The sequence below is a fragment of the Vitis vinifera genome, chromosome 17 (genome assembly GCF_030704535.1).
Source record: "Vitis vinifera cultivar Pinot Noir 40024 chromosome 17, ASM3070453v1".
NCBI classification, from domain to species: domain Eukaryota; kingdom Viridiplantae; phylum Streptophyta; class Magnoliopsida; order Vitales; family Vitaceae; genus Vitis; species Vitis vinifera.
The window spans coordinates 14,152,394-14,224,482 of record NC_081821.1 but is presented as its reverse complement, the minus strand read 5'-3'; the positions used below and the strand labels follow the sequence as shown (position 1 = coordinate 14,224,482).

Sequence of the window (72,089 nt, the reverse complement as noted above, 5' to 3'; positions counted from 1 at the left end):
TTGGCCCTTAAGAGGACTTTGACACATATTTCTGGAAGATATCCACACATTAGCTCTTCATAGACCCAATGGGTGAAAAATAATAATAGACCAAATTAGAGCCAAGAATTGAAAAGGGTTTTGGCATGGTCAAGTTCTCATTATTCAAATTACCCTTGGTCATTGTTTGTCTTCATGGGAAATCTTGTAGCTCATGATGTTTTGGCAAGTTTAATTTATTTCTATTTTATTTATACATTATTTTTCTTTTATAAGTCTAAAAGATATATGTGTTTATGTAATGTAAGGAAATGCTCAAGCTTTAGATGAAAAGTTAAACCTTCTTTTGCCTGGTCTTCTTAGGATGGTATTCCATATGCTACTACCATTTCACATAAATTTGATTAATAGTAAGTGTTGCATACAACATACCAACTCTAACAAGCGAAAATCACAAGATCATGTGATGACAATATGGGACTAGATCTTCAGTTTATCCAAAATAGTATTGTACATGTGTTACACGACATTTTGAACAACTGCTACGGACTCAAAATGAATCAAACTAATGATTTCAGATTGCTTATTGATGTTTTAAGGGATCCACGAGCATTTCATGAGTAAGATTATTCATATATTAATTTTTATTTAATGTTTTAATTTATATTAATTATTAATTGTTGGTTTTATTATTTGTACAGTGATGCTTTCACGACAATATATAAACATCTGTTATTTATGTCCCCTTCTTTCCATACTACTTTTCGTTTGCTCGCCCACGGATGTACTACTTTTTTTGGGACAGTATTCCATATGCTACTACAAATTTGATTAATAGTAAGTGTTGCATACAACATACTTACTATAGCAGGCGAAAATCACAAGATCATGTGATGACAATATGGGACTAGATCTTCAATTTATCTAAAATAATATTGCATGTGTGTTACACGACATTTTGAACAACTGCTATGGGCTCAAAATGAATCAAACTAACTATTTTAGATTGGTTATTGATGTTTTAAGGAATCCACTAGCATTTCATGTGTAAGATTATTCATACATTAATTTTAATTTAATGTTTTTATTTATATTAATTATTAATTGTTGGTTTTATTTGTTGTAAAGTGATGTTTTCACGACCATACATAAGCATTCTTTATTGATGATCCCTTCTTTCCGTACTGCTTTTTGTTTGATCGCCCACGTATCTCTGCTTAAATATAGCAAATCATTAAATTTTTCGCCTTGAGGAGGACTTTGGCACATATTTCTGCAAGATATCCACATATTAGCTCTTCATTGACCCAATGGGTGAAAAATAATAATATACCAAATTATAGTCAAGAATTTAAAAGGGTTTTAGCATGGCCAAGTTCACATTATTCAAATTACCATTGGTCATTTTTTTTCTTCATGAGGAATCTTGTAGCTCATGATGTCATGGCAAGTTTAATTTATTTATTTTTTATTTATACATTTTTTTTATAAATCTAAAAGATATATGTGTTTATGTATTATAAGGAAATGCTCAAGTTTAAGACGAAGAGTTAAACCTTCTTTAGCCTGTTTTTTTTGGGATGGTATTCCATATGCTACTACAAATTTTATTAATAGTAAGTGTTGCATAAAATATACTTACTATTGCTGGCGAAAATCGCAAGATCATGTGATGATAATATGGGACTAGATCTTCAATTTATCCAAAATAATATTGCATGTGTGTTACACAAAATTTAGAACAACTGCTATGGGCTTGAAATGAATCAAACTAATAATTTCAAATTGCCTACTGATGTTTTAAGGGATCCACGAACATTTGATGAGTAAGATTATTCATATATTAATTTTTATTTAATGTTTTAATTTATATTAATTATTAATTATTGGTTTCATTTGTTGTACATGGATGTTTTCACAATCATACATAAGCATTCCTTATTTATGACCCCTTCTTGCCATACTGCTTTTCGTTTGCTCACCCACGTATCTCTGCTTCAATATAGGAGATCTTTAAATGTGTTGGCCTTTAAGACAACTTTGGCACATATTTCTGGAAGATATCCATGTACTTCATGGACCCAATGGGTAAAAAATAATAATATACCAAATTATAGCCAAGAATTGAAAAGGGTTTTGGCATGGCCAAGTTCTCATTGTTCAAATCACCCTTGGTCATTTTTTGTCTTCATGGTAAATCATGTAGCTCATGATGTCTTGGCAAGTTTAATTTATTTCTATTTTATTCGTATTTTTTTTTTTTATAAATCTATAAGATATATGTTTTTATGTAATGTAAGAAATATTGATGTTTTAGACGAGGAGTTAAACCTTCTTTGGCCGGGTTTTCTTGGGATGGTATTCCATATGCTACTAGCATTTCACATAAATTTCATTAATAGTAAGTGTTGCATACAACATACTTACTATAGCAGCCGAAAATCACAAGATCATGTTATGCCAATATGGGACTAGATCTTCAGTTTATCCAAAATAATATTGCACGTGTGTCACATGACAATTAGGACAACTCTATGGGCTCGAAATGAATCAAGCTAATGATTGGAGATTGATTATTGATGTTTTAAGGGATCCACAAGCATTTGATGAGTAAGATTATTCATATATTAATTGTTGGTTTCATTTGTTGTATAGTAATGTTTTCACGACCATACATAAACATTCCTTATTTATGATCCCTTCTTGTCGTACTGCTTTTCGTTTGCTCACCCATGTATCTCTGCTTCAATATAGAAGATCATTAAATGTGTTGGACTTTGGGAGAACTTTGGCACATATTTCTGCAAGATATGCATGTATTAGTTATGCGTGGACCCAATGAGAGAAAAATAATAATAGACCAAACTATAGCGAAGAATTGAAAAGGGTTTTTGCATGACCAAGTTCTCATTATTCAAATCACCCTTGGTCATTTTTGGTATTCATGGGAAATCCTGTAGCTCATGATATCTTGGCAAATTTAATTTATTTCTATTATATATATATATATATATATTTATAAATCTAAAAGAAATATGTGTTTATGTTGGAAGGAAATGCTCAAGTTTAAGAGGAAGAGTTAAACCTTCTTTAGCCTGGTTTTCTTGGGATGGTATTCCATATACTACTAGTTTTTTAGATAAATTTGATAAATACTAAGTATTGCATACAACATACGGACTATAGTAGGTGAAAATCACAACATCATGTGATGACAATATGAGACTCGATCTTCAGTTTATCCAAAATAATATTGCACATGTGTTACACAACATGTAAGACAACTAATATGCCTTAAAAATGAATCAAACTAATGATATCAGATTGCTTATTGATGTTTTAAGGGATCCACGAGCCTTTCATGAGTAAGATTATTCATAAATTAATTTTTATTTAATGTTTTAATTTATATTAATTATTAATTATAGGTTTCATTTGTTGTACAATGATGTTTTCACAACCATAAATAAGCATTCCTTATTTATGACCCTTTTTTGTCGTACTGCTTTTCTTTTGCTCGCCCACGTATCTCTACTTTAATAGAGCGGATTATTAAATGTGTTGGCCTTTAGGAGGATTTTGGTTCATCTTTCTACAAGATACCATGTATTAGCTCTTCATGGACCCAATGGTTGAAAAATAATAATAAACCAAATTGTAGCCAAAAATTGAAAAGGGTTTTCGTACGGCCAAGTTATCATTATTTAATTTACACTTGGTCATTTTTTGTCTTCATGGGAAATCTTGTTGCTCATGATGTTTTGGCAAGTTTAATTTATTTCTATTTTATTTATACATTATTTTTCTTTTATAAATCTCAAAGATATATGTATTTTTGTAATGTAAGGAAATGCTCAAGCATTAGACAAAGAGTTAAACCTTCTTTGTCCTGGTTTTCTTGGGATGGTATTCCATATTCTACTAGCATTTTACATAAATTTCATTAATAGTAAGTGTTGCATACAAAATACTTACTATAGCAGGCAAAAATCACAAGAGCATGTGACGATAATATGGGACTGGATCTTTCGTTTATCAAAAATAATATTGCACGTGTGTTACACGACATTCTAAACAACTACTACATGCTCGAAATGAATGAAACTAATGATTTCAGATTGCTTATTGATGTTTTAAGGGATCCACAAGCATTTTATGAGTAAGATTATTCATGTATTTATTTTTATTTAATGTTTTAATTTATATTAATTATTAATTGTTGGTTTAATTATTTGTACAATGATGTTTTCCCGACAATACTTAAACATCTGTTATTTATGACCCCTTCTTGTCGTACTGCTTTTCGTTTGCTCACCCATGTATGTCTACTTCAATATAGTAGATCATCAAACGTGTTGGCCTTTAGGAGGACTTTGTCACATATTTCTACAAGATATCCACGTATTATCTTTTTATGGACCCAGTGGGTGAAAAATAATAATAGACCAAATTATAGCCAAGAATTGAAAAGGGTTTTGGCAAGGCCAAGTTCTCATTTTTCAAATTACCCTTGGTCATTTTTTTTCTTCATGTGGAATCTTGTAGCTTAAGATGTCGTGGCAAGTTTAATTTATTTCTTTTTTATTTATACATTTTTTAATATTTATTTAAAAGTTTTATGTGTTAATGTAATGGAGGGAAATGCTCAAGTTTTAGACGAAGAGTTAAACATTCTTTGGCTGGATTTTCTTGGGATGGTATTGCATATGCTACTAGCATTTTGAAATAAATTTTATTAATAGTAAGTGTTACATACAACATACTAACTACAACAGGCGAAAATCACAAGATCATGTGATGACAATATGGTACTAGATCTTCAATTTATCCAAAATAATATTGCACGTGTGTTACACAACATTTATGACAACTAATATGGCTTCGAAATGAATCAAACTAATGATTTCAGATTGCTTATTGATGTTTTAAGGGATCCACGAGCCTTTCATGAGTAAGATTATTCATAAATTAATTTTTATTTAATGTTTTAATTTATATTAATTATTAATTGTAGGTTTCATTTGTTGTAGAATGATGTTTTCACGACCATACATAAGCATTCCTTATTTATGACCCCTTCTTGTCATACTGCTTTTCGTTTGCTCGCCCACGTATCTAAACTTCAATAGAGCAGATCATTAAATGTGTTGGCCTTTAGGAGGATTTTGGCACATATTTTTACAAGATATCCATGTATTAGATCTTCATGGACCCAATGGGTGAAAAATAATAATAAATCAAATTATAGCCAAGAATTGAAAAACGTTTTGGCATGGCCAAGTTCTCATTATTTAAATTACCCTTGGTCATTTTTTGTCTTCATGGGAAATCTTGTTGTTGATGATGTGTTGGCATGTTTAATTTATTTCTATTTTATTTATACGTTACTTTTCTTTTATAAATCTCAAAGATATATGTATTTTTGTAATGATAGGAAATGCTCAAGCTTTAGACGAAGAGTTAAACCTTCTTTGGCCTGGTTTTCTTGGGATGGTATCCCATATTCTACTAACATTTCACATAAATTTGATAAATAGTAAGTGTTGCATACAAAATAATTAATATAGCAATGAAAATTACAAGATCATGTGACGACAATATGGGAGTAGATCTTCATTTTAACTAAAATAATATTGCACGTGTGTTAAACGACATTTCGAATAACAACTATGGGCTCGAAATGAATCAAACTAATGATTTCAGATTGCTTATTGATGTTTTAAGGGATCCACGAGCATTTCATGAGTAAGATTATTCATATATTTCTTTTTATTTAATGTTTTAATTTATATTAATAATTAATTGTTGGTTTAATTATTTGTACAGTGATGCTTTCACGACAATACTTAAACATCTTTTATTTATGACCCCTTTTTGTCGTACTGCTTTTCGTTCGCTTGCCCACATATGTCTGCTTCAATATAGCATATCATCAAACGTGTTGGCCTTTAGGAGGGCTTTGTCACATATTTCTACAAACTATCCACGTATTAGCTTTTCATGGACCCAATGGGTGAAAAATAATAATAGACCAAATTATAGCAAAGAATTGAAAAGGGTTTTGGCATGACCAAGTTCTCATTATTCAAATTACCCTTGATTATTTTTTTTCTACATGGGGAATCTTGTAGCTAATGATGTCGTGGCAAGTTCAATTTTTTCTTTTTTATTTGTACATTATTTTTCTTTTATAAATCTCAAAGATATATGTGTTTATGTAATGTAAGGAAATGCTCAAGCTTTAGACTAAGAGTTAAACCTTCTTTGGCCTGGTTTTCTTGGGATGATATTCCATATTCTACTAGCATTCTATATAAATTTCATTAATAGTAAGTGTTGCATACAAAATACTTACTATGGCAGGTGAAAATCACAAGATCATGTGACAACAATATGGGACTGGATCTTTCATTTATCAACAATAATATTGCACGTGTGTTACACAACATTTTGAACAACTACTACAGGCTCGAAATGAATCAAACTAATGATTTCAGATTGTTTATTGATGTTTTAAGGGATCCACGAGCATTTCATGAGTAAGATTATTCATATATTAATTTTTTTATTTCATGTTTTAATTTATATTAATTATTAATTGTTGGTTTAATTATTTGTACAGTGATGCTTTCATGACAATACTTAAACATCTTTTATTTATGACCCCTTATTGATGTACTGCTTTTCGTTTGTTCGCCCATGTATCTCTCTTTCAATATAGCAGATCATTAAATGTGTTGGTCTTTAGGAGGACCTTGGCATATATTTCTATAAGATATCCATGTATTAGCTCTTCATGGACCAAATGGGTGAAAAATAATAATAAAATAAATTATAGCAAGAAATTGAGAAGAGTTTTGGCATGACCAAGTTCTCATTATTCAAATTACCCTTGGTCATTTTTTGTCTTCATTGGAAATCTTGTAGCTCATGATGTTTTGGCAAGTTTAATTTATTTCTATTTTATTTATACATTATTTTCCTTTTATAAGGCTAAAAGATATATGTGTTTATGTAATGTAAGGAAATGCTCAAGCTTTAGACGAAAAGTTAAACGTTCTTTTGCCAGGTTTTCTTAGGGTAGTATTCCATATGCTACTAGCATTTCACATAAATTTGATTAATAGTAAGTGTTGCATATAACATACTTACTATAACAGGTGAAAATCATAAGATCATGTGATGACAATATGGGACTACATCTTCTGTTTATCCAAAATAATATTGCAAGTGTTTTACGTGACATTTAGGACAACTGTTATGGGCTCGAAATGAATCAAACTAATGATTTCAGATTGCTTATTGATGTTTTAAGAAATCCACCAGTATTTCATGAGTAAGATTATTCATACATTAATTTTTATTTAATGTTTTAATTGCTATTAATTATTGGTTTCATTTGTTGTACAATGATGCTTTCATGAGAATACATAAATATCCATTATTTATGTCCCCTTCTTGTCGTACTGCTTTTCGTTTGCTCGCCCACGTATGTCTGCTTCAATATAGCATATCATCAAACGTGTTGGCCTTTAGGAGGACTTTGTCTCATATTTCTGCAAGATATCCACGTATTAGCTCTCCATGGACCCAATTGGTGAAAAATAATAATATACCAAATTATAGCCCAAAATTGAAAAGGGTTTTGGCATTGCCATGTTTTCATTATTCAAATTACCCTTGGTCATTTTTTGTCTTCATGTGAATCTTGTAGCTCATGATGATTTGGCAAGTTTAATTTCTTTCTTTTTTATTATACATTTTTTATATATATAAATCTAAAAGTTTTATGTGTTAATGTAATGGAGGGAAATACTAAAGTTTTAGACGAAAAGTTAAACCTTCTTTGGTTGGGTTTTCTTAGGATGATATTCCATATGCCACTAGCATTTCACATAAATTTGATTAATAGTAAGTGTTGCATACAACATACTATAGCAGGCGAAAAACATAAGATCATGTGATGACAATATGAGACTAGATCTTCAGTTTATCCAAAATAATATTGCACGTGTGTTACACGACATTTAAGACAACTAATATGGTTCGAAATGAATCAAACTAATGATTTCGGATTGCCTATTGACGTTTTAAGGGATCCACGAGCTTTTCATGAGTAATATTATTCATATATTACTTTTTATTTAATGTTTTAATTTATTTTAATTATTAATTGTTGGTTTCATTTGTTGTACAATGATGCTTTCACGACAATACATAAACATCTGTTATTAATGTCCCCTTCTTCCCGTATTGCATTTCGTTTGCTCGCCCACGTATGTCTGCTTCAATATAGCAAATCATCAAACATGTTGGCCTTTTGAAGGACTTTGGCACATATTTCTGCAAGATATCCACGTATTAGCTCTTCATAGACCTAATGGGTGAAAAATAATAATAGACCAAATTATAGCCGAGAATTGAAAAGGGTTTCGGCATGGCCAAGTTCTCATTATTTAATTTACACTTGGTCATTTTTTGTCTTCATAGGAAATCTTGTTGCTCATGATATTTTGGCAAGTTTAATTTATTTCTATTTTATTTATACATTATTTTTCTTTTATAAATTTCGAAGATATATGTATTTTTGTAATCTAAGGGAATGCTCAAGCTTTAGATGAAGAGTAAAACCTTCTTTCACCTGGTTTTCTTCGGATGGTATCCCATATTCTACTACCATTTCACATAAATTTGATTAATAGTAAGTGTTGCATACAAAATACTTAATATAGCAGACGAAAATCATAAGATCATGTGACGACAATATGGGACTAGATCTTCGTTTTATCTAAAATAATATTGCACGTGTGTTACACGACATTTTGAATAACAACTATGGGCTCGAAATGAATCAAACTAATGATTTCAAATTGCTTATTGATGTTTTAAGGGATCCACGAGCATTTCATGAGTAAGATTATTCATATATTATTTTTTTTATTTAATGTTTTAATTATTTGTACAGTGATGCTTTCACGACAATACTTAAACATTTTTTATTTATAACCCTTTTTTGCCGTCCTGCTTTTCGTTCGCTCGCCCATGTATGTCTGCTTCAATATGGCATATCATCAAACTTGTTGGCCTTTAGGAGGGCTTTGTCACATATTTCTGCAAGATATCCACGTATTAGCTTTTCATGGACCCAATGGGTGAAAAATAATAATAGACCAAGTTATAGCAAAGAATTGAAAAGGGTTTTGGCATGACCAAGTTCTCATTATTCAAATTACTCTTGGTTATTTTTTTTTTCTACATGGGAATCTTGTAGCTAATGATGTCATGGCAAGTTCAATTTTTTCTTTTTTATTTGTACATTATTTTATTTTTATAAATCTCAAAGATATATGTGTTTATGTAATGTAAGGAAATGCTTAAGCTTTAGACGAAGAGTTAAACCTTCTTTGGCCTGGTTTTCTTAGGATGGTATTCCATATTCTACTAGCATTTTACATAATTTCATTAATAGTAAGTGTTGCATACAAAATACTTACTATGGCAGGCGAAAATCACAAGATCATGTGACGATAATATGAGATTGGATCTTTCATTTTGATTACTACTCAAAAAGTGTTATTTGATAGCTTGTAATTAACTCTTCTAAACACTTTTGAGTAGTAGTTATCACCTTTTAACCCAATTAACATATTAAGGACCCTTGCAATCAATTCTAATCAAATTGTGTTAAGTTTTGGTGTTTTGATAGCTTTTTGATCACCAAAGCAATCCGAGATTGAGGAGAGTTCTTTGGAATCCATGGCAAAAGATGTCCGGACACACCATCGGAGAGCGGCTGAACGTGGGTTGTGGCAGGTTGTCGGAATGACATAGCAAGGCTTGCTCACTTTAGTCAATGATCCGAACAACATATCCGGATAGGATATGCTATCGTCCAAGGTGTGATGCTCACGAGTGTCGTGTGCTTCTCCCTGAGGGAGTCCGGATAGGGGAGCGCGCCACGTGTTCCCTGAGGGAATCCGGATGGAGTTGCTCCGGATACTCTCCGTGTCATCAGGGGGAGGGGTCCCTACACCTTGCACACGCAAACCATCCCCCTAGCATCAGGCGCGACATAGCTCATTCCACCCGGAGAAGATTTTTGTCCGACCGACGTTCCACCTTCTCTGGATATTTCACATTCGGCACATGACGCCGGATGGGAGAGGAGGGCGTTTCAACTTCCCCAGTCAGACATGTCCGGATCCTTTGATAGCGCTTACCTGGAGAGTTTCACAGCCATTTTGCACAGTGTCGCGGTGTTCTCCTGAAGCTTCCCGATATGTGCGACCGACATTTTGAGATATTTTTCTTTAGATATTTGTTGTCTAAATCCCCAAACTCTCCTTGTAATCCACCTATCATAGGATTCCTTAGTCTTTAAGTAAGAACAAAGGGTGAATAACCTCTTATATATAGTTTTGTAATTTTCTTTAAAAGATATCATGTAAGGAATGAAAGACAAGGCTTGTACACAGACGCGTTGTACAGTTTTGCAAGAAATATATTTTACAGAGCACTTGCCCTGTTTTTCATATATATTTTTGTTTTCTCATTCTTTTTCTTACTAGCCAAACAAGCTTTGAGGAAGTTTCCTCAGAGAATGAGTGGCTAGACTTTTAGTTCCTTGGAGCTAAGGTTGCCGGGAAAGGTTCCAAGTGCAAGAATTTATAGCTTTGTGGTTTCAGCCATTAATGAAGAGAAAGTGTGATCCTTTAATGATTTCTATGTTTTTAGTTAACTTAAAACACCTTCAATTCACTTGAGCCAACACTTGGTAAGGCAAGTGATCTCCGTCCATGGAGATTCACTAGTTTACCTTTTACGAGCTTTTGGGAAGTGACTTGAAGGTAGGATTTTCTAGAATTGCCAACACTTGGTAAGCTTTTGGACTCCAAGGAGACATCCATTAGTTATCTCTTACGAGCTTGAGAAGGGAAGTCCAAAGTTAAAGATCACCTTGAATAGCAAATGTTAGGTGAAAGGCACGAGCCATTACAAGTTGCATCAGTGAGAGGGAAATAGAGCTGAAATCTATTTAAAGGATGCATCTGTACATCACCGGTTAGAGAATTGACTATATGTTAATTCTCTAATGCGAGGAAATGAACCAAATGACCGGAGCTCTGTTTTTGCTTAAGGAACCTCCCCTGTGAACCCAAACCAACAAGTAATGTTTTTCTTCATAAGTAATTTTCATTACTTTCTTTTTAGTTAGCTTGAAACAAAACCTCGTTTAACCAAAGTTTGTGTTTTATTTCTTAAGCTAACCTTGAAATGAAAAAGCACCAATTTAACTTTGAATTGGTATCAGTTGTGAGTTGAAAACCCTTCCCAGTGAACGATCCTAGAGCCACTATGCTATATTAGCTAAAGCTATCCTAATGCATGGTGATATAGGTTATAAATTTTGTTGATTACTCTCTCAATCAAAGAGCACCAGTTGGACATGAATCAGCTGAGACACCAATTGGGAACGACTCACGTTTATCAAAAATAATATTGCACGTGTGTTACACGACATTTTGAACAACTACTACCAGCTCGAAATGAATCAAACTAATGATTTCAGATTTTTTATTGATGTTTTAAGGGATCCTTGAGCATTTCATGAGTAAGATTATTCATAAATTATTTTTATTTAATGTTTTAATTTATATTAATTATTAATTGTTGGTTTCATTTATTGTACATTGATGTTTTCACGACCATACATAAGCATTCCTTATTTATGACCTCTTCTTGCCATACTGCTTTTCGTTTGCTCACCCACGTATCTCTGCTTCAATATAGCAAATCATTAAATGTTTTGGCCTTTAGGAGGACTTTGGCTCATATTTCTGCAAGGTATCCATGTATTAGCTCTTCATGGACCCAATGGGTGAAAAATAATAATAGACCAAATTATAGCCAAGAATTGAAAAGGGTTTTGGCATGGCCAAGCTCTCATTATTCAAATCACCCTTGATCATTTTTTGTCTTCATGGGAAATTAAGTAGCTCATGATGTGTTGGCAAGTTTAATTTATTTCTATTTTATTTATACATTATTTTTTTTTATAAATCTAAAAAATATATGTGTTTATGTAATGTAAGAAAATGCTCAAGTTTTAGAAGGAGAGTTAAACCTTCTTTGGTCGGGTTTTCTTGGGATGATATTCCATATGCTAATAGCATTTCACATAAATTTGATTAATAAAAAGTGTTGCATACAACTTACAATAGCAGACGAAAATCACAAGATCATGTGATGACAATATGGGACTAGATCTTCAGTTACATGACATTTAGAACAACTGCTATGGGCTCGAAATGAATCAAACTAATGATTTCAGATTGCTTATTGATGTTTTAAGAGATCCACGAGCATTTCATGAGTAAGATTATTCATATACTAATTTTTATTTAATGTTTTAATTTATATTAATTATTAATTGTTGTTTTCTTTTGTTGTACAGTGATGTTTTCAAGACCATACATAAGCATTTCTTATTTATGACCTCTTCTTATCGTACTGCTTTTCGTTTGCTCGCATATGTATCTCTTCTACAATATAGCAGATCATTAAGAGTGTTGACTTTTAGAAGGACTTTGGCTCATATTTCTGAGAGATATCCATGTATTAGCTCTACATGGACCCAATGGGTGAAAAATAATAATAGACCAAATTATAAACAATAATTTAAAAGGGTTTTGACATGGCCAAGTTCTAATTATACAAAGTACCCTTGGTCATTTTTTGTCTTCATGGGAAATCTTGTAGCTCATGATATCTTGGCCAGTTTAATTCATTTCTATTGTATTTATACATTATTTTCTTTTCTTTTTTATAATCTAAAAGTTACATGTGTTTATGTAATGTAAAGAAATGTTCAAGTTTTAGACAAAGAGTTAAACCCTCTTTGGCCTGGTTTTCTTAAGATGGTATTCCATATGCTACTAGCATTTCACATATATTTGATTAATAGTAAGTATTGCATAAAACATACTAACTCTAGTAGGCGAAAATCACAAGATCATGTGATGACAATATGGGACGAGATCTTCAGTTTATCCAAAATAATATTGCACGTGTGTTACACGACATTTTAAACAACTGCTATGGGCTCAAAATGAATCAAAGTAATGATTTCAGATTTCTTATTGATGTTTTAAGGGATGCATGAGAATTTCAAGAGTAATATTATTCATATATTATTTTTTATTTAATCTTTTAATTCGTATTAATTATTAATTGTTGATTTTATTATTTGTACAATGATGCTTTCACGACAATACATAAACATCCGTTATGTATGTCCCCTTCCTACTGTACTGCTTTTCGTTTGCTCGTTCACGTATGTCTGCTTCAATAAAGCAGATCATCAAACGTGTTGGCCCTTAGGAGGACTTTGGCACATATTTCTAAGGGATATCCATGTATTAGCTCTTCATGGACCCAATGGGTGAAAAATAATAATAGACAAAATTGTAGCCAAGAATTGAAAAGCGTTTTGGCATGGAAAAATTCTCATTATTCAAATTACCTTTGGTCATTTCTTTTCTTCATGGGGAATCTTGTAGCTCATGATGTCAAGGCAAGTTTATTTTATTTTTTATTTTTTATACATTTTTTTTAAATCTAAAAGTTTTATGTGTTAATGCAATGGAGGGAAATGCTCAAGTTTAAGACGAAGAGATAAACCATCATTGGCCAGGATTTCTTGGGATGGTATTCCATATGCTACTCGCATTTCGCATAAGTTTGATTAATAGTAAGTGTTGCATACAACATACTGACTATAACAGACAAAAATCACAAAATCATGTGATGGCAATATGGGACTAGATCTTCAATTTATCCAAAATAAAATTGCACGTGTGTTACACGACATTTAAGACAACTGATATGGCTTCAAAATGAATCAAACTAGTGATTTTAGATTGCTTATTGATGTTTTAAGGGATCCACGAGCATTTCATGAGTAAGATTATTCACATAGTAATTTTTATTTAATGTTTTAATTTATACTAATTATTAATTGTTGTTTTCATTTGGCTTACAATCTTGTTTTCATGACCATACATAAGCATTCCTTATTTATGACCCCTTCTTGTCATACTGCTTTTCGTTTGCTCGCCCACGTATCTCAACTTCAATAGAGCATATCATTAAATGTGTTGGCCTTTAGGAGGATTTTGGCACATATTTCTCCAAGATATCCATGTATTAGCTCTACATGGACCCAATGGGTGAAAAATAATAATAAACCAAATTATAGCGAGGAATTGAAAAGGGTTTCGTCATGGCCAAGTTCTCATTATTTAAATTACCCTTAGTCATTTTTTATCTTCATGGGATATCTTGTAGCTCATGGTGTGTTGGCAAGTTTAACTTATTTCTATTTTATTTATACATTATTTTTCTTTTATAAATCTCAAAGATATGTGTTTATGTAATGTAAGGAAATGCTCAAGCTTTACTAGAAGAGTCAAACCTTCTTTGGCCTGGTTTTCTCAGGATGGTATCCCATATTCTACTAGCATTTCACATAAGTTTGATTAATAGTAAGTGTTGCATACTAAATACTTAATATAGCATACGAAAATCACAAGATCATGTGATGACAATATGGGACTAGATCTTCATTTTATCTAAAATAATATTGCATGTGTGTTACACGACATTTTGAATAACTACTATGGGCTCAAAATGAATCAAACTAATGATTTCAAATTGCTTATTGATGTTTTAAGGGATCCATGAGCATTTCATGAGTAAGATTATTCATATATTTATTTTTATTTAATGTTTTAATTTATATTAATAATTAATTGTTGGTTTAATTATTTGTATAGTGATGTTTTCACGACAATACTTAAATATCCGTTATTTATGACCCCTTCTTGCCGTACTGCTTTTCGTTTGCTCGCCCACGTATGTTTGCTTCAATATAGCATATCATCAAACGTCTTAGCCTTTAGGAGGGCTTTGTCACATTATTCTACAAGATATCCACGTATTAGCTTTTCATGGACCCAATGGGTGAAAAATAATAATGGACCAAATTATAGCCAAGAATTGAAAAGGGTTTTGGCACGGCCAAGTTCTCATTATTCAAATTACCCTTGGTAATTTTTTTCTTCATGTGGAATCTTGTAGCTCAAGATGTCGTGGCAAGTTTAATTTATTTCTTTTTATTTATACATTTTTTTTATATAAATGTAAAAGTTTTATGTGTTAATGCAATGGAGAGAAATGCTTAAGTGTTAGACGAAGAGTTAAACCTTCTTTAGCCGAGTTTTCTTGGGATGATATTCCATATGCTACTAGCATTTCACATAAATTTGATTAATAGTAAGTGTTGCATACAACATACTTACTATAGCAGGCGAAAATCATAAGATCATGTGATCACAATATGGGAGTAGATCTTCAAGTTATCCAAAATAATATTGCACATGTGTTACACGACATTTCAGACAACTAATATGGTTTCGAAATGAATCAAACTAATGATTTCAGATTGCTTATTGATGTTTTAAGGGATCCATGAGCCTTTTATGAGTAAGATTATTGATATATTAAATTTTACTTAATGTTTTAATTTATATTAATTATTAATTGGTTGTTTCATTTGGCTTACAATCTTGTTTTCACGACCATACATAAGCATTCCTTATTTATGACCCCTTCTTGTCGTACTGCTTTTCATTTGCTCGCCCACGTATCTCAACTTCAATAGAGCAGATCATTAAATGTGTTGGCCTTTAGGAGGATTTTGGCACATAGTTCTGCAAAATATCCATGTATTAGCTCTTCATGGACCCAATGGGTGAAAAAGAATAATAAATCAAATTATAGCCAAGAATTGAAAGACATTTTGGCATGGCCAAGTTCTCATTATTTAAATTACCCTTGGTCATTTTTTGTCTTCATAGGAAATCTTGTTTCTCATGATGTGTTGCCAAGTTTAATTTATTTCAATTTTATTTATACGTTATTTTTCTTTTATTAATCTCAAAGATATATGTATTTTTGTAATGATAGGAAATGCTCAAGCTTTAGATGAAGAGTTAAACTTTCTTTGGCCTAGTTTTCTTAGGATGGTATTTGATATTCTACTAGCATTTCACATAAGTTTGATTAATAGTAAGTGTTGCATACAACATACTTAATATAGCAGACGAAAATCACAAGATCATGCGACCACAATATGGGACTAGATCTTCATTTTATCTAAAATAATATTGCACGTGTGTTACACGACATTTTGAATAACTACTATGGGCTCGAAATGAATCAAACTAATGATTTCAGATTGCTTATTGATGTTTTAAGGGATCCACGAGCATTTCATGAGTAAGATTATTCATATATTTATTTTTATTTAATGTTTTAATTTATATTAATAATTAATTGTTGGTTTAATTATATTTATAGTGATGCTTTCACAAAAATACTTAAACATCCGTTATTTATGACCCCTTCTTGTCGTACTGCTTTTCGTTTGCTCGCCCATGTATGTCTGCTTCAATATAGCAGAGTATCAAACGTGTTGGCCTTTAGGAGGGTTTTCTCACATATTTCTGCAGGATATCCATGTGATAGCTTTTCATGAACCCAATGAGTGAAAAATAATAATAGACCAATTTACAACCAAGAATTGAAAAGGGTTTTTACAAGGCCAAGTTCTCATTATTCAAAGTACCCTTGGTCATTTATTTTTCTGCATGTGGAATCTTGTAGATCAAGATGTTGTGGCAAGTTTAATTTATTTCTTTTTTATTTATACATTTTTTTTTATAAATGTAAAAGTTTTATATGTTAATGCAATGGAGAGAAATGCTCTAGCGTTAGACGAAGAGTTAAACCTTCTTTGGTCGGGTTTTCTTGGGATGGTATTCCATATGCTACTAGCATTTCGCATAAGTTTGATTAATAGTAAGTGTTGCATACAAGATACTTAATATAGCAGACGAAAATCAGAAGATCATGTGATGACAATATGGGACTAGATCTTCAGTTTATGTAAAATAATAATGCACGTGTGTTACATGACATTTTGAATAACTACTATGGGCTCGAAATGAATCAAACTAATGATTTCAGATTGCTTATTGATGTTTTAAGGGATCCACGAGCATTTCATGAGTAAGATTATTCATATATTTATTTTTATTTAATGTTTTAATTTCTATTAATAATTAATTGTTGGTTTAATTATTTGTACAGTGATGCTTTCACGACAATACTTAAACATCCGTTATTTATGACCCCTTCTTGTCGTACTGTTTTTCGTTTGCTCGCCCACTTATGTTTGCTTCAATATAGCATATCATCCAATGTCTTGGCCTTTAGGAGGGCTTTGGCACATATTTCTGCATGATATCCACGTATTAGCTCTTCGTAGACCCAATGGGTGAAAAATAATAATAGACCAAATTATAGTCAAGAATTTAAAAGGGTTTTGGCATGGCCAAGTTCTCATTATTCAAATTACCCTTGGTCATTGTTTTTCTTCATGGGGAATCTTGTAGCTCATGATGTCGTGGCAAGTTTAATTTATTTCTTTTTTATTTATATTTTTTTTTTTGTTTTTATAAATCTAAAAGATATATGTGTTTATGTAATGTAAGAAAACGCTCAAGATTAAAAGAAAGAGTTAAACCTTCTTTGACTTGGTTTTCTTGGGATGGTATTCCATATGCTACTAGCATTTCACATAAATTTGATTAATAGTAAGTATTGCATACAACATACTTACTATAGCAGGCGAGAATCACATGATCATGTGATGACGATATGGGACTAGATCTTCAGTTTATCAAAAATAATATTGCACGTATTACACGACATTTTGAACAACTGCTATGGGCTCGAAATGAATCAAACTAATGATTTCAAATTGTTTATTGATGTTTTAAGGGATCCACGAGCATTTCATGAGTAAGATTATTCATACATTAATTTTTATTTAATGTTTTAATTTATATTTATTATTAATTGTTGATTTCATTAGTTGTACATGGATATTTTCCCGACCATACATAAGCATTCCTTATTTATGACCCCTTCTTGCCGTACTCCTTTTCGTTTGTTCACCCACATATCTTTTCTTCAATATAAGAGATCTTTAAATGTGTTGGCCTTTAGAAGGACTTTGGCTCATATTTCTAGAACATATCCTTGTATTAGCTCTTCATGGACCCAATGGGTGAAAAATAATAATAGACCAAATTATAGCCAAGAATTGAAAAGGGTTTTGGCATGGCCAAGTTCTCATTGTTGAAATCACTCTTGGTCATTTTTTGTCTTTATCGGAAATCATGTAGCTCATGATGTCTTGGCAAGTTTAATTTATTTCTAATTTATTTGTACATTTTTTTTAGAAATCTAAAAGATATATGTTTTTATGTAATGTAAGAAAATGCTGATGTTTTAGATGAGGAGTTAAACCTTCTATGGCCGGGTTTTCTTGGGATGGTATTCCATATGCTACTAGAATTTCACATAAATTTCATTAGTAGTAAGTGTTGCATACAACATACTTACTATTGTAAGCGAAAATCACAAGATCATGTTATGACAATATGGGACTAGATCTTCAGTTAATCCAAAATAATATTGCACGTGTGTTACATGACAATTAGGAAAACTACTATGGGCTCGAAATGAATCAAACTAATGATTTCAGATTTCTTATTGATGTTTAAAGGGATCCATGAGCATTTGATGAGTAAGATTATTCATATATTAATTATTAGTTTCATTTGTTGTACAATGATGTTTTCACGACCATACATAGGCATTCCTTATTTATGATCCCTTTTTGTTGTACTTCTTTTTGTTTGCTCGTCCATGTATCTCAGTTTCAATATAGAAGATCATTAAATGTGTTGGCCTTTAGGAGGACTTTGGCATATATTTTTGCAAGATATCCATGTATTAGTTATGTATGGACCCAATGGGTGAAAAATAATAATAAACCAAATTATAGCCACGAATTGAAAAGGGTTTTTGCATGACCAAGTTCTCATTATTCAAATCACCCTTGGTCATTTTTTATCTTCATGGGAAATCCTATAGCTCATGATATCTTGGCAAGTTTAATTTATTTCTATATTATATATATATACATATATTTCTAAATCTAAAAGAAATATGTGTTTATGTAATGGAAGGAAATGCTCAAGTTTAAGAGGAAGAGTTAAACCTTCTTTGGCCTGGTTTTCTTGGGATGGTATTCCATATGCTAGTTTTTCACATAAATTTGATTAATAGTAAGTGTTGCATACAACATACTGACTATAGCAGGCGAAAATCACAAGATCATGTGATGACAATATGAGACTAGATCTTCAGTTTATCTTCAATAATATTGCATGTGTTTTACACTACATTTAGGACAACTGCTATGGGCTCGAAATGAATAAAACTAATGATTTCAGATTGCTTATTGATGTTTTAAGGGATCCACGAGAATTTCATGAATTAGATTACTCATATATTAATTTTTATTTAATGTTTTAATTTACAGTAATTATTAATTGTTGGTTTCATTTGTTGTATAGTGATGTTTTTCGACCATACATAAGCATTCCTCATTTATGATCCCTTCGCACTATTTTGCCTTTCGTTTGCTCGCCTACATATCTCTACTTAAATATAGCAGATCATTAAATGTGTTGGCCTTGAGGAGGACTTTGGCACATATTTATGCAAGATATCCATGTATTAGTTCTACATGGACCCAATGGATGAAAAATAATGATAGACCAAATTATAGCCAAGAATTGAAAAAGGCTTTAGCATGGCCAAGTTCTCATTATTCAAATCACCCTTGGTCATTTTTTGTGTTCATGGAAAATCTTGTAGCTCATGATGTCTTGACAAGTTTAATTTATTTCTATTATATATATATATATATATATATATATTATAAATCTAAAAGAAATATGTGTTTATGTAATGTAAGGAAAGGCTCAAGTTTGGGACGAAGAGTTAAACCTTCTTTGGCCTGGTTTTCAAGGGATGGTATTCCATATGCTACTAGTTTTTTACATAAATTTGATTAATAGTAAGTGTTACATACAACATACTGACTATAGCAGGTGAAAATCACAAGATCATGTGATGACAATATGGGACTAGATTTCAGTTTATCCAAAATAATATTGCCCCTCTCATACACGACATTTAGGACAACTCCTATGGGCTCGAAATGAATCAAACTAATGATTTCAAAGTGCTTATTGATGTTTTAAGGGATCCACGAGCATTTGATGAGTAAGATTATTCATATATTAATTTTCATTTAATTTTTTAATTTATTTTCATTATTAATTGTTGGTTTCATTTGTTGTACATGCATGTTTTTACGACCATACATAAGCATTCCTTATTTACTATCCTTTCTTGCCGTACTGTTTTTCGTTTGCTCGCCCACGTATCTTTGCTTCAATATAGAAGATCATTAAATGTGTTGGCCTTTAGGTGGACTTTGGCTCATATTTCTGCAAGATATCCATGTATTAGTTCTGCATGGTCCCGATGGGTGAAAAATAATAACAAACCAATTATAGCCAAGAATTGAAAAGGGCTTTGGCATGGCCATGTTCTCATTATTCAAATCACCCTTGATCATTTTTTGTCTTCTTGGGAAATCATGTAGCTCATGATGTCTTGACAAGTTTAATTTATTTCTATTTTATTTATACATTTTTTTTTATAAATCTAAAAGAAATATGTGTTTATGTAATGTAAGGAAATGCTCAAGTTTAAGACAAAGAGTTAAACCTTCTTTGGCCTCGTTTTCTTAGGATGGTATTCCATATGTTACTATCATTTTGTATAAATTTGATTAATAGCAAGTGTTGCATACAACATACTGACTATAGCAGGCGAAAATCACAGGATCATGTGATGACAATATGGGACTAGATCTTAATTTTATCCAAAATAATATGGCACGTGTGTTACACGACATTTTCCACAACTACTATGAGCTCAAAAAGAATCAAACTAATGATTTTCGATTACTTATTGATGTTTTGAGGGATCCACCAGCATTTCATAAGTTGGAATATTCATATATTAATTTTTATTTAATGTTTTAATTTATATTAATTATTAATTGTTGGTTTCATTTATGGTACATCGATTTTTTCACGACCATATATAAGCATTCCTTATTTATGACCCCTTCTTGTCGTACTGCTTTTTGTTTGCTCGCTCACGTATCTCTTCTTCAATATGGTAGATCATTAAATGTGTTGGCCTTTAGGAAGACCTTAGCACATATTTCTACAAGATAACCATGTATTAGCTCTTCATGGACCCAATGGGTGAAAAATAATAATAGGCCAAATTATAGCCAAGAATTGAAAAGGGTTTTGGCATGGCCAAGTTCTCATTATTCAAATTACCCTTGGTCATTTTTTTTCATCGTGGGGAATCTTGTAGCTCATGATGTTTTGGCAAGTTTAATTTATTTCTATTTTATTTATACATTATTTTTCTTTTATAAGTCTAAAAGATATATGTGTTTATGTAATGTAAGGAAATGCTCAAGCTTTAGACGAAGACTTAAACCTTCTTTGGCCTGGTTTTCTTTGGATGGTAATCCATATGCTACTAGCATTTCCCATAAATTTGATTAATAGTAAGTGTTGCATACAACATACTAACTATAGCTGGCGAAAATCACAACATCATGTGATGACAATATGAGACTAGATATTCAGTTTATCTTCAATAATATTGCACCTGTTTTACACGACATTTAGGACAACTGCTATGGGCTCGAAATGAATAAAACTAATGATTTCAGATTGCTTATTGATGTTTTAAGGGATCCACGAGCATTTCATGAATAAGATTATTCATATAATAATTTTTATTTAATGTTTTAATTTATATTAATTATTAATTATTGGTTTAATTTGTTGTAGAGTGATGTTTTCACGACCATACATAAGCATTCCTTATTTATGATCCCTTCTTACTGTTTTTCTTTTCGTTTGCTTGCCCACGTATCTCTACTTAAATATAGCAGATAATTAAATGTGGTGGCCTTGAGGAGGATTTTGGCACTTATTTCTGCAAGATATCCATGTATTAGTTCTGCATTGACCCAATGGGTGAAAAATAATAATAGACCAAATTATAGCAAATAATTGAAAAGGGCCTTGGCATGGCCAAGTTGTCATTATTCAAATCACCCTTGGTCATTTTTTTTGTTCATAGGAAATCTTGTCGCTCATGATGTCTTGACAAGTTTAATTTATTTCTATTTTATGTATATATATTTTATAAATCTAAAATAAATATGTGTTTATGTAATGGAAGGAAATGCTCAAGTTTAAGACGAAGCGTTAAACCTTCTTTGGCCTGGTTTTCATGGGATGGTATTCCATATGCTACTAGTTTTTTACATAAATTTGATTAATAGTAAGTGTTGCATACAACATACTGATTATAGCAAGCGAAAATCACAACATCATGTGATGACAATATGGGACTAGATTTTCAATTGATCCAAAATAATATTGCCTCTCCCATACACGACATTTAGGACAACTGCTGTGGGCTCGAAATTAATCAAACTAATGATTTCAGAGTGCTTATTGATGTTTTAAAGGATCCGCGAGCATTTGATGAGTAAGATTATTCATACATTAATTTTTCATTTAATTTTTTAATTTATTTTAATTATTAATTATTAGTTTCATTTGTTGTACATGGATGTTTTCACGACCATACATAAGCATTCCTTATTTATGATCCTTTCTTGTCGTACTGCTTTTCGTTTGCTCACCCATGTATCTTTGCTTCAATATAGAAGATCATTAAATGTGTTGGCCTTTAGGTGGACTTTGGCTCATATTTCTGCAAGATATCCATGTATTAGTTTTGCATGGACCCAATGGGTGAAAAATAATAACAGACCAAATTATAGCCAAGAATTGAAAAGGGCTTTGGCATGGCCATGTTGTCATTATTCAAATCACCCTTGATCATTTTTTGTCTTCTTGGGAAATCATGTAGCTCTTAATGTCTTGGCAAGTTTAATTTATTTCTATTTTATTTATACATTTTTTTTTTATAAATTTAAAAGTTTTATGTTTTTATGTAATGGAAGGAAATGCTCAAGTTTTAGATGAAGAGTTAAACCTTCTTTGGCCGATTTTTCTTGGGATGGTATTCCATATGCTACTAGCATTTCACATAAATTTGATTAATAGTAAGTGTTGCATACAACATACTGACTATAGCAAGCGAAAATCGCAAGATCATGTGATGATAATATGGGACTAGATCTTCAGTTTATCCAAAATAATATTGCACATGTGTTACACGACATTTAGGACAACTGCTATGGGCTCAAAATTAATCAAACTAATGATTTCCAATTGCTTATTGATGTTTTAATGGATCCAGGAGCATTTCATGAGTAAGATTATTCATATATTAATTTTTATTTAATGTTTTAATTTATATTAATTATTAATTTTTGGTTTCATTTGTTGTACAGTGATGTTTTAACGACCATACATAAGCATTCCTTATTTATGATCCCTTCTTGTCGTTCTGCTTTCTGTTCGCTCGCCCACATATCTCTGCTTCAATATAGTAGATCATTAAATGTGTTGGCCTTTAGGAGGACTTTGGCACACATTTTTGCAAGATATCCATGTATTACTTTTGCATGGACCTAATGTATGAAAAATAATAATAGACCAAATTATAGCCAAGAATGTAAAAGGGTTTTGACTTGGCCAAGTTATCATTATTCACATGACCGTTGGTTTTTTTTTTTGTCATCATGGGAAATACTCTAGCTCATAATGTCTTGGCAAGTTTAATTTATTTCTATGTTATTTATACATTTTTTTTATAAATCTAAAAGAAATATGTGTTTAAGTAATGTAAGGAAATGCTCAAGTTTAAGACAAAGAGTTAAACCTTCTTTGGCCTAGTTTTCTTAGGATGGTATTCTATATGCTGCTAGCATTTCGCATAAATTTGATTAATAGTAAGTATTGTGTACAACATACTAACTATAGCAAGAAAAAATCACAAGATCATGTGATGACAATATGGGACTAGATCTTCAATTTATCCAAAATAATATTGCACATGTGTTACACGACATTTTCAACAACTACTATGAGCTCGGAAAGAATCAGACTAATGATTTTCGATTACTTATTGATGTTTTAAGGGATCCACCAGCATGTCAAAAGTAAGAATATTCATATATTAATTTTTATTTAATGTTTTAATTTATATTAATTATTAATTATTGGTTTCATTTCTAGTACATCAATTTTTTCACGACCATACATAAGCATTCCTTATTTATGACTCCTTCTTGCTGTACTGATTTTCGTTTGCTCGCCCACGTATCTCTGCTTCAATATAGCAGATCATTAAATGTGTTGGCCTTTCAGAGGAGCTTAGCACATATTTCTACAAATTAACCATGTATTAGCTCTTCGTGGACCCAATGGGTGAAAAATAATAATAGGCCAAATTATAGCCAAGAATTGAAAAGGGTTTTGGCATAACCAAGTTCTCATTATTCAAATTACCCTAGGTCATTTTTTTTCTTCATGGGGAATCTTGTAGCTCATGATGTTTTGGCAAGTTTAATTTATTTCTATTTTATTTATACATTATTTTTCTTTTATAAGTCTAAAAGATATATGTGTTTATGTAATGTAAGGAAATGCTCAAGCTTTAGACGAAGAGTTAAACCTTCTTTGGCCTGGTTTTCTTGGGATGGCAATCCATATGCTACTAGCATTTCACATAAATTTCATTAATAGTAAGTGTTGCATACAACATACCAACTGTAGCAGGCGAAAATCATAAGATCATGTGATGATAATATGGGACTAGGTCTATATTTATCCAAAATAATATTGCACATGTGTTACACGACATTTTGAACAACTGCTATGGGCTCGAAATGAATCAAACATATGATTTCAGATTTTTTATTGATGTTTTAAGGGATCCCCAAGCATTTCATGGGTAAGATTATTCATAAATTAATTTTTATTTAATGTCTTAATTTATATTAATTATTAATTGTTGGTTTCATTTGTTGTACAGTGATATTTTCACGACCATACATAAGCATTCCTTATTTATAACCCCTTCTTGACATACTGCTTTTCGTTTGCTCGCCCACATATCTCTATTTCAATATAGCAGATCATTAAATGTGTTGGCCTTTAGGAGGACTTTGGCTCATATTTCTGCAAGGTATCCATGTATTAGATCTTCATGGACCCCATGGGTGAAAATGAATAATAGACCTAATTAAAGGGTTTTGGCATGGCAAAATTCATAAGATCATGTGATGATAATATGGGACTAGGTCTTTATTTATCCAAAATAATATTGCACATGTGTTACACGACATTTTGAACAACTGCTATGGGCTCGAAATGAATCAAACAAATGATTTCAGATTTTTTATTGATGTTTTAAGGGATCCCCGAGCATTTCATGGGTAAGATTATTCATATATTAATTTTTATTTAATGTCTTAATTTATATTAATTATTAATTGTTGGTTTCATTTGTTGTACAGTGATATTTTCACAACCATACATAAGCATTCCTTATTTATAACCCCTTCTTGACATACTGCTTTTCGTTTGCTCGCCCATGTATCTCTATTTCAATATAGCAGATCATTAAATGTGTTGGCCTTTAGGAGGACTTTGGCTCATATTTCTGCAAGGTATCCATGTATTAGATCTTCATGGACCCCATGGGTGAAAATTAATAATAGACCTAATTATAGCCAAGAATTGAAAAGGGTTTTGGCATGGAAAAATTCTCATTATTCAAATTACCCTTGGTCATTTTTTTTCTTCATGGGGAATCTTGTAGCTCATGATGTCAAGGCAAGTTTATTTTATTTTTTGTTTTTTATACATTTTTTTTTTTAAATCTAAAAGTTTTATGTGTTAATGCAATGGAGGGAAATGCTCAAGTTTAAGACGAAGAGATAAACCATCTTTGACCAGGATTTCTTGGGATGACATTCCATATACTACTAGCATTTCGCATAAGTTTGATTAATAGTAAGTATTGCATACAACATACTAACTATAACAGGCATAAATCACAAGATCATGTGATGACAATATGGGACTAGATCTTCAGTTTATCCAAAATAATATTGAATGTTTGTTACACGACATTTAAGACAACTGATATGGCTTCAAAATGAATCAAACTAAGGATTGCAGATTGCTTATTGATGTCTTAAGGGATCCACGAGCCTTTCATGAGTAAGATTATTCATATATTAATTTTTATTTAATGTTTTAATTTATACTAATTATTAATTATTGGTTTCATTTGGCTTACAATCTTGTTTTCACGACCATACATAAGCATTCCTTATTTATGACACCTTCTTGTCGTACCGCTTTTCGTTTGCTCGCCCACGTATCTCAACTTCAATATAGCAGATCATTAAATGTGTTGGCCTTTAGGAGGACTTTGGCTCATATTTTTGCAAGGTATCCATGTATTAGATCTTCATGGACCCCATGGGTGAAAATTAATAATAGACCTAATTATAGCCAAGAATTGAAAAGGGTTTTGGCATGGAAAAATTCTCATTATTCAAATTACCCTTGGTCATTTTTTTTCTTCATGGGGAATCTTGTAGCTCATGATGTCAAGGCAAGTTTATTTTATTTTTTATTTTTTATACATTTTTTTTTTAAATCTAAAAGTTTTATGTGTTAATGCAATGGAGGGAAATGCTCAAGTTTAAGACGAAGAGATGAACCATCTTTGACCAGGATTTCTTGGGATGACATTCCATATACTACTAGCATTTCGCATAAGTTTGATTAATAGTAAGTATTGCATACAACATACTAACTATAACAGGCATAAATCACAAGATCATGTGATGACAATATGGGACTAGATCTTCAGTTTATCCAAAATAATATTGAACGTTTGTTACACGACATTTAAGACAACTGATATGGCTTCAAAATGAATCAAACTAAGGATTGCAGATTGCTTATTGATGTCTTAAGGGATCCACGAGCCTTTCATGAGTAAGATTATTCATATATTAATTTTTATTTAATGTTTTAATTTATACAAATTATTAATTATTGGTTTCATTTGGCTTACAATCTTGTTTTCAGGACCATACATAAGCATTCCTTATTTATGACACCTTCTTGTCGTACCGCTTTTCGTTTGCTCGCCCACATATCTCAACTTCAATATAGCAGATCATTAAATGTGTTGGCCTTTAGGAGGACTTTGGCTCATATTTCTGCAAGGTATCCATGTATTAGATCTTCATGGACCCCATGGGTGAAAATTAATAATAGACCTAATTATAGCCAAGAATTGAATAGGGTTTTGGCATGGAAAAATTCTCATTATTCAAATTACCCTTGGTCATTTTTTTTCTTCATGGGGAATCTTGTAGCTCATGATGTCAAGGCAAGTTTATTTTATTTTTTATTTTTTATACATTTTTTTTTTAAATCTAAAAGTTTTATGTGTTAATGCAATGGAGGGAAATGCTCAAGTTTAAGACGAAGAGATAAACCATCTTTGACCAGGATTTCTTGGGATGACATTCCATATACTACTAGCATTTCGCATAAGTTTGATTAATAGTAAGTATTGCATACAACATACTAACTATAACAGGCATAAATCACAAGATCATGTGATGACAATATGGGACTAGATCTTCAGTTTATCCAAAATAATATTGAACGTTTGTTACACGACATTTAAGACAACTGATATGGCTTCAAAATGAATCAAACTAAGGATTGCAGATTGCTTATTGATGTCTTAAGGGATCCACGAGCCTTTCATGAGTAAGATTATTCATATATTAATTTTTATTTAATGTTTTAATTTATACTAATTATTAATTATTGGTTTCATTTGGCTTACAATCTTGTTTTCACGACCATACATAAGCATTCCTTATTTATGACACCTTCTTGTCGTACCGCTTTTCGTTTGCTCGCCCACGTATCTCAACTTCAATATAGCAGATCATTAAATGTGTTGGCCTTTAGGAGGATTTTGGCACATATTTCTACAAGATATCCATGTATTAGCTCTTCATGGACCCAATGGGTGAAAAATAAGAATAAACCAAAATATAACTAAGAATTGAGAAGGGTTTTGGCATGGCCAAGTTCTCATTATTTAAATTAGCCTTGGTCATTTTTTGTCTTCATGGGAAATCTTGTAGCTCATGGTGTGTTGGCAAGTTTAATTTATTTCTATTTTATTTGTGCATTATTTTTCTTTTATAAATCTCAAAGATATATGTGTTTATGTACTGTAAGGAAATGCTCAAGCTTTAAACGAAGAGTTAAACCTTCTTTGGCCTGGTTTTCTTGGGTTGGTATTTCATATTCTACTAGCATTTCACATAAATTTGATTAATAGTAAGTGTTACATACAAGATGCTTAATATGGCATACGAAAATCACAAGATCATGTGACAAAAATATGGGACTAGGTCTTCAGTTTATTTAAAATAATATTGCATGTGTGTTACACGACATTTTGAATAACTACTATGGGTTCGAAATGAATCAAACTAATGATTTCAGATTGCTTATTGATGTTTTAAGGGATCCACAAGCATTTCATGAGTAAGATTACTCATATATTTATTTTTATTTAATGTTTTAATTTATATAAATAATTAATTGTTGGTTTAATTATATGTATAGTGATGCTTTCACAAAAATACTTAAACATCCGTTATTTATGACCCCTTCTTGTCGTACTGCTTTTCGTTTGCTCGCCCACGTATGTCTGCTTCAATATAGCAGAGTATCAAATGTGTTGGCCTTTAGGAGGGTTTTCTCACATATTTCTGCAGGATATCCATGTGATAGCTTTTCATGAACCCAATGGGTGAAAAATAATAATAGACCAATTTACAGCCAAGAATTGAAAAGGGTTTTTACAAGGCCAAGTTCTCATTATTCAAAGTACCCTTGGTCATTTTTTTTTCTTCATGTGGAATCTTGTAGCTCAAGATGTCGTGGTAAGTTTATTTTATTTCTTTTTTATTTATAGATTTTTTTTTTATAAATCTAAAAGTTTTATGTGTTAATGTAATAGTGAGAAATGCTCAAGTTTTAGACGAAGAGTTAAACCTTCTTTGGCCAGGTTTTCTTAGGATGGTATTCCATATGCTACTAACATTTCGCATAAATTTGATTAATAGTAAGTGTTGCATACAACATACTTACTATAGTAGGTGAAAATCACAAGATCATGTGATGACAATATGGGAGTAAATCTTCAATTTATCCAAAATAATATTGCATGTGTGTTACACGACATTTAAGAAAACTAATATGGCTTCGAAATGAATCAAACTAATGATTTCAGATTGCTTATTGATGTTTTAAGGGATCCACGAGCATTTCATGAGTAAGATTATTCATAAATTAATTTTTATTTAATGTTTTAATTTATATTAATTATTAATTGCAGGTTTCATTTGTTGTACAATGATGTTTTCACGACCATACATAAGCATCCCTTATTTATGACCCCGTCTTGTCGTACTACTTTTCGTTTGCTTGCCCACGTATCTAAACTTCAATAGAGCAGATCATTAAATGTGTTGGCCTTTAGGAGGATTTTGGCCCATATTTCTACAACATATCCATGTATTAGCTTTTCATGAACCCAATGGGTGAAAAATAATAATAGACCAATTTATAGCCTAGAATTGAAAAGGGTTTTGGCAAGGCCAAGTTCTCATTATTCAAAGTACCCTTGGTCATTTTTTTTCTGCATGTGGAATCTTGTAGCTCAAGATGTCGTGGCAAGTTTAATTTATTTCTTTTTTATTTATACATTTTTTTTTATAAATCTAAAAGTTTTATGTGGTAATGTAATATTGAGAAATGCTCAAGTTTTAGACAAAGAGTTAAACCTTCTTTGGCCAGGTTTTCTTAGGAAGGTATTCCATACGTTACTAGCATTTCTCATAAATTTGATTAATAGTAAGTGCTGCATACAACATACTTACTATAGCAGGCGAAAATCACAAGATCATGTGATGACAATATGGGAGTAAATCTTCAGTTTATCCAAAATAATATTGCATGTGTGTTACACGACATTTAAGAAAACTAATATGGCTTAGAAATGAATCAAACTAATGATTTCAGATTGCTTATTGATGTTTTAAGGGATCCACGAGCATTTCATGAGTAAGATTATTCATAAATTAATTTTTATTTAATGTTTTAATTTATATTAATTATTAATTGTAGGTTTCATTTGTTGTACAATGATGTTTTCACGACCATACATAAGCATCCCTTATTTATGACCCATTCTTGTACTGTTTTTTGTTTGCTTGCCCACGTATCTAAACTTCAATAGAGCAAATCATTAAATGTGTTGGCCTTTAGGAGGATTTTGGCACATCTTTCTATAAGATATCCATGTATTAGCTCTTCATGGACCCAATGGGTGAAAAATAATAATAAACCAAATTATAGCCAAATGTTCAAGGCCTTGCTTTATTTGCTACAAGAGCCTAGTGTTTCTCAATCTAGTTGTCAAAGTGTGTCAGTCAATTCTTCAATAAAAAAAAGTCTCGGTTCCTATATTGTGCTTCAGCTTCTACCACTACAAAATTGATTTGGATTCAATCTCTATTTCATGAGTTAGGTCTTTCTCTTGAAAAACCCTCATGTGGTGGTGTGATAACATTGGTGTTATTGTGTTACTTCAAATCCTATTTTTCATGCCAAAACTAAACATATCGAGATTGATATTCAATTCATGCTTGAGAAAGTGCTCAACAATGAAGTGGATGTTTGTTATATTCCAAATAAAGAGCAAACAATTAATGTCTTTTCTAAGCCTTTGTCTATTTCTCATTTTCTTTTCCTGTGTAACAAGCTTTCACTTAGTACCATCGTTTAGCATGTGAGGGGTATATTAGTGATACAGTTAAATTAAGCTTATACCTATTAGGCAGTTTGCTGAGAGTTTGTTATGCCAACTTAGACTATAAGTAACTAACTAATCCTTCTTGTAATAGCTATATATATCAAAATCAATAAGTAATAGTTATATATATATATATCAAAATCAATAACAGACTTAAGTGAGTGTTGTCATTTTCACCAAATCCTTTCTCTAAGTGATAAGCATCAATCTCTTCCATACAAACCAGACGGTAAAATAAGAATGAAATGCTCATCATTTCAATTACAACTTGGTAATGTAAAACCAAGAACTAGCAAAAAATTCTAAGTTCCACTACCATGTCCTACCTTCTTGCATGCTTATTTTTGAGACCTAAATCAATCAAATTCAGATAGTCCCTCATTGTCTCACGCACACAGTTCACCAACAATTCTGTCATGCTCGTTTAAGTCTCCTTCAATCACATACAAGTGGCATCAATCTGGAAACAAGTAACAGAAAGAAGGTAGCAGATCACACTCAAAAATGGCAATGCACAAAGATGATTCTGTTACCCAATTGATGGATGTTTGACAGAATTTGTGGAGTGGTTCTAGCATTAAAAGAAGATAGGGAGATGTGCAGAATGTTGAAACTCAAATGGGCATACACAGCAACCTGCACTATGTTTTGTGACCAACATGCAAAAGTTTGTACCATTTAATATTTCAAAGGGAACATAAGGAAAGTATGTACTGATCCGAACTCAGTCCATGTTAAGCTTCATTATTTTCGAAAGTTCAGTAAAGAAGTGCAGACACATGTCCAATTCTGATGCTCTTTGCAGTAAATATGGAGGAAAAAAACCGCAAACAACTAAGTATGCCTTATAAATGATTAGAAAGATAGTGTGAAAATTCAAAGAATTAAATTAGATAAAAAGAATGAAAAGAAAAATCAAAGAATTAAATTAGAATGATAGAAACAAAAAAAAATGGATGTTTCATTTCCACTCAAACTTCATCTCACATCGCATTTTTCAGTCCAAAAAATAATTGAATTAAAGAACAATGAAACAAAGAAATCTCTTGAAAAATAGATGATCAAAGGTACTCCCGGAGAAAAAGCAGATCAAACGAGTAGGAAAGCAACAACAACCATGGCTGCCATCAGCAGCTGATACCCAGACACCGAGATCCCATAAGCAGAACTGGGTGCTGGTGCTGTGGGGGTGGAAGGGGCTGGTGCTGCGGGGGTGGAGGGGGCTGGCGCTGCGGGGGTGGAGGGAGCTGATGCTGTGAGGGTGGAGGGGGCTGATGCAGGAGACACCCACGCTTCCAGCACTATGATGGCAAGCTTCTGTCCATAGTTGGCACAATGGTCGTTCACACCACAAATATACCACTTCCTTCCAGGGGTGGCCAGTGTAATCACATCATTTCCAGTGGTAAGAGCCTCATTTGCTGGTGGTATAGTGCAGTTTGTGAAGGCAGTACCGTTAACTTTGAAGACATTATGCCTTCCTGCCGTGTATTTGAAGACTGCATGTATGAGAATTGACGACAATATCTTTAGCAGCTTGAATTAAAAGAAGTCATAAAGGGAAAAGAAAGTGATAGTTTGAGCTACATTACCTAGTTTATCACCAACATGAAAGACTTTGTCCTTGGCCCAGGCTACATAGTCGAAATTAATGGTCCAACCTTGATCATCTCCAACAGTAAACTCAGTTGCCATGGCCACAGCAAGAAGAACAATTGCGAAGATTGCAAGGGCAGCTAAATGTTTAGAAGCCATTAGAGCTGATTGAAGTTGATTAGTGGTAAAGTTTCTTTATACCAGCTTCAATGTGTTTCTCCGACTTGCACTGATGTCCATTTAAGGGTCTAAAGGGTCTATTTATAGCAACTTTTTTAGCTCGGAGTTTCATCGAAAGCCTCAACAGCCATGAGAAACAGGCTGGGTTCGCAGGCCACAGCGAGTTGCCAGGTCAAACTCTGGTTAGAACGAAGTTATGCCATGGCTAATGTTGGACAATAGTTACAAAACAAAGAATTTTCTTCTTTAAGCGATTTCCTTTGTCCAAACATACTATCAAATAAAGAACGATAATTTTTTTGAACTTGAGTCATGATTTTGGCATAAATTATTAAAGAATGGCTAATTGTTAACTTTGGAAGTACAAATGGAACTCCCTTAAGAGGGTGACTCTTGCCGGCTTGGAGACTAGGCTGGAAAAGGCAAATAGAAAAAGTGGGACCACAAAAATGCCAATCCAAACCCAATTTGCACGACCTTTTAATCAATCTAAGTTGTTCATGAAGCAATCTCTACCACTTTATGATCCATGACTCAGATATGCATTTTATTCTTAAAAACATGTCATGGTTAGATCACGCATGTTACAGAAAATTAGAATGGAAATTAATTATGTAACGGCACATCAAATGCAAAATTGGAAGCAATATTGTTGAGGCCTCACGTCCCTGATGATCCACGTAGTTGCCAAATGGGTGGACGCACGATCTGAACCAATACAGATTCTTGATTCAATCGTAATACCTGCAAAAGGCATCCGGACAGGGTGTCCGGACGCACCCTCCGATGGTTTTGTCAGCCATGGTTAGAGAGATAGAGATAAATCAGTTGGCCTTTTACCAGGTATAGCAAGCTTACCTTCCTCTTTGTGTGAAGGTTCATATATATAGTATCAGAGGCTTTGTTTCTCCCTTTAATGGTAGGGAGATATTTTGTTTTGTCATGATAACACTAGGCAGTGGCAGGGCCATCATCACCCTATAGGCGGCTGACAGAGATCGTGGTAGTTGCTGTGATTGTCAGAAATCGTGGGAAGTGATCGTAGGAAGTGACTTGTTGTCACTTCATTCTTGTCCTTTCACCTTGCAGGTGGCGGAACGTGGGCCATGGCAGACTGTTGTGATAACGTGTAAGACTTGCTTACTTTAGTCAATGATCCGGACGAACATACCCGGATAGTGTATGTCGGTTCTTCCGGATGCGCTGTGGCAGTCGTCCGGATGCTATGTTTGTGAGTGTCGTGCGCCTTTCCTTGAGGGAGTCCGGATAGGAGAGGCGCGTCACGTGTACTCTTGGGGAAATCCAGATGAGGTTGATCCGGATGAGAATGTGTGCCACGCGTCATCAGGAGATGTGTGCCACGTGTTATCAGGGGGAGGTGTCCCAACAAATACTACTTTAATTAGTTTCAACGTCCTAAAAAATTTAAAAGAAATTTAAGGAGGCATGTAATGCAAAAGCTTTTAAGGATTTTCCTATCACGTTTGTATGTCAGCCTGATGTATTAGCAACTATACCATCTTTAGTAGAAGCATAGCTATATACATGTGGGTCGTTCAAATCAAGTGACACATGGCATACTAAAAAGCATGTATCAAAATGGGATCGGGTTGTTTGAAATCGAAGCCTATGGAGTTTCTGTTCCGTCCCAAGGTTATGATAAGATAGGCTTTAAAAGCAATTAACTTCACACATAATACACAGTGCATGCAACCTTATCCCTAAGTCAAGGATCTCACTATCATTACCTGATGATGCATTAATGAGGTATGTGATACAAAGTAACAAAGCTATTCAACAATCGATATAATCAAACTTTTTGTTTGGGTTACCTAGATATCTCCATTCCCTTCCCTGGGCGATAGGGTGTATGCAAAAACATTGTAAGACCCTAAATCTAACAAGCCGAAGCATATGCATATTAAAACCATAGATCAACAACTTCATAGTGCATTAACTAAGATATGGATGTTGCCAAATCATTTCCAATCAATGAAGAGTCTCATAAACTGAGAGAGCTTCCACTTGATTGCTAACTTTTCCTTGGTTCCTAGCACTTGAGGTGGTAGTAGCCTCACAGAGGGGTGGTGGCTAAGGCTCTATTGGGGAAATGTTTTCAAAACAATTCTAAAAAATAATTTTTAAAATAATTTTTAAAAAATATTCATTGATGTTTTGTAGTCCAAAACGACATATAAAAGAGTTTGTAAAAAGTGGGAAGTTAAAGGAGTTCATGGATAAGAAGGGAATTTGCAAGAAGAAGAATAAGATAACAAAGAGAGACTCCTCCTTCCACCTTTAGGGCCACCCTCGACAATCATTGCCACTATTCATAGTAGGCTACGAGTTACCAGGGAATGATTTTTTTGTTTTAGCAAAAAAACAATCATAGAGATATTTATTATAGATTACTTTGTTCTGAAGCCTACTACATATATATATATATATATATATATATATATATATATATATATATATAGACACAAATCCTTCTAACTGTAGTTGTTGCTTTAGCAGTTCTTGATAACAGTCTAACTAATCATTAACAATAGTCTGTTCATATTGTTGCAGGTCTTGAGGTGCGGTTGCTGCTTCTGGTAGTTTGTTCTTGTTGTTGCAAGTGTTGAGGTTCAGTTACTACTCCTAGTAATGTTATGTTGTTCAGTTATAGGGCATGGGACAATGGAGAGTTTGCTATAAAAGGTGGAGAACTGTAAGCTTGGAAGATGCTTGGTGAAGATATCGGCGACCTGACCAGATGAGGGAATATACTTACTAAGGGTTTTATGAAGGACTTTATCAAGAATAAAATGAAGATCTATATCAATGTGTTTTGAGAGGGCATGGAAGATCGGATTGGCAGCTAGGGCAGGTGCACTTTTGTTATCACACCAAACTAGGGGAGGAAGTTCATCTGATAGTGAAGGATTTGAAACCAAATAAATTTTACTGAATTTGATTTTCCTTCTAATTTTCTTACATTAAACCTAATAAGAGAATGTAAGATTTCTTCCTTTTGTTTAAAAAATAAAATAAAATTATTTCCTAATTATTTTCATAATCCAAACAAAGCATAAGTCTTTATAAGTGGAAAGCAAATTAAAAATATCCTCCCATTCTTTGAGTGGTCTTAGAAAGTATAACTCATCATTCTTCAATAATCTAAAGGCTTCTATAGGCTCACATTATTTCTTCATACTGTTACATTAACTTTATATTATATTGATTAAATAATTATAAAACAGCAAGGTATAAAAACATCAATAACTTAAAAAAAAAAAAAAATTGTCAGACTGTCACAACAGGTATTCATCCTCATTTCTCTTTTCCATCTTTCATATTTCGAAGATACCATTTTCTTTCAATCATATAAAAAATAATTGAATAAAAAAACCATAAGCCAGAAGAAAATTCTTGAAAACTAGATGATCAAAGGTACTCCTGGAGTAAAAACAAATCATCAAACAGCTAGGAAGGCAAGAGCAACCATGGCTGCCATCAGAAGTTGATACCTGGACCCAGAGATCCCATGAGCAGAGTTGGGTGCTGGTGTTGTGGGGTTGGAGGGGGCCGGTGCAGGAGACGCCGACTCTTCCAATACAGTGATGACAAGCTTCTGTCCATAGTTAGCGCAATGGTCGTTTACACCACATATGTACCACTTCCTCCCAAGGGTGGACAGTGTAATTACATCATTTCCAGTGGTAATAGCTTCATTTGCTGGTGGTATAGTGCAGTTCGTGAAGGCCGTACCATTCACTTTGAAGACATTATGTCGTCCTGCCGTGTATTTGAAGACTGCATGTATGAGAATTGACCATAATACTTTTAGCAGCTGGAATAAAAGGAAGTTATAAAAGGAACATGAAATCATAGCTTAAGGCTTGAGCTACATTACCTAGTTTATCTCCAACATGAAATACTTTCTCCTTGGCCCAAGCTTCATAGTTGAAATTAATGGTCCATCCTTGGTCATCTCCAATACTAAATTCAGTTGCCATGGCCACAACAGGAAAAAACAAATGCCAAGATTGCCATGGCGCCAACAAACCGCTTAGAAGCCATTGGAGCTTATTGAAGTTGAGTAGTCACCAAGTTTCTTCTAATGTTCAGCTTCAATGGTTACTTAAACAGGTGATTTTCATCTTGGGGTCTAAATTAAGGATCTATTTATAGCTAAATGTTTTGACCTGCAGAATTTCATTGAAAACCTTCAAAACAACATGAATAGGCTGGGTCAGCCGGCTAGAGGGTGTTGCCGGAGAAACCTTTGGTTGGTACGCATTTATGCCATGCCTAATGTTGTATGAAAATTTTAAAAACATATTTCTTTTGATGGTTTCCTTTGGCCTAAACATATATACACAAATATTGAATCATAATTTCTTTGAGCAATCACTAGTGTGTTTTAGGTATAAATTAAATAGTGATTAACTTTGAAAATAGTACAAATGGAAGTCTCTTGAAGAAGTTATTCTGGCCGGCTTGGACACTAGGCCATACTTACATAACTAGAAAGTGAAACAACAAAAGTCCTAATTCAAACTCAATTTACGTGACCTTAACCTAGGCTGATTATATTGGGAGTCTCTTAGAGCATTTAGCAAGCTAGCAATATCAAACTTTTAATCAACGACTCCACTTGAGTTTCCATGGTTGATAATGAGCGTCTACAACTTTTTTTAAATGGAAAATTTTATGAATCAAATTCATGTGGAACAATATTTTGAAGTTTTATTATGTGATGAAATGCTAAATATGACATTGTAACTTTGTACCCTAGCTTAGTATATAGTATTGGACATCATGATCTAACCAAGGATTAAAGTTTCAATGTAATGCCTTGAAACATCGGGTGTCACATTCCTTCGATACAAATACGACAAGGCAAGAAAGTCCAATGATTTCATCACCAATTTTTCAATCTTTTTGGGGTTATAAACAACCTTTTTCACCAAACTAATGTGCATTTTAGCTTTTCTTTTTAAACTTTTGTTTAAAATGATTTCTTTCTCTTTCTCTTTCATCCTTTAGTTTTTATTGTTCTTTTAAAAAAAAAGGAAATCGGATTTTGATAATGCAGTTTCAATACATATTTGAGACCAGTGGAGTCCTTTGAATGTATGCCTCCTCGGCATCTCTACCTACATCAGAAATTAAGAACAAGAGTCAAACACCAGTATATTTATAATGTCTACATGCAAATTTATTAGCATATGTTTCAATGAAAAAAGTGATAGACAAGACACAGGCAGGCACTTAGAATTCTGGTCGTGCATTGCTTTGCTTGCTTCATAGTAAATCATTTAACTTGAAAGATCATTCTGCACAAGTGTTGTGGTTTTTATTTTTTAAAATATCATTCTCTGATAAAAAAATTAGAAAAAAAAAAAACATTTCTAAAACTATAGTAATTTTATGCCTGATGAAATCCATGTTATGAGTTTTGTATAAAAAAAAATTATTTTTTATGTTTTTTATGTAGAACAAAAATACAAGATCAAGGGTCACCCATTTATAGTAAATTCATTTTTTTAAGAGATGGGTTTCAAGTGATAATTTTTATTGAAAAAGTCTTAATATTTTGCAAAAGGTCATATTTTAATAATATTTTTAAAAAATAAATAAATCATAGCTTGAGAACAGTAAGAAGAACATATATATTTTCCACCAAATTTGTGGATTTAAAGATGTCCTTTGGCTAATCAAGTTCAAATCTACGATAGACTATGAAAATTCAAAAGTTTAGGCTGATATGAAATTAGAATTCAGGATTTGAAATTTGGCTTCATACTTGTTATTCATCGAGAATATATAAATAGGACATTCAAATCTACTACTTAATACTTTCAAAAACTCATTTTCTTCTTGTGTGAATTCAAGAAGATATTAATATTGAGTTTGGTGTGGACTTCAAGTATGCTTTGAAAGAAGGTGTGAAGTTAAAATAGAAAGGTATTAATTAAGTGGTTCGAAAATGATTGGTAGGCCTGAGTTATATAAAACTTTGTACTATTCAGTTTTTATTCTTCATAATGAATATTTTTTATCACTTGTATACCTGTGGATTTTTATTTCTTAAGAGATTCTCCACCTAAAATCTGGTGTCATTGTCTCTCTTTCTCTCATTCTACTTTTTTTATTTATTTCTAGTTATTGATATCATATATTACTTGAGCATGTAAGTTGAATGGATGAAATATGAGTTGAAATTGGTGTAATTATCTTTTGGATATTCTTAAATAATTTTATGCTTAATTTGATAAAAATGTCAAGTAATTGGAAATATATGAAGAAGGAATTTGTTTTTATAAATTTGTGTTGGAGAGTATTGAAGCATTTGCATGTGACTTGCATTTATAAATTATTGGGAGACTGTTGATGCATTCATGCCTTATGATTTTTATTTATTGTTGAAAATTATTTGAAGAAAAAAATATAGGTTTTGAGAAAATCATGAAGGTCGTACCATTCACTTTGAAGACATTGTGTCGTCCCATCGTGTATTTGAAGGCTGCATGTATGAGAATCGACCGTAATACTTTTAGCAGCTTGAATCGAAGGAAGTGATAAAAGGAACATGAAATCCTAGCTTAGCTTAAGGCTTGAGCTACATTACCTAACTCATCTCCAACATGAAATACTTTGTCCTTGGCCTAGGCTTCATAGTTGAAATTGATGGTCCATTCTTGGTCATCATCTCCAACAGTAAACTCTGTTTCCATGGCCACAGTTGGAAGAACAAATGCCAAGATTGCTATGGCGCCAACAAACTGCTTAGAAGTCATTGGAGCTTATTGAAGTCGAGTAGTCACCAAGTTTCTTCTAATGATTAGCTTCAATGGTTACTTGAACCGGTGATTTTCATCTTGGGGTCTAAATTAAAAGTCTATTTATAGCGAAATGTTTTGACCTGCAAAATCTCATTGAAAGCCTTAAAAAAAAAAAAAAAAAAAGGAACAGGCCGAATCGCCGGCCATGGGTGTTGCCGGAGAAAACTTTGGTTGGTACGCAATTAAGCCATGCCTAATGTTGTATGACAATTATAAAAACATGCATGTTTTGGCGGTTTCCTTTGGCCTACACATATATACACAAATATCGAATGATAATTTCTCTGAGCAATCACTAGTGTGTTTTAGGTATAAATTAAATAATGAGTACGTTTAACTTCAAAAGTACCACAAATGGAAGTCCCTTGAAGAAGTTATTCTGGCCGGCTTGGACCCTAGGCCATTCTTACAAAACTAGAAAGTGGAACAACAAAAGTCCCAATCCAAACTCAATTTACATGACCTTAACCTAGGTTGATTATATTGGGAGTCTTAGAACATTTAGCAAGAAGCAAGCAATGTGAAACTTTTAATCAATGACTCCACTTGAGTTTCCATGGTTGATAATGAACTTCTACGGCTTTATGATTGACTAAAGTGATCTTGAACTTTTTTTAAATGGAAAATTTTATGAATCAAATTCACATGGAACAATAAAGTTTCATTATGTGATGAAATGCCAAATATGGAATTGTAACTTTGTAGCCTAGCTTAATATATAGTATTGACCATCATGATCTAAGCAAGGATTAAAGTTTCAATGGGATTTGCTGCAATATTAGGTATCAGACTCCACAGATACGAAATATGATAAGGAAAGACTAACCAACGATTTTATTACAAACTTTTCTATAGGTGGGGCAACTAAGCAAGGAATTGAGGTGTTTTAAAAAGGTAGGAATGGAGTCATGGGCACTTTAACCATCAAGTATGCACATGGACGAAAGGGAAGGGTAAATATGAAATTGATCATTGATTATCATCGGCTGATATATCAACGATATTTTAAAAAATTTCCCAATATTTCTATCAAATATATTTTCATGCTCCTCTTACCGTCTTACTTGGCCAACTCAAATCCAAGTTAAAAAGTTCAAATTGAACCCTTGGCAGCCGTTGGGCCAACTTTGCACTTTTGTTGTATTTAGACAAACATTACTATATTAAATAGATTATAATTTTAATATTAAAAGAATATTTTAATATAAAAATTAATTATAATTATTTTATTTTAAATTTCATTTAATTGATTACCAACCATCATTATAATTTTCTTAGTAAGTCTTTTTTTTATATCATTTACATGATCATTAAATATAAATAATATAAATATTAAAAAAAATCATACATTAGGCCACAACTAGAAAGAAATAGGAACAAATCTCATCACTATAGTCCTTCCTTAAGCATGAAGAAAGAATAAGACGGAGATTGCAAGAGAATGATGAAGATTAAAACCCTAGAAAGAGGACTGGTGGAAACTCTTCTGTACTATTGCCCTGTAATCTACTTTTACTCGAACTGATATATTAGGCCAAAGACAGGGCCAGCTGTAGCCCATGATAGTGGGCACAAAAAACTGAGCTAAGAACAAAAAAACGCTCCTCAACCCTGATAGGTTGGACCTTAGGGTTACCACAAGCCCAATACCAAAACCCATGCATCAACTTAGGCTAAGGTGATGAAAATTGAGTTGGGCTTGGCACAACAGCACTTTGTCGTTGTGCATGTCTACCTAGCCACAAAGCCGGCCCCAAGATTCACTTTTCCAGGGAACTTCAATTTGTACTTTTAAAGCTAAACATTGACCATTCAATGCTCGAGTGTGTATGTCTGGACCGAAGAAAACGACCAAGAGAATTATGGGTTTACAATTGTCATACAATAATATTAATTACTCATGGAATAATTGCGTACTAACCAAAGCTTTTTTCCGCGGCAACGCTTTGTGGCCTGCAGACCCAGCCCGTTCTTCATGTTTTAGACCCTTTCAACAATATTCTGATCTAAACATTAACTATAAATAGACCCTTTAGTGCCTAGGATGAACATCAACAATCCAAGAAACCACTGAATTAGCTGATACAAGAATTACAGTACTCCTCAACTTTAATCAGCTGCAATGGCGTCTAAACAGTTGAATATTGCCCTTGCAGTCTTCGCAATTGTTCAAGCTACTAAAAGTCCTGTTATCAATTCTCATACATTCAGTCTTCAAATACACGGCGGGCCGGCACAATGTCTTCAAAGTGAATGGTACCGTCTTCACGAACTGCACTATACCACCACCAAATGAAGCTCTTACCACTGGAAATGATGTGATTACACTGGCCACCCCTGGAAGGAAGTGGTATATTTGCGGTGTAAACGACCATTGTGCCAACTACAGACAGAAGCTTGCCATCACTGTGCTGGAAGAGTGGGCGTCTCCTGCACCGGCCCCCTCCCCCTCCACCACCACAGCACCAGCACCCAGTCCTGCTTATGGGATCTCGGTGTCTGGGCATTAGCTTCTGATGGCAACCACGGCTGCTGTTGCTTTCCTTCTTGTTTAATCTGTTCTTAGAGGATTGCCTTCGATCATCTGGCTAATTTCATTTGGTCTAATGGTTTTTGTTTAAATTATATTTCATACGTAAAGAAAATGATAGGTTGAAGTTGTGAGAGATGGAAGAAATAATTGAAGATCAATATGTACGAGATGAATTTAATTTGAGTGAGAGTAAGACATTTTCTTTTTCTTCTATATATTATTTTTTATTATCTTTATTTAATTGTCTATATATTCTTTTTCTTTTACTTAAGAGGAAAAAAAAAATTGGCATGAATTTATCAATCTATTAATTCATTCATATCTTCTCACTAGGTCACCTAACACCCTAATTCGGGTCCACGTGCAATAAGCCCTTTGATATCTTGTACCTCTACCTCCTCAACAATCAAAACAAGGTCAACCAACTGTCCTTGCGTGTGGCTCACAGGCTTGGACTAGGAGCTATCGTCAATGGAAGCCAATTGCAAGCATTGATAGGTCATGCTAGAAGTCAAAACTGGCTAGCATCTAGCACGAAGCTTATGATTGGATAAGGAACAAAAGACTCCCAAAGCATGAGGGGTCCCCATAAGACCCTATAATATCCAGAATCATCTGGGTTGTATCGATAAGAGCCTAATGAATACACAGTGGATAAATTTGGCAGCTGCTCTTTAGAACTAGATATGATGAGAAGAGGGATAGAATGTGTATTTGTAGAACATGGCAAAAACCCAAGCTGTAGAAAGTGAACATGTTAATATCAACCCGTATAAGTAAAGTGAATTTGTTTTTAATAGGTTCAGTATAAGCCAAAATGAACATGTTAATATATACCGGTTAATATTAACATATTACTTTTAGCTAAATAGAAAAAATTAAATATTTTGACTTTTTCTATTCAACCAAAAAACAAACACCACCTAAGACAAAAAATGAAAAAGGAAAAACTCTCCAATAAATTTGATGGAAGGACATCTGATAGAAAAATTGAAAAAAGATGCATGAAAGAATATGAAATTATATTTGAAAACAACTAGAAAATTCACAAATAAACACTCTTCAATTTTCAAGCAGCTGCTCTAGTGATCCAAATGCTTGAGCTATGCTTTGGGTTCTTAAAAAAGTGTCCAAAAACACTATGCACCACTAAGAAACATATTATAACACATACATGAATGACCTATACTCAAATTGCAAGCTTTCATCTCACTAATACTCAAGAAATTATGGTAATCATATAAATTGTGGGCAATTCATAAACAATTGATCTCAATCATGTAACCACTTCACTAAATTATCCAAACAATTAGATTAATTGTGAACCTGAAGTCAGACCATTTCAAGAGTGAAAGGGATATGATAATTATAAAATCAAATAACTAAAACTATTGCCTGAGTGCCCAACTTGCTATTTAACTAAAATGATTCATTTAACTAGCTCAAGTCCTCTGTTTAAATCATGTCGGATCCATTACATTATACTAACTCATTCGATTGAATTGTAGTTTGACCAATTTTTTTATAACATAACAATTCATTGATCATTCAAGCACAACAACAATATTACTTATGAGGCATAACATAGGTTTTTTTTTCGTCTTTTTTTCAATTATAGTATTTAATGTGGAGTTATGATCCTTAATTGTCGAAAACCACCTTTCAGACATAAGATATTATCCTATTCCATGCAGTGGTCTATTCCACTTAAGGGTAATTCGTACTATTACAAATGACGACTTTGACTCTTAGTTTAAAAATGCAATTTACTACACGATCAACGTAACATTTTCACTTTAAGAAATTTTAATTTTTGAACTAAACCAAACATGATTTTTCAAAATACAAAATCAACAGGCATGATTTCATAATTTACTTGAATAGTAACTTCATACAAAAGTTAAACTTAAGAAGATTTCATAGACAAGGATACAACATTCAACCTTATGTGTTTGGCATTATATCAAATTCCTTCTTTACTTTGTTACTAAATTTTGATAAAGAATTCAAGTGATTGAAGGGATAGAAATAGAAAAACACACTTTTAAATGAAAATTAACAATTTTGACACCACTCAAACCTTTTAGAAAAACAATAATTAGAGAATCAATTAAATGATAAACGATCCTAAATAAACTCTCCTCTTAAATGAATAATCCGAGACCTAAAATTATGACATCACTCCAAAGAAAAATCGAAACACTATCCCTAAATTCAAAACCTATGCTCATCAAAGACAACTATGCACATGACCTAAAAAGAAAAGACCTTGTAGCACTAGGGAAATAGGGCCTTGAATGTGGGGATAAAGATAGCTTAAGAAAAGAATAAAACTATAGTCCAAATAAATATCTATACATGGAAGATCTTAATTTGTAACTTGAATTATAATCTCTAATGTTGGTAACTTCCTTCTTCAAAGAAACTACTAGAGTTTTTTTATTATTCCAGTCTCCAAATTCTAAGTGTAAATGGACACCAAAAAAAAAAAAAACTTGATTAGGAGAAAATAAAAGAGAGATGAAGAAGCTCAAACCTTTGGAGAAAGGATTGTTGGACTCACCATTGAGCCTACTATTTATAAGTAGCCCTATTAGTGAAAGATAAGGATTACAAACTAAATGGATAATAATCTTCATTCTATTTTTTTTTAACTAATTTAATTCAAAAACAAAATTTGAGTTTCATGGAATCGTATCTACTTTTTCATCCTCCTTTTATTTAACCCATATGTTGACAATGAATTTTTAAAAAAATAAACTAAAATTCTAATTCTAACATCTCCCACTCATAAACATTGGCCAAAATCTGTCTTTTTTTTCTCTTAATCTTGCATCAAGTCACTTTTTTCATATAGAAAAAGAAATGTGTTGCATGATGAGAAGCTATAAAGTAGGAGTGTTTATAATAAGTGTCCATCTCACTAGCGTAACACATCATTCGGAATAAAATATCTCATTTATAGCCCAGACTTGTTAATCATACCAGTTCAAGCACCTTTAAAAAAAACCCCTCAATGAGTCATATCTCAATTAGAAATGTTTAACCTCAACTCATATACATATTTGTACTCATAATTTTATCGAACAAAAAGTTGATATATGAGCTACAAATAGTGGTGTGTTATTAGCAATCTTCCCCAACCACTTATGTCAATTCATTTAGGTTTGACTATTTTCCTAACATATTCCATTCGACCGTATCATTCATGACCCTTGGATTACATGTTAAAGTAGTGACATTTTACCCTTGCTGCATGACATAGTCCTAGGTTCAAGGGTATAGAGTAAACTTTATAGTAACTAGTCTATAAGAGTTCACATAATGTTAGAGCAGGGATCCATCTAACAACTCTCTCTTATAGTTGTAGATAGCACATATAGTATTATGATATGTATGTCAAGATGGAGCTCCCATAAAAGTGGGAGTGTCACTCTCTAATGTCATAGGAATCTTAGCCTAGTCGTCTCCCTATGTGCCTAACTTGAGTTTCTTAGCACAATCGTTTATCAAGCACCTACCTAAGGTCTCACATTTGGCTTTGTTCATGCTATATGAATTTGTGGAATAACTTCATATTTGACTTTTATCTATCAACTTAGGTAGGAGTCCAAAAATTAAATACATATTGAGAAAATAAAGGCTAATCTTAATAAGGAAAACACCCAAAAGGGGGGTAAATTAGGTTTTAAAAATTCTTTTTCAATTACAATAAATTCAAACAAAACAAGCACAAATATAGAGAGATAAAGTTAGAGAAAGAAAACTCAAGTTTTATAGTGGTTCGGCCCCTTGCCTACGTTCACTCTCCTCAAACTCCTAATCGAGTGAAGTATCCAGTATACTTGAAGCTTCAACCAAGCTTCACATATCCTAACTATATGCTAGAGCAGCTATGTTTTCCCTAAAAATAGTGATAGGCTCTTTGGTTAAATCCATGACTTTTAGGTTTTGGAATAATCTCCCCAACCAAACAGCCTCCTGTACGGTCACTAAACAAGTGACATATTATGACTCCATGGTAGATAAAGCAATGTAGGATTGTTTCTTACTACGCCAAGTAATAGTAGTGTCATTGAGTAAGAAAGCATATCTTATAGTAGATTTGCGCTCATCTCTATCACTAGTCCAATCTGCATTACAGTATCTTCTTAATCTCCAAGTCCCCATCTTGATAGCAGATGACAAAATCTCTAGTCCCTTTAAGGTAACAAAAAATCTTCTTAGTTGCTCGCCATTGAACAGGGCCTAGGTTACTCTTGGTAATGACTAACCAATCCAACTACAAAACATATGTCAAGTCAAGTACACAACATAGCATATATCAAGCTTCCAATTGCACTCGCATAAAGAACTCTTGCCAGTTATTTCCTTTCCTCATCATTCTTAGGGCACTGATCAAGACTCGAGGTTTAACTTTTCTCGATAGGTGTGTCAATAGGTTTGCAATTTTGCATCCAAAACTGGTCTAGAATTTTCTTAATATAAGTCTCTTGAAACAAACCAAGAAGTCTTCTTAAGTGATCCCTTATGATCTTAACTCCAAGCACAAAATTTGCTTTCCACATGTCCTCTATATCCAAAGTAGAGGGCAACCACCTTTTGGTGGCAATAATTATGTACATGCCATTTTGAGCTAATAGAATGCCATGTCCATGTCTATGTCATATTTCTTAGTTAATATAACATATTGGTTAGGGAAATTTTTTTCCACTTGCTATTCAATCAATTTTGTCAATTTTCCTACTAAAAGGTTAATCTAATATTTCAGCCAATCTTGTCATATATTTACTTAAAAATTCCCCAACCAATATGTTATATTAACTAAGAAATTTAATAATAAGCATAAAAATTGTGGTTTTTTCTTTAGTTTTTTTTTCTTTTATTTATTTTTATTTTTATTTTTATTTTTTGAAAGTGATATTTCATTTAACCTGGAAGATCATTTAAGGACCCACATATCTATCTAATCTAAAGCAAAATGTGTACTTAAATTTTAGGTGTAACATGATTCTCACAATTTGTTGCTTCTTTTTCATAATTATAGATTTTTAACTTTATTTCTTTTTTTATTATTATTTATCATTATGCCAATATGTCATTCTTATGTGAATCAACGTAATCCATTATAATCATATTAGATCTACTTTATTAACTTTAGGAGAGAGAGAGGCACAAGTGAGTCATTTTCCATGAACATAGGAGCACATATCTTTTCTTCATGCCATTGAATCAAAGTCTTTGTCAAAGTTATATGGTTGCTTCACAAAAAAGAAAACTGGGTAAGGATGCAAAATATATATATATATATATATATATATATATATATATATATATATATATATATCATATTAGGGCACATGAAGCTTTTTTAAACTCTAGAAGGCATATCTATATAACAAAATCCTAACAAGTTGGGTATGACAAAAGAATCTTTTTTTTTTACCACAAATTTATTATAAAAAAAAATGGCTCGAGTGCTTAAGCGCTTATCAAGGGCAGTTGAGCACCTTGGGTTCTTGAGCACTCCATGAAATGTTTTCAATTAGCCTACTTTTTCCATAAAACCATCCTATGCCTTTTTATTTACCATTAAGCTTACTAACCACTTTCATTTCATACTCAACTGTATACAACATACATAAATTGATGAACTCAATCTTCAATGACCAATATAGTCTCAGTGAAGTATGTAGAGTGGATCTGGTAATGTTTGGAAACAAAATTTTAAACTTGAATTAAACTAGATAATTTAGCTCACCAACACTCCTCATCTTTCTCCATTGCATTTTCTTCTCCATGAATTTACTTACCTGCAACACCTAAATCAATTGAATCACGGGAAAAAGAAACTACTTTAGTCACTGATTTTTGGTGATTTTCACCATTGGTAGGGTAGCTTTTGTTTTAAGATTAAGCATCCGTTGGTTACCTTTCCAAAATTTGGTTTCATGGATTTCCATTAAGTATGTATTGTTTTAACATATTTCATGCATGTAACCGTTGAATTTGAGCTCAAGCATACTATAATGGGTTAATGCAAGGCTACACTTATCAGCTCATGGTTTGTTGTAGGGCTACTACTTGAACCTTGAGCAAGGATGGTTCCTTGAGGAACCAAATAGGTAGGTATCTCTTTGGTTATGAAGGTTTGAATTTTTGGAATTGATAAAGGTTTTGCCTTGGAGATGTTGGAAACCATTGGTTGTTAGTACCAATAAAGGTGGGTTCCTGCTCTTTAATTAATGGTGGCAAAGGTGAGGGTGAAAGCCTTAAAGGAGATGCCATTGGGATTCTAAAACAGGTGAAAGCTAACTTAAGAAGATCCCATGTGGATGTGATAGGAGGCATAGACATGTCTTTGGGCATCAGATCCAAAGTACTTATTTATATTATCATGATGTACCATGGATTAAACTTTGGTGTGTGACAAGTTAATTATTACTTGAGCTCTATTCTATGTTATTCTCAAGCTCTCCCATTTGATGTTCAATGTGATGAGATGTAAAATTTTCTATTTTACATCTAGTGGTTATGCACATGAACGTGATTATTTCTTCTTCTTAATCATATTTTGAAGTGTGGAATCATGGTAGGATTTTGAGTATAGATTAAGTCATGTTCTCAAATTTTTGGGTGTGACATAACCCATAATAAGAAATTTTTTGGCCTAATCTTTATAAAAATAATAATAATAATAATAATAATAATAATAATAATAATAGTAATAATAATAATAATAATTATTATTATTATTATTTAACCACCGAAACATTTACAACCTAAAAATCATATTATTTAACCACCGAAACATTTACCTACCTAAAAATCAAATTATCAAAAGATCAATTTAATATTCTAGCTAATTTGATTATATTTTATCATGTATTTACTAAAAATTGCCTAACCAATATGTTATATTAACTAAGAAATATAAATAATAAGCATAAAAATTGTGATTTTTTCTTTAGTTTTTTTTCTTCTTTTTGTTTTTAATTTTTTTCTAATGTTGAAAGCGATGTTTCAATCAACTTGAAAGATCATTTAAGAACCTACATATCTTATCTAAAGCAAAATATGCGGTTAAAGTTGAAGTGTAGATGACTCTCATAATATGTTGCTTCTTTTTCATATTTACAGATTAGTAACTTTATTTTGTTCTTTGATCATTATGCCAATACGTCATTCTTATGAGAATCCTCAACGTCATCCATTGTAATTGTATTAGATCTACTTTATTCATTTTAGTAGAGAGACAAAGACAAAGACAAAGAGAGGCACAAGTGGGTATCCTTTTTCATGAACATAGAAGCACATTTCTTTTCTTCACCATTGAATGGAAGTCTTTGTCAAAGCTATATAGTTGCTTCACAAGGAAGAAAAATGGTTAAGGATACATAATATGTAACTCAAAAGATTTCTTTCCTCCTAGCCAAGAAACAAAGAGTAGTTAGCCTATTGACTTTGAAATGAGAATATTTTTAAAAAAAATCAACCTTCTCTTACTATTTAAGAAAAGTAAGGGTAAGTTAGTTACATAGGAATGGGAATAAGAATGGGGATAAAGAAAAATTAAAATACTATGTAGAATAAAGGGAATTAAAATCCTGGCTAGAATGGATTTTAGTTTCAGTGAGAACAAGTAGTAATCCAAATACAGTAGTAAATAGAAAATAAAATGAATTTTCATTCTTAATTTCTATTTCAATGTTCTAAAAATACTCTAAACCTCTAGTCCCTTAAATGGAATCTACAATAATTTCATGAATGTTTTGATAATGAAATTACTTAATTTTGAAGGTTGTTCTACTTTTTTATGTCAAAAAAATGATTACATGTAAACAATACATTTGCATTTTTCTCGAATCTTTATTTAAAAAAAAAAAAAAAGTGGTGCAAAGACACTTCTGTCAAATACTTTCTTGTACCTTTTGATGGAAATGTTTCTCGAAGAAATTATAAAATAAAATAAAATATGGTTTCTATAATATGAGAAGAATTCTAAACTTTGGAACCTCTTATCACTTCTAATTAACCAAGCTAGATAATGTGCCCTTCTCCAAGAGCTAGTTTGGCATAAATATAGATTTCTTGAACATGTTAAAAGTCTTAAAATTTGGAACCTCTTTTGAATATTCCTCTTAAGGAGCTCCTTTAATAAACAAATAATTCAAAATTTTGAAACCTCTTTACAAGATTCTTTGTTAGAGTATATATCTCATTGTTATCTTATGCATATATTTTCTATTTTTTAATAATTATAAAAAAAAATTATCCTTCTAATTTGAGAATTCTATATATAAATATTGTCTATTCTGAACTTTAACTTTCATGAATGCATTTAGAGAAGTCAACATTTATGAGTGTCAAAATTTCTCTTGCTATTTCATAATCTAAATTAGCAATACATAGTATTTCCATTATTGTTGGGGAATAAAAATCCTTTATTGTCTATTCTAAAATTTTTGAAGAATCACTTGAAACGATTCTTAAATTAGTACTATCGATAAATGCTTCTTCTAAAAAATCAATATTACTAAAAATAATATAAAAATTACTGTTTTTTAATTTACGTAGACATTAAATAATTCTCTATAAAAATAAGTGTAGTAGCTAGAAGTACTATTATAAAAAATGCTATAGACCAAAAGCCTCCTTGTCAAATTCAAAGGAGCCCTAATATTTTTAACATTTTTCATAAGCTAAAACCACCCTCAAGTCTAGCTCAAATTCAAATTAAAAAGATTCAAGTCTTAAAAGTGGATAAAACTTCAAAAATAACTTAAGAATCCCATAAATGAATGCAAGTACACTATGATGACAACAAACAATTAAGACCTTTCCCCCCTCCCACAAGTCATTCTATCTTTTAGTCTCATGGTCCTGCTTACGCTATATACCCCTTTAGCTTATTTATAAAATTAATGCTATGGTGGAGGTAAAGAAAGACACCATTCTTGTTGCCTCCATCAAAAGAAGGAAAAAACAAACAAAGAAAGAAGGGAAAACAATTATGTCTTCGGTAGATGCTCTCGCAAAGTCTTTCTATGGTTCTCACTCTGGTAATTTCTCCTTCTCTCTTAACTTTGTTTTTTTCTAAATCACAAACAACTACCTTCTTTTACAATATACTTTCTACTCATTCATCTATTATTTTCTTAATAATTCTAGTGAAAATTTGTGACAGTAAGGATGATTACATATGATCTCATGTCCCATATGAAACTTTTTTCTTTTCTTTTCTTTTCTTTTCTTTTTTTCTTTTTTTGCAATTTACACTATAGTTTTTTCTCCCCACTGGTTAATGAATACAGTCTACAAATTAATATAACAATTTTGAATTTAGATACAATATCAGATCTGGAGAGCAAATGTTACATAATTCCCATATTCAAACATTTTTCAGTTTGTTTGTTTGTTCTTTCATTATTGATATTTATTAGAAGGTTGAAATAATCTTGATTTACATTTCCAGGAATATTGGGAGTTGACGAGAAATCAATGCTGGAGATCTTAGTAAAATGGCAACCAGAACACTTGTCAACTTTTAGGAATGAAACTTCTTGCATCTTTTTGAAGGATGAACGCTTCCAGTTTGAGATATGGGAAGAAATTCTTCTTAAATTTCTAAAAAGGGAATTTATGCGTTTTAAGGTATCTATATATCAAATACAAAATTAGATATTTATGTTAATATAAAATTAAAGATATTTATATATTATTTATCATAAAAAAATTAATTCTTATAAAAAAACAAATATTACAATGGAAGTACAAAAGACAGGGAGACTAAAGATTACTTAAGATTGGTTTTTGCAATAATATGATAAGTCTTTTTAACATTTTTGTGGTCAGGATGCTGTGGTGCAATGGACCATGCATCCTTGGGAAAGAGATGCTCGCATGGCAAGGAAGGCTTTGAAAAGAGGCAGTCAAGCATATGGCCTACTCATTGAACTTGCATGCACCAGATCATCAGACGAGCTCTTGGGAGCTAGGAGAGCATACCAGTCCCTCTACAGTGAATCCATCGAGGAAGACGTTGCTTGCCGAGTTGAAGGCATCCAACGCCAGGTTAGTACCACTTTTAGTATAAAAAAAAAAAATGCATCAAACGATATTTGAAGTATATGATCATATTTTTAGTTATTATATTTGAAAATAAACTTTGACTTGGATTAGTGAGATGTTATGCAATTTTTTATAAAGTGAAGAGAATTTCTATCTTATAAATTTATTGAAGCATTTTGACCAATTATTTCTTAAGAAAAATGCATTCGTCTTCCTTTCTAACATATATTTTTTCCATAAATGATGGTTGGGCATAAGGATATGCAATTGCAAATAATCTTTTGAGCCTACTCTTCTACTAATATTGGAGTTTGGAACTTTTTTTGGGTTCAAGCCACCTATTTTGAGCCTTAAAACCCCATTAGTTGGACTCTTAGAAAGTCCTATAATTGTGTCTTTTCTCAATAAAGGAGTTTTATGTGGTGCAGTCTTAGTTAGGGTACTATGAGACGTCATATATATAGTCATATTAAGGAACCAATCGAGAATTAATGTGATCATAATTAGATAAGATGATCATATTTAGAAAGTAACTTGGTCATATTTGAAAGGTAACTTAGAGTGTTTAATATTATTTCTAGAAGGTACTTTTAGTATATAAAAAAAATGGTTCTTAAAGAAAAATTAATCATTTAAAAAAATTTTAAAAATATTTTAAAAAATTAGAAAATCATCTAAAAACACTTGTAAATAACATACTTTTACTATAAACACTTTAAGTAAAAATATTGTAAATACATTGTTAAAAAATGCATTTAACAGTATTTTAATTCAAAATATTTTTAGTGAAAGTATTTTCTTTGAAAGTGTTTTTTAAAAAATATTCTATCAAGTATTTCTCTAAAAGTACTACAAGTGATTTTTCAAATTTTTAAAAGTGTTTCTTAAATTTTATCAATTATTTATTTATTTTTTCCTTTTATTTAAGCTTTGAAATGGGCCTCAAAAGCATCCCACCCAACTTGCTGCAGCCCACACCATCCATCCATCCGTCAAAAGCATGCATTCTTGTTGTAACCCAATCCACACCTCATGCATGAGATGGGAGCATCCTTTCCACAAACATTAGAAAAATTATTCACCCAAAGCACACCACCAAGACTTGAACCCTGTATTCTGCATGGAATTTAAGTCACTTGCCAATAAAGTTGTATTGGTCTTGGTTTCATAAGATGCATGTTACATATTTATTTGTTTATAAAATAAAATTTATTAGTATATATGTATTATAAATTAATGAAAATAAAATTATTGTAAATAAGTTAAATTTAATTATAGTAATTAAATATAATAAAAATATAAATTTATAAATAAAATTATTAACATTTTTAAATAATATATATATATATATATCATTAAAATAACTTCAATATATGTATTATTATTATTTTTTTATCATTTTTTAGTTTTTCATTATATTTTTACTATAAAATATTCACCGATATGTCCCCGATATATTTGATATATCTATAAAATCTAAGTATCGATATATCCATGATTACCGATATTTTAATCCTTGTTTGTATCAACAGTTTTTGGTAGCACTTGTAAGTTCGTACAGATATGAAGGATCACGAAAGAATGATGCGGCAATTGAATCGGATGCTCAAAAACTTAATAAAGCCGTTAGAAATGGTGATAAGACGATGCTAATCAAGGATGAAGAGATTGTAAGGATTCTAACAACAAGAAGCAAGCCTCATCTCAAGGAGGTCTTCAAATGTTACTATTATGATTTCGACAGGGACATTGTAGAGGTATAACATAGTCATGATATTATATTTGTAAATTCTTAGGGCATGTTTGAAATATTAGAATATGAAATGGGAATAGGAAATCTATTCCACAGTTCATTTATTATTTTATTTCAAAAATAGAGATAAAAAAAATACCAATAATTTTTTTATTTCTTTTTTTTTTAATTCTTGCTTATCAAAGGCACTTTTTATTCTTTACTTAAACATTAACAAATGAATAAAGTGAAAAGAAAAATGTGAAAGTTAATCAATATTAGACTTAAAGTTAGTATCTTTTATCCTTCTTTGTTACCGTATCTTTTTTTTTTTTTTTTTTTTTTCTTTGTTCTTTTTTCCTCTTTTATATTTCCTTCTCATCCTTTTTCCTATACTATTATTAGCTTTTCACACACTAGAATAGGAACAAAAAAAAACCCATTCCATTTTCTATTCATTTATAACTCCAAATTATTTATTAAATATAGGAATAAAATTAAATTTTCAATCTTGTGGATGCAAAATTCTATCTTTTTCAAATTTTGATTTTTCTCTTTTACATGATGTTATGATTTTTTTTCCTTATTTTCACATACCAAATACATTCTAAGAAGTAATTAGATTGAAATATATACTTTGCTAATAGTTTAACACATAAAATTATGAACATACAAATTATAAGGAAAAACATATTATTTCGAACCATGGAACATTATTTATGCAGCTTTTTTCCTCTATTTTTATTCTTTTTTTTGTTTTATAAATTCTCTTTTTAGAAAAAATAAATAAATAAGTAGGACAGTAGTTCTCGTTCTCATGTTGCTTTGAACAATTCTTTTCATTGTAATATTTATTAGAAGTCATTTTTCCTCAAATTAGCTTTCAAAAATATTCATTTTAATATAATTCCTCCTTATTTAATTTATTTAGGATCTCGGTGAGGAATCAGGTTTGAAGGACACAATTTATTGCTTGTGTGCTCCTCAAGTGTATTTCAGTAAGGTGAGATAAATTCACTATAACACATTACAAAAATGATCTTTTTATTTTTATTTGTTAAAGCATTTCTTGAACTATTTTTTTTCTTTTTAATCTTAGATTTTAGATTCAGCAATGAAAGCTAATGCAACCAAGAATGAACAAGAAGCCCTAACTCGAGTTATTGTAACCCGAACTGATGTTGATATGAAGGACATTGCTGAGGAATATAATAAGCAATATGGAACTCCTCTAGCCAAGAAGATTGAAGATGTAGCTATTGGAAATTATAAAGATTTCTTAGTCACGTTGGTCCAAAGAGCTCTAGCTAAATGAAGTGAATAAAAATGCCTCTCTTAATGAACTTGTTCTTTTTCTTTGAATCAAACTCTACTTATGCTTTATTTTCCAGTGTTTGCAAGAGCAATTGTACTAATAAAAAGTGTGGCATTCCTATGAAGTGAAACTTTAATAAATCATTAATTCTAGTATGATTGAGTTCCAAAGCATGTCTTTTAATTGATTGAAGCATGGTTATATAATAATATTCTATTTGGATTAAGGATAGTGCGTGACAATAACATTTAATTTCAAAAAACCTATCTTCATAGCATATTTTTTTCTTTTTTTTAAAAAAAAAATGGCCTTTTGGGCATTAGGTTAATTGGCCAACTTCTTCTTTGAACCAAATCATAAACTCTGAACCCTACTTTTAAGTTTGGATTGTACATTAATCAATCTAATTAAGTGATATTTTAAATCAACTCAAGCTCTAAGGTTGATGTAGATCCAACTAATTTAACCTTAGTCGCATTGATCAATGCATTAACAAGCATGCAAAAAAAAAAATTAAAAAGAAAACTTACTTATTCCATCCTTGTAATGCCACTACAACAAATATGAGGTTTTGCCACAAACTAATTTGTGATTAAAAATTAGTATCTTGTGACAGAAGATTTTTTTTTCCACAAATTTTATTTTATTATTATTATTATTATTATTTTGGTGAGGTTTTTGCTGTAAGTCTATGAGCAATTATTTTTAACCACAAAATTTTAATTAATCAGAAAATGGCTTTTTGATCACCTTCAAGTCTCAAAACAATCACACAAAGTATAACTAAGTCAAATTTTCTCTTTTTGTTATGCAATACTCAAATAACACAATTGGATTGGGTGCTCTTGAAATCATTAGAATTTTACTAGTAATCAAGACAATCTAGTTTCTACAAGTACTGGTTATGGAAACTTCGGGCCTGTTTGGTTGTTGTTTTTGAAAACTGTTCTGAAAAATAGTTTTTGAGAACAGTTTTTAAGAACAGTTTTTGGTGTTTTTTTAAAAAAAATTATGTTTGGAAACTGAATTTTAAAAAACAGTTTTTGTTCTCAAAAACAAAAAAACATGTTTGGTTGAGTTAATAAAAAAAAAAAATTTAGAACAAATAAAACAAAAGACATGTTTGAAAGATGTTTTTTTTTTCTTTTCTAATTAATAAAATATTTTCTTCAAGTAATTTTATATTATAAATTTATAAATAATTTTTAGATATATAGTTCATTTAAAATAAAAAAATTATTTATTTTATTAATTTAAAAATAAAAATATTTTTTTATATTTTTTTAAAATAAATCAAACATAATAAAATTATTTTTATTAATATTTTTTTATTTAATCTTTAACTTTATTAAAAATTATAGCATATTCTATTAAATTGAGATAAAATTGTTCTTGATTTGTTAATTTTTTTTTTTATCTCTACTAAAACCAAAAATTAAAAATGACACCCACTTCTCTCTCTCTCTCGGGCATCAAGAAGCCCTTTTCTGAAGTTGCCCTCCATCCGGCATCAAGAAGCCCTTTTCTGAAGTTGCCCTCCAGCCGAGAGAATCCCTAAAAGGCCCTATTTTCCTCTGCCACTCTCAATCCTCGCAGGTACTAATCTAATCATGTTATTATTATTATTATTATTTTTGCAACCCCTGTTTGATTCCCAAGAAAATCCATCCCCCATTCGATTTCCGGGAAAATTCATCCTCGTTTGATTTCCGAGAAAATCCAAGCGAAAACCCAAGGAAAACAAAAAAAAAATTGGATTTTCTTTTGCTCCCTGTGTTTTCTGGATCCGTTTTAGGGGTCTCTTTGCTATTGTGCCATTGGATTTAAATTTCACGAACCTTGAATCAAGACTGAGACTGTGCTGGAGAAGAGATGAGAACGGGAAGAAAAAAAAAACACGGAGAATAGATGGTTTTTTTTTGTTTAATATTGTTCTGTAAACAGTAAAAAAACGGGGAAAACAACATTTTGTTGTTCTCTAAATAGTGCCATTTTGAGAACACGGGAAACAACAAAAACAAAAACGACCCTCTCAACCAAACGAGTTTTTTGTTTTCAAGAACAGAAAACAGTTCTTGAAAACACTAAACAAACAGGCCCTTCACCTTTGCAAATTATTTTTTAGTGTTTTTGATGCACCAAATGTTTGCATGCAATGTAGGTATCAAGTACCTATAGATTGGAAGTCCCTGATCAAGGTCCTGAAAATAGGTAAAGAGTCATGTATGAATTGTATTCACTTTTTACTCATTAACAATGTGTAGAAAGGACTAGTTGGAATGTTGCGCACAAGTACTACTTCCATGAATCTAATTAAAGATCTATTACTTCCTTGAAGTTGCTTCAATGCAAAAACCCTACTAGAAATTCAAACTCAGCTACCAAAAAAAAATAAAAATTGTGGTTCAATTAAAGAAGAGCAAATAAGAGATATAGGGTACAATCATTTTCGTATAATCGTTTGAGTTCAAATTTGCTATTACATTTTAAACTGTTTAATCAAACATTTTCATATATACCAAAACCATTTCATATCAAATCCAAATCAATTACATTTCAAATAATTTTATTTTAGTTATCAAATAACAAATAGTGTCTAGTTAAGTGGAACTTTACAAATGGGTAGACAGTTTCAAATTTGTTCCTAATGGATAGAACCAAACACTACTCATACTAGTAACCTTTAACCAAACTCCTAGAGGCTGGATCCAAATTAATTACATTCTCCACCACAAAAATGTAAAGGTCAATTATTATATCCCATTGACATGAGCCAAACAAACTAGAGTTAAATTCTTTATTTTATTTATTCAAATTTATGAAAGCATGATATCTCCATATGTTCTATCATGAACAAAAAAAAAGTTCTAATATATTTTTCATGCAAAAATATATTTGATCTATGTATAAAAGCAAAATAATATTTATACATTTCAAATAACATATATATAGAAAATATTTTATTTTATAAAGTTTGTATTAATTTCCTTTATCTAAAAAAAAATCTTCAAAAACCTTGGAGAAAAATATAATTTTGAAGAATCTACTCTTTACCTAACATAAAAAAATAACTATTATTATTGATTATTTATCTAAAATTATAAGTTTGACAATTCTTAAAAACAATCCTATATTGATATTTTTTTTATCAGCTATATTATTTTTAACTTCCCAATCAATAAAAATTTAATGAGTGAGTTTCCAAATTTTCATAAAAGTTGTCTTTTCTAAAAGAAAAAAAATCCATTCCCAAGAATCATTTAATATTTATATATTTTAAACTAAAATTCCTAAAAATATATTATTTCTATTCCTTGTATCAAATTATTATTATTATTATTTCTTAGAAAGTTTATGCAATAATTATCAAGAGTGGTTCTTGCTATTTATTTATTTATTTCTTATATATATATATATATATATTCACCATTCTTTACTAAAAAAACACAATTTGGTGCATCCTTAATATTTTATTATATAATATATTTATACTTAATTAACATCCCACAAACCTGCAACTAACCTCCTGCGATGAAACCACCACCTCCAAATTCTCATTATTTTTTAAAATATACATATATATTCTTTTCAATACCTTTCAAGCCACCAACTACAACCATTCAACACTATTACTCCAAGCCAAACAACTTTACGTTCCACTTTAACAACTTTCCTACGAAATAGTTTTTATTTTATTTGTTTTTTTTTTCCTCCAAATTGCCACCCCAGCGTACGATGCATCAAAACCTTTATATGTGTATAAATTATATAACATACTTCCAGCCTCCATAAGTCATATAATTTTTTTTATTTAGATTTACTCATCTAAAAACTTAAAATTTTCTAATTTCCATTAATAAATCAATCCATATTATTGAATTTCCAATATTTTGATCTTAAAAAAAAATTAAATAAACTAAGATTGAAATTTTCTAAAGAATATCTAATATGTTCAAAATTAACTAACGAATCTAAAATATTAATCTAAGGGGTTAGAATCTTACTTGGAAAAAATTTGAACTTCAAACCTTAAACCTCCGAACTTTTAACCTTACGTTTTTCAATTTTTTTATTTTTGATTAATAGAGTTTTTTGAATAGGAAAAATAGAAAAAAAGAAGAAGAAGAAAATCAAATTTATACCTAGACTATTAATGAAAAAAATGACCTTTCTACCCTTATTAAAAATATTTAATTACTTTTTTTTTACTACCTTACCCCCAAAATAAATTTGGGGTGTTACATCTTTATTTATTTTTTCTTTGGGAGAAAAACAAAAATTGAAATGTGAACAATTTCATGTTTGTACAGTTAGTTTGCTGTGTACAGAATTCTGTGCATTTGAGTTATGTCAACTACTTATGCTTTGTAGGGTTTCATTTTACTTTGTTTTATTTATTTATTTATTTTTGTTTCTCATTATACAATCATTGTATTGAACAAGCCAGAAGGTGGTCAAGCACGGGCTGATACTAAGGTGGTAAAGAGGTATTTTCACATGTTTATTAAAAAAAAAGTTAAAGTTCCAAGGGACATTTTTTTTTGCCTAAACTTACTAGACCTGGTTCTTCCTCTAAGAGGGTAATTTTGGTCAAGGAAATTGTTAATTTTTTGCTTCATATTTTAAGTTTTCTGCTTTACTATTTCCTTCCAAATTATTGAATCAAATGAAGGTTATGGCCATTTAAGATTTAATTTGTGTTAAGTATATCCTTGATTGCTCTAGTGAGCTACATCAAGTATGTTAACAAAGCTGAAAAAGCCCCAATGCATGATGGATTCCTTTGTTAATAAGGATACCAAAACTTTGCTTTATATGATTTCCATACTCTTCTTTCAAATTACTGTAAGAAATTTCCCATATACCTTTTTAATTATACAAACAAGTGACCCACAAGATGACAGGGACCTCTATTCGACCAACATGATGAAGTCTCTCTAGATGGCACACAAAGCATGATTAATAATTTAAAGTATTAAACTTTTCAGATAGCTTAAAATAAGGTTTAATATTGGTTATGTTATTTCTGTATCTGTCAAAACAATTGTTGAATGATGAATCCACAAATAACTTAAAATATACTAGATGAAAAGTAGAGGATATATACACCATATAGATGCATGTGTGTGTATTCCCTATCAGTAAAATTATCTTTTCCATTTTCATGAAGCTCCCAAGGTTATACATATAAAGATTATTATCACATTTAAACATATTTATTTAATGTTAAACTAAATTTATCAATTTTTATGGGTAAATTGAGTTAAATGTATATAGCACACCTTCATGATCTTATAGTTGCCAAAAATTTCATTACCTTGATTCTTTTGTGTCTTATGTTGTGTTACTCCTTTTTAGTAGTCCTGAGTGGTTTAAACAATGGTTTTGATCTATGGGTGAGATTATAATATGATCATGTATTCAATATGGATTAACTTGTGATTTAAGCAAGTAGTAATATATAATAGAGACATCATGATATCTCATAAGTTTAAGACAATATGCCTTCTTAGGTGATCCTAAGTATTTATGATTGTGAAATCTATGAACAATAGTAATTTCTTTAGAAGAATTTGACAGATATCATTTGTGGGCAAGAGTGTATCAGTTGATCATAATATAAGTGTGTTGGGATAGAGCCGTGGAAAGCAAGACATGATGTTACAAATGGTTGGTTTATTAATAATTTATTTATTCATGTATCTAGTTCCTTTTATTATCCCATATGCATTAATTGATTATCCAAGTATATATGTTCATGTCACTTGCATTATATATGCCTTGGGTGCATCAGGTGTTGCATAAAGTGTTGGGATTGAGCCCCTAAAAGTAAGACATAATGTAACAAAATTAGACTTAATTATCCCTTTGCTATCTCTTTAGTGTATTAACAATATTGATTTGAGCATTCAACTCATGTCTCTTACATTGTACATGACTTGGGCGCATTAGGAGTTGTACAGAAGATACAAGTTATGGGTTCCTTGTAAGTAAATAAGTTGTATCTATTGGGATTGAGCCCCTAAAAGTAAGACATGATATAACAAAATTAGAATTAACCACCCCCTTACTATCCTTTTGGTGTATTGACATTGATTTGAACATTCAGCTCATGTCTCTTACATTGTACATGACTTGGGTGCATTAGGAGTTGCATATAAGATATAAGTCATGGGTTCCTTGTAAGTAGATAAGTTGTCCACAATTGGTTCATAGATTTGGGCAATCCAATAGAGACTATAGTACACCACCTCCTAATCGGAGGGATGGTTTATCTTGGCCACTGGTAAGGGTTTCCCTTAGTGGGTGCACTATATGTGATGTATAATATATAGGACCTACGATGAATCATGATGGAAGGTTATCAATTTTCATAATTCACCAAACTACTATACTACATGGACTCTCAACCTTGAGAGGATATTGGACCTATGCTAAAATCAACAGGAAGCTTTAACTTATAGGTGAGACCCTAAAGTGGTCATATATCCCTATGGATTGGGTAATTATTCATGGAGGCCGGTGGCAACAAGTATTCTTAATAGAGACACCATGATATCTCATAGGATTAAAACAATGTGTCCCCTTGGGTGATTCAAAGGATATGTGATCATGAAATCTATGGCCATAGTAATTCATTTAGTAGAATTTGACATATGCTCCTTGAAGTTAGAATATGTCAATTGATCACATAATAAGTGAGATTTGTAACTCAAGGATTAGAAATGTAATCTTGATAGGTGATAGAACTACCTTGTTAGATTACGGACACCAGTTCATGGGGAGTTTGCATGCAGTGGATAGTAGGTCATGAACTCGAGCACTTGGCGTCTCATTGTAATATACATAGGGTACTGAAGTGCAATTGACTTTTTGTAGTGGGATGTTGAGTCAATTTCAAATTTTAATTATGAAGGAGCTAGTACTCCTATGGGTTCCAATGGTCCTCACGTTGAGCTCATATTCCTTGATGACACAGTTTTGAGGGTTGGATGAGTTATTAGTTTACTTTTGTGTATAAGGGCATTTTAGTAATTATGCAAGGTTGTACAAGGATAAGTAAATGGTATGTTTGGATTAGGCTAATTGATTAATTAGCGCCTTGTATTGTTAATTAATCAATTAAAAACCTTTTTGGGGGTAGATTAAGGGACCCAAGTCCATGGTGGACTTAAGTCACTTAAGCCTAGTAGGAAGCCTATAAATACCCCTTTAGGGGTTAAGGTTTCCAAGTCTTGCCATTCTCCCCTTCATTCGAGAGAGAGAACCCTAGCCTCTACCTTTGAGATCTCCACCATCTTAGTGCCTAAACACAAGGAAAAGTCATCGGGCGGAAGATCATGGTGTTTACGAGATCCATTATGACTTTGGAGTTATCTACAACTATTAGAACTAATTTAAGAACACTTAGATCAAATGTATGTGACTTTATTCTCTAGATCTATGTTTTCTATGGTATCCATATTGTTTTTTAATATCTATTTATCTATTGCGATAGATTTAAAGAGCCTAGGTTAGATTTACATGCACCTTACACGATCCAAGGCATGGGAACAAAATAATCTAGGGTTACCAACGATATCTATTTCCTTTTATGTGTTACTATTATTTTCTGCTCATCTCATTATATTCTAATGTGCTTCTACGTCTTCCCTTATCTATTATTCTTATTTATATTATTTATTTTATACCAACTAGTTACCAAAAAAATTTCAAAAACTAGGTGTCAAATCCCATTTTTTCATTTCTTCATATAAGGTAAACAACAACTTTCTCTCACTCTCTTATTTTCTTCCAACCATTTTTTTGTTGGTTGTTTATCACTGTATAATGTATACAGATTCATTTTTATGATATTTGAAAAATGGAGGACACGTGATCAATGAAAAATGATGAAGAATCCTTATTGAAGGAGTTGTTGCATAGATATTTTATGCCTTGAGAGGTATGTAGATTTTCTTATTATCATTGTTCAATTATGAATAGGTTGCTAATCTAAATTGTTATGTTGTTACTTATTTCACTTCAATAAGAGAACACATTTCTTATTTTTGATGATTTATTTTATTTTATTTTTAATTTATTCTCACCACAAATCTGACTCTTTATTTTAGGGAATCGGTTTTTTATATTGATTCTTCATGATTATTGTTTTGAGATCAATTTTTTATTTTGATTTTTCATGATTATTCTAGTTATGATATTTTTGGGGTACATTCATTTGGTTTATACCTTAATTGATTTTGGGGAAATTGTAATTGAAAAAAAATTGAAAATTTTCTAATTTCATTAATTCAATTAAACCCAACCTATTAGAAGATTCAAAATTTTCCTTTTTTATGAGAACAATCGGATGTGACATTAAGTAGCATTGAATCTAGAGATATTAGTTTTCTTGTTAAATTTATTATTATTATTATTATTACAAGATTATATATTTTGCTTGTGTTTATTTATTTATTTATTGTGATTTATTTTCATTATAAGTCATAGCAAGCAAGAAGACCAATGCACCTTTCTTGAAAAAACGAGGGAAAAACGTAGGTACACGATAGTGATTATATTTATTAATCTAATAATTTAAATTCATTTAGAACTTTGATTTATATAGACTTTATAGAAAAAAATGGGTGTTTGTAACATAGATTTTATTTTGCTTTTTTCCTTCTATTTTGTTTGAAGTTTTAGATGGATGAATTGATAAGTTATGTTTTATTTGGATATTTGTGAATGCCTATAGGCACTAGATAATCATTTTTAAAATTAATTTATTTTTACTATCTTTGGATGATTATAGAACACACAAAATTGTTTTTTTTTTTTTTTTTTGGGAAATTGGAAAAGCATTTTTTTAAAAATCTTTTTAGAGGGTGAGAGTGAAAAACCAAAGAAATATAGAGCATAAGATAATTACATTTATTTGGATAAAAATAATATATTTTTGTAAAATAATTATATCCATATGTATAATTACAAAATCATATTAATATTGAAATTTTAACTTCACTTAAATTTAAAATTAATATTTATCAAATACAAAATATTAATAATTGTAAAATTAATATTTAGAAAATATATAAAATTGAGATATAAAATTTTTTAAATCTAAAATGCAATTTCCAATTTTTTTTTTTTTAAAAAAAAGTACATGTAACACAACTATGAAAGATTTTTCAAATTAATAAAATTTGTATATACAAATTATTAGAAAAATTTATATTTCAAAGAAAAGGAATGTGGGTACTCTCTTTTACTATATCTTTTATATTGTTTAAAATATATAATATATAATCCTCTCATTCTATTTCCTAAGTTAAAGATGTTGCTTGACTTGGTCAATGATTGATTAAGTGTTTGAAAACAACAAAAATTCTACAAAACTCTCTTCTTATTTTTTTAGGCAAATGTTTTCTCTATTTATATCTATAAATAGAATTATAAATAATAATCGATTTTAAATTAAAATATCTATAAATAGAATTATGGATAAAGATAAATTGATTTTAAATTTAAGTAATTGATTTTAAATTCAAATAATTATTGAATAAGTTACTCACACACTTTTGATTAGTTTTTTAAATTTTATATAAGAAAATCATCTGTCTCTATTATTATTTTTTTCTTCCTCAAATAATTTCTCCTTTTCTTTTCTTCTTTGAATGATTTCTATAATAATTTCTCTATTTATGGAGAAAGGTAGATAGACTTCAAAGTTAAGATGATTAATGGAATTTAAAATTTATTTATTTTTTTAATTTTAGATTTAGCTATTTTCTAATTGTAGTATTACACAATATTTTTGTATTTACCATTTCCACTTCCATACATAACTTTCATGTAGGTTGGGATTGAAGTATATATTTTTTGTTTTAATTTGACAACAAAAATTCCATTTAAATAGGATTATTATTTTAATTTTCTAAAATATTAGAAAATATTATGCCAAAGAAATCATATTTAAACATAGTGGAATTAATGGAAAACCCTAAGTGTGACTCCTCATAGGCTTATATGATAGTTTATTAAATAAAAAATAAAAAATTTCAATTAGAAATATTTATTTTAATTATGATTAATTTATATAATAAAAATAAATAAATAAATAAATATTTTTATTTGATTCTAAAGTTTTTTATTATAAAATATTAATAATTATGAATTTATTATTTATTTATTAATACAAGAGTTACTCATTTCCTTTACTTACAATTTTGTATAAAAATGTTTCAAAAATTTTAGTTTATAACCGTGCAATATATGATGATGTGAACATATTCTCAAAATGGCTACCCTAAGGAATCCCTGAAACTTTTAATCTAAAGAGAGCTTAGGTGTTAGAGTTGATATGTTTATTGTAATTCTAACTATTTCTTCCATTATAGAATTGAATGGGAAAAATAAATGCATGCTCATACGATAAGAATGTTGGAAATAGTAATTTTTTACTTGTGGTCAAAATGACTAAACTGTTTTATTTGCAATTTTACATATTAGAATAATTGATATAGATTCTTTGATTGGTGTTACAAATAGTAATTTCTTAGGTATGATTTAATAACTTTAACTCTACGACATCCAATTATAAATTAGTCACTTTGATATTTATTAATTATAAAATTAATGAATTAATTTTAAATGCTTATTCAAACTTATTTCGTTTTTTTTTTGTACAGAAAAATTAATTAATTTACAAATAGATTTATAAAATATTTGTTGGTCTTTATTTTTAATTTTATTTAAAGTATATAAAATTAAATTTCTTTAAATCCTAATATATATATAAAAAATTGTAACGAAATGGTTTTTTAAAATTTTGTATTTGATATTTTATTAAATATTTTTTTGGTAGTGGTTACCTTCAATTTTATTTTGATTTTTTTTAAACATTTGGATTTGGATTTTTATGTTTAATCACATAGTTTCTTATTTACTAATAACTACAAATAATTATTAATACAACTAAAATTTATTTAAATATTTAATATTTTTTAGTGTTGGGTTATTTTTTATTTTATTTTGAAAATTTTTAAATGTGGCTCGGGTATGAAAAGATACGACAACTCATTAATAATTATTAAAAATATATTTTTTTTAAATATTCTATATGAGTTACTGTGGACCCCGCATTTCGGCTCATATGCGTTTCCCACTCGAATGACGAGCTCGATTTTATTTGAAAAATTGATTTTATTTATTGTTTGAAAAATGAGCCACTTATTTTTGTTTTATTTTTAAAGGGTAAACAAAATAAGAAATAAAAACCCTAAGTGTGACTCCTTGTTTTGGAAAAGGTGGTCTGTGAAAAACCGGATCGGGTTCGGGGGTCAAGTTACTTATCGGGAAGGTACGGTAAAGACTGTAGCACCCCTCTAAGTCCCTAAAAACGGGTCTTTACTAATAAAATGAAGCAATCGTGGCATCTAATAAGAAAATCAATGAACACTCAAATCGATCATGCACAATATGAGAAGCAAAACATGTATAAAGAATGAGCAAAATATGAATAGAGGCGTACCTGAGCGGCAATCACGAATGCGCTATCATGAAACATGGTTAGTGAACAATAAACAGATATAATTAAGCGCATATCAAGGAACAGAGTAAACCAATCATGCATGGCAAATAAATAAATAAATCAATCAATCAATTATAAAATCATGTATGTGGGGCCCCCACCAAAGCCCGTTTATCTTAGCATGAATTAATTCCATAAATTCCATTATTCGGAATTACGGAATTAATTCTTGCTTATTTCAAAACAATTTTTAAAAAACAGAAGAGATATGAAAATGGCTTGCCAGGAAGAAAAGTGGTAGCAAAATTTTATTGGAAAAATAGATTTTTGGAATCTAAGAAAAAAAAACTAAAGATGAAAAATGGACGAGTTTGAAATTATTTTAAAACAAACTAAAATCTAGAAAATTATTTGAAGAATGGGATTTAAAAGAATATTTTTCAAAATTAGAGATGGTGAAATGGGAAATGGCACTGTGGCCCAAAGGTGGCCATGCACCATGCGGAGAATAGAGCCATTCTGGAGGATAACTCATGCTACTGCTTCTTATTTCAATGTAGGGAACCCGATTTGAAAGGCTAGGTCAATTTCAGAACTTGCAGTCTTCCAGCTTCTTGACCACTTCTGAAATTTTGGGGCCATGAGCGGGCAAGTGTAGAGTAGATAATTGAGTCACTTCCCTGGTATCATCACTCTTCGCTTCCTTCTGTCTTGAAGCCTTCCAATTAGCAGCCAAGGATCCCTCCTAAGTGAATCTGGAATTGAGATTTGCCAAGCAATCCTGCAATAGGAGTAACGTCACCGGTTCCCCAAGTAACTGTTTGGCAATAAAAGTCGCTCTCATTCAAACAAGTCATGCGCCGGAAGTATGTGAGGGCAGAACGGAGCTATGTGAAGGCTATTGAGCATTGGTTATTCAGTTTTGAACAAGCCCGGTTTGCTGGGGGAACAAGGCGACGACCCCGAAAATAAAGAACATGAGAAGCATCTCAGAGTGCTCAAAGTCATTCGTGTGAGATGGGTTCAAGACCCCATTCACAAAGAACTTGAGATGAGTTGAATACAAAAACTCTATGCACATATCAATAAAAGCTCCGATTGCCACCACATAAAGCTCCAAGTATCTAAGCCTTCCATCAAAACCAGACACTGGGTTCAAAACCCGAACCTGAAACCCCTTTGGGTTCATCACAAATCTCACCACTACGTTGCATATGTGCCACAAACTCACTGCTAGAAACAGCGTTCCTGGCAGAACATGCTCCATGAATGAACCCATCCCTTTTCAATCCAAAATCAAATCAGAGTAACAATTGATCTCTCCAACCAGTTTTTCCTATTTCAACAATATCTTCCGCAGCATCAAGAAGAATTTGGAGATATATCAGCAGCCATGGATGAGAATATCCGTGACTAAGACCAACTCGGTCAACAAAGGACACCCACAATTCTTTATATGGATCCCCTTAATATGCTTGATTGTCAGCGGTCTTTCTCAAACATTCATAATCAAATTTAGTAATATTCAGAGGAACCCGTTTCCCTTCAGTCATCTCTTTCTGCAAATGGCATATGAGTAATATCGCGAACCTCACGGAGATCTATTAACTTCTGAGGTTGCTGAACCAATTTACTGATTGACTCATCAGTTCTAGGAACAACAATTGCAATACGAGAACGCCCCTCCATTTCAATTCAACTCTCAGAGCATCATGCTTGAGAGTGGTGAAGCCGTTTGGGTACACTGCCACAGTCGCTATTTCCACTCACGTACGGACATGCAATGGACGTGCCAGAAATTATATTAAAATCAACTTGTCTCTCGTCGATGTCTAAACCAGTTGGAGAACGCTGCGACTTTGGGCGCCGAGGTGAAGTTCCGATCACAAATGACGGCTTTTCCAAGCACTTGAGAAGGATTGGGTTTTCCGATGAAGCGGAATCTGCCTCCACAGTCACCAGCGTAAACTAATGGGGAGATTAGTGTCCTTTAGAGGATCGCCGAAGTACATAGACACACCACCGAAGATTCTCCCGTCGCCAAGAACCACATCCGCCGGAAAACTTCTTGTCAATCGTCGGGACACCATCAGTTAAAATCCATGGCGCGACACTCACCACGGTGAGCAGATCGGGCCCAGAATTCCCTGCGGAACACGATACAAGGACACGCCTGACTGGATGCCAGCCGCGTGTTGATGTATCGAGCATGGGAAGCGTGACGGCAGATCAGGAACAGCCGAAGCTGATCGTGAGGCTTAAGCTAGGAGAGACACTCGTCGCAATCGCCAGCGGAGGATGAGTTTCGACCCCTGACAGAGCCGAAAGTAAAGAGAGGCAGAGAAACGATCAGCGTCAAGTCTTCCGGCGACACGCGTAGACTAGAGAAGCGGTGGTTAGAGTCGATAACTGAGGGCACGACGTAGTCAAAGTGGAGGCGCTTCGCCGCCAGCGTCATTCGATGACGGCTTTGCTTGCTTTATTTCTTTCTCAATTCCTCAGTCAACCCACTTTTTTACCATGTAAAACCTATGGCCTCCATAGTTCCAGCCTGTGCTTCTTATGTTTGCAAAGAAATGCCGAGCTTCTTAGGCCTAAGAGTACTGGGTGAACTCCTTCTTAGTGAAAACAATTCAGAAAACCCATGAATTCATCTCTTGTTCCTTTGCTTCGTTTCAATTTCTCTAGTTCAGCAGCTCTATCTCCCTGTTTGCCTGCCTCTCTAGCTACAAACTTCCCTTACTCTTGTTGTTCTCTTTCTCCTCCAGAAAGGATCCCCTCTCTACAGCCCACTAACCTCTGCCACACGGATCACTGGCAATAATGGTATCCCCGGTGTAGACCACTCTCTGTTCATATGCTCAAACACTGATCTACCAAGCCCTTAGTAGCCTTTACAGGATAAACGGATTCAAGGAGTCCAAATCCCTCACTGTCTCGTCATCCCATAGCCTCACTCCCCATTACGGCTTCATATCCAAGAAAGTCCAAACATGAAGAGCAGAGAGAAAAGTAGCAAAAACAGAGCCATGGAGGAAGAAAAATGAGATGAAGCATTAAGAACTATGCTTCACCTCTTCATTAGTGGGTTTGCAGATGGGTGAATTAAAAGGTCTTTTTCTTTCTTTAAAATGCTACAAATAAGGTAAAAATGGAGTTAAATCAATTTTCAGCCATAAACAGAAGCAAAAGGGGAGCAGTCAACCATGAAGAACAGAGTATAACCCATCCAAAGATCAGCAACAATGCATCTCAACAACAATATATGAAGAGAAAAAGAAAGAACAAGAACACAGTGGAAAACTTACCCCTGAAAAAGAACCTGGAGGCCCTTTTCTTCTGGTTCTTGGTAACCTCCTCTACCCAAAACCGTCTCCTCTGATTTCTCTGTTTTTCTTCCTAGTGTTTTTCCTCTCCGCTCTCTCTGTCAAACTCCCCTCTGTAACCAGCCTGGAGACCCTAGTTCTCTCCCCAGCTCTGAATATCCAGCTTGCTCCTCAAGAATGTCTCTCCAAACTCTCCAAAAACTTACCTCTCTGCAACTCTCCTCCCTGTAACCAGCCTAGAGACCCTAGTTCCCTCCCAAACTCTCCCCGAATCTCTCTCACCTCTCCAGAACTCTCTGCCCCCTGTCTGATTTTTTTTCTTTCTTTTCTCTCTAGTGTTTTCTTTCTTAGTCACCAGCCTGCCCCCCTCCCTAAGCAAAGGATCCCCTCAAAATATCTCCAGGCAGCACGTCCAAAAAAGCAACCTCCTCTCCTGCAGCTAACGGCCTCTGCAGATTCTTTGGAATCTTCTTGCTACGTGTCGACCTCTCATTGGTCCTCCAATTCCACTACTCTGATTCCCAGCAGCCAACTAGAAATCAACACATGGCCTTATGGAATTGTGACACTTGGCAAAACAGACTGCATGAAAACCGAGCCCCATATGGGGGTCTACAGTTACATAATAAATTTCAATTTAAAAAATGTAATTGAAACAAACAGAAAACTAAAAGTCTAGTTGATTAAAATCAATTTAAATGATATGATTCAATATTTATAAAGAAAAAAAATAATTAAATTATACAAAATTTAAAATAATTTACTTAGAGAAACTAAAGGATAATCTTATACCATTATAATACACTACACTATATTATATATTAATATAATAAACTATTATAGGATAATATATTTGATACATTTATTTATAAATATTATTTATTGATGAATATCATATTTTTAATAATTTAATAGATTAATATATAAGATTATTTTAATTAATTTAAAATTATTTAAAGGAAATAATTTATTATTAAATCATTTTTTTAATAATGAATATATAAAAATAAAATTTATCTAAATTATCTCATTTATGGTAAAAAAAATTCATAAAAGTTTTCATTATTTAAAATAATAAAATAAAATTTTCATCATCACTAATTACCTTTTGAAGCATTATCTTGAATATTATCTATCCTATCAAATTAAAAGTATATGTTTAAATAAGATTATAAATTTAAGTATATAGTAATTTGAATAGGAAAATGTAATTTAATAGATTCCTTTTTACATATAAAAGTTGGATTAAATCATGTACATCATGTTTAAAATTTATGCCATCACTTTTTATTGAAGGCTTTTTTTATTGAATAAATTAATTAAAATGAATTAATATATTGCTTATTTTTAAAGAATTAGAATTTGAAAAAATTAGAAAGTCTATTGTAATATCAATATTATTCATCTCAAGAAGTTATAATGAAAATTAAATTTTAACCCTATTTGTTTTTATTTTTTATTTTTCTAACTAAGAATTTTTTTTTTATTCACATTTGTCTTTTCAGTTGATACTTTATCTAAATCATTTTAGATAAATAAATTTTGACTTAAAAGAATTTATTTTGAAGTAATGATGGGTAGAAAATTTTGAAGGACTATAAATAAATTTTGAGTTAAAAGAATTTATTTGAAGTAATGATAGGTAGAAATTTCTGAATTACTAGAAAAATAAATTTAGATGTAAGTTTTAACTTTTATCCAATTTAATAAGTTCAAAAGGAAAAAAAATCAACATTACTCAAACATCGCTCACGTGCACCACATGTGTTGTAGCTTTTATGCCTTCTTTTATCTATTACTCTTATTTTTTGCTCATATCATTAAATTCTAATATGTTGTTACATCTTCCCTTATCTATCATTCTTATTTATATTACTTATTTCATACCAACCAATTACCAGAAAAATTTCATACACTAGGTATTAGATCTCATCTTTTCATCTCTTCATATCAGGTAGACAATAACCCTCTTTCATTCTCTTATTTTCTTCCAACTATTTTTTTGTTGGT

At 31.5% G+C, this 72,089-nt stretch overlaps 4 protein-coding genes across 4 annotated transcripts; 1 reads left to right on the top strand and 3 right to left on the bottom strand.

The window, feature by feature from the left end:
* Positions 1-32,067: 32,067 nt before the first annotated feature.
* Positions 32,068-32,733, bottom strand: LOC104878468 (blue copper protein 1a-like). Its single transcript, XM_010648942.1, has 2 exons — positions 32,571-32,733; positions 32,068-32,477 (listed from the first exon to the last, which is right to left on the bottom strand). The coding sequence occupies exons 1-2, from the start codon at positions 32,731-32,733 to the stop codon at positions 32,068-32,070; spliced, it is 573 nt and encodes a 190-aa protein (XP_010647244.1).
* Positions 32,734-36,214: 3,481 nt separating this feature from the next.
* LOC104878469 (blue copper protein 1b-like) lies at positions 36,215-36,755 on the bottom strand. The gene is made up of 2 exons (XM_010648943.1): positions 36,653-36,755; positions 36,215-36,552 (listed from the first exon to the last, which is right to left on the bottom strand). The coding sequence occupies exons 1-2, from the start codon at positions 36,753-36,755 to the stop codon at positions 36,215-36,217; spliced, it is 441 nt and encodes a 146-aa protein (XP_010647245.1).
* Positions 36,756-51,133: 14,378 nt separating this feature from the next.
* LOC100854279 (annexin D4-like) lies at positions 51,134-53,954 on the top strand. The gene is made up of 4 exons (XM_010648038.3): positions 51,134-51,182; positions 51,596-51,774; positions 51,976-52,194; positions 53,724-53,954. The coding sequence occupies exons 1-4, from the start codon at positions 51,134-51,136 to the stop codon at positions 53,952-53,954; spliced, it is 678 nt and encodes a 225-aa protein (XP_010646340.2).
* A 13,715-nt stretch (positions 53,955-67,669) lies between these two features.
* Positions 67,670-68,032, bottom strand: LOC100259025 (uncharacterized). Its single transcript, XM_003635012.1, has one exon. It carries the CDS (start codon positions 68,030-68,032, stop codon positions 67,670-67,672), a length of 363 nt encoding a protein of 120 aa, XP_003635060.1.
* Positions 68,033-72,089: the final 4,057 nt, after the last annotated feature.

Excerpts from the sequence above, each read along its gene's own strand:
- LOC100259025 (XM_003635012.1), bottom strand. The coding sequence starts at position 68,032 with ATGGGTTCATTCATGGAGCATGTTCTGCCAGGAACGCTGTTTCTAGCA.
- LOC100854279 (XM_010648038.3), top strand. The coding sequence starts at position 51,134 with ATGTCTTCGGTAGATGCTCTCGCAAAGTCTTTCTATGGTTCTCACTCT. Across the intron at positions 51,183-51,595 it reads TTTCTATGGTTCTCACTCTG|GAATATTGGGAGTTGACGAG; the intron begins GTAATTTCTCCT and ends TTACATTTCCAG. Across the intron at positions 51,775-51,975 it reads GGGAATTTATGCGTTTTAAG|GATGCTGTGGTGCAATGGAC; the intron begins GTATCTATATAT and ends TTTTGTGGTCAG.
- LOC104878468 (XM_010648942.1), bottom strand. The coding sequence starts at position 32,733 with ATGGCTTCTAAACATTTAGCTGCCCTTGCAATCTTCGCAATTGTTCTT. Across the intron at positions 32,478-32,570 it reads TCATGTTGGTGATAAACTAG|TCTTCAAATACACGGCAGGA; the intron begins GTAATGTAGCTC and ends TCATACATGCAG.
- LOC104878469 (XM_010648943.1), bottom strand. The coding sequence starts at position 36,755 with ATGGCAACTGAATTTAGTATTGGAGATGACCAAGGATGGACCATTAAT. Across the intron at positions 36,553-36,652 it reads TCATGTTGGAGATAAACTAG|TCTTCAAATACACGGCAGGA; the intron begins GTAATGTAGCTC and ends TCATACATGCAG.